Source organism: Carex rostrata, chromosome 15 (genome assembly GCF_964058835.1).
Source record: "Carex rostrata chromosome 15, lpCarRost1.2, whole genome shotgun sequence".
Classification (NCBI taxonomy): domain Eukaryota; kingdom Viridiplantae; phylum Streptophyta; class Magnoliopsida; order Poales; family Cyperaceae; genus Carex; species Carex rostrata.
In genome coordinates, this window is record NC_135932.1 from 1,356,170 (window position 1) to 1,427,788 (window position 71,619).

Sequence of the window (71,619 nt, forward strand, 5' to 3'; positions counted from 1 at the left end):
GAAATTGGTTAAGAAAGGCATGCATATTATATCTCAAGTTAGAACATAATAGTGCATGCTTCTACCAACAATCTAAAAAGAAGAAGAACATAACAGTGCATGCCAAGTCATCATACTGCATCAATAAAGGTATGTTATATCATCAAAACCATGCTTATGTAGTTATGTCGTATAGAAAAGATAGATTATGTCATAACCTTAACATTGCACCCCATTACCACATGTGGTGATCCTGTTGGCAATTGAAATCTTACTAATTAGGTCCTGTACTAAAAAAAAAAAAAATTAAAGATATACCATCGATTTCGGACAATTTTGTTTTATACCACAACCGTTGAATTATTTAGTGGTCGAAATCTGTGTTATGAGAGAGCCGTTTTCAACATGCAGATTTCAACCTTGAATTATTTAACAGTTGTGGTATAAAACAAAATGGTCCGAAATCGGGTATTACTGAAATTATGTTATTCGCTTGTCAGAAAGCAAATCTGGCATTTAATCTATACATGTACTTGTACATATGCTGAGGACTCTCTCTCTCTCTCTAAAACATTTTAGGCATTTCCGAAGGATTCACCCTTAGCCATTGACATGTCAACTGCTATACTAACCCTCTCCGAGAATGGTGATCTCCAAAAAATACACGACAAGTGGCTTACCAGAAGTGCTGCATGTAGCTCTGTGGCCCAAACAGACATTGAGGCAAATCGACTTCATTTTGATAGCTTTAAGGGATTATTCCTACTTTGTGGGATAGCATGTGTCATAGCGCTGCTTGTGTATCTGTGTATTATGCTTCGGGAATATATCCGGTATGTCCCGCCTGATGAGCAGGATCCATCGGGTCAAGCAAGTGCTCGGTCAGGGCGTAGCCTTAAGTCTTTTCTTTCTTTTGTTGATGATAGAGAACAGGAGGCTAAAAGAAAGTCCATGAAACAGCAAAACGAACTGAATAATGGTCTTGTTGGCATTGAGAGTTGAATCTGACACAATTTCTGATTATATATACTGGTTTGATTAGTTTTTGGTGCACACTGCACAGTAAGATAATTGATCAGGAAAATTCAAGTTGACACATCCAAATTTGGGCGTCAAATGTTAAAAGAATTAATTGATCTTTTGCCAACAACTTATTTTATTTTTTTGCTTGCATATTTACAGTCGACTTTATTTTTATATGTTGCACAAATCAATATGGTTTCAGTACGTGTAATGAAGAAGATCTTAGTAACAATAGAGAATAATCAATAGCAAGTTACTCTTTTGCACAGTTTAAGCAAAAAAAAAAAAATGTTAATGAAGAAACAAATGCAATGAGAATGAGGCTTAAGATTGAGCCTGTGGTTGTGATACTAAAAAAATTACAACGGGAAGACATTAACCTTAAGTCCTTAACACTTTATTCTAATAAATTGATGAAAATACAGCTGCATTTTTGCGCACTGAATATTCGCGAAGAACATGTATCTAACTTTGTTAAATTCTTACCATTTTTTATCATTTGGAGTAAATAAATTTGCTTGTCAAGCAATCTACATTTAAGAGATAACTAATGATTGTGTTCCTTTATTTTGTCTTGCGTTTAAATTTTAAAAGATGATCCTATTTGATATACAAATATGAGGAGGGTTCAAATGCCTCCATTTTTTGTGCCTCTGTCATGCCTCCATTTTTAAAAACTTTAATTTGTTATATGAATTAATTTAGTATAAAGTCATATTTTTCTTTGATTGCTTGACTTTATACTTATTTAATTTAAAATGTTATATATTTGACATATAAATTGTTAGTGTAATAATCTAGAAGTCAATAATACGATAATTTATCATAAAACTTTGTTCATGAATTGGATGATTAATATCATTTTGTTGCCTTGAGTATTATTGAATTTATGGATCATTTCGAGTTCATGACTGAAATTGTGAAACTCCATAATATAGATAATATATACTCTTAAAAAGTCACTGACCAAGGTAATTAGCAGGAACACTAATTACCGCGATAAGGTTAGTATGTGGATTAAAAGATGGTTAAGTTTTACAAACCACCCGACACAAGATGTCATTTTAATCACATAGATACATGTTCTAGGAACATGGTATTTGACAGACCCCGAATGAAACATTAAATAGAATTGTGTTCGTGTCATTTATGTTTTCATTCAGTGTCAAGTTTTACAGTATGAGGTATTCATCTTTCCTACTAAGAAATGTATATGTGTGATTGTTATCAAACGCTTTCGGTAAAATGCAGTTATAACGGTAGCTCTTCGGTATACATGGCTTAGCTGAGGTAGTGATGGTTTACCAAGAATACTATTTGTCCCTCGTATCTCTATACGAGCTATAGCATCACTGGGCCCCTTGATAGAGTAAGATTATCTGCTAGCGGTATAATTACAAGAGTAATTATATTTGATAATCTGCTCAAGATCAAGAAAATATTCAGTTAGCAAGGATGACACACATCTACCTTGAAACTAATCTGATAGCTATGAGACAGAAGAACAGACACAAGTAAATTGTTTACTGGATCGTGATATTGTACTGTACAACATCATCTGTGTAATTGGATGGTCATGATGTGTTGTTAGATGCCGCTCATGATTATAGAAGTTAAAACAGTTTTAACTCTGTTTACCAACATAACACAGATTTTATTGGGTCACACCATATAGGAGTTAATCGGATAATCTTATTGTGATTGATTATAAATTGGTTATGATCAATAGTAAGATGGTTATAATTAATTATACGTGTTATAATTAAATTATAAATGTTATGTAAAAATAACAAGCAAAAACATTGGTTAATTTATAAACGTGTGTGACACGTTGTATAAAAGTTAACCGGTTAATTTATAAATGTGCAGGACACATTGTATAAATTACCGAAACAACAACCGCAAGAAAAATATATATAATTGTTCAGAATAATTATACGAATATTATTTGTATTCGGGCCGAGGGCATTCGGGTCTTTTCAGATTTGTTCTTATCTGCATGACATGTCATCGATCCTATCCAGATGACACGTCATCGATACCGAAACGAACAACCGAAGAAAAATATATATAATTGTTCAGAATAATTATACGAATATTGTTTGTATTCGGGCCGAGGGCATTCGGGTCTTTTCAGATTCGTGCTTATCCGCATGACATGGCATCGATCCTATCCAGATGACACGTCATCGATCTTATCCACATGACATGTCATCCTTATCCATTCAATGGCATATCTTGTAAATAGGCCGAACTTGGAGGGCATTTTGGTCTTTTGGCAACCGACCCTAAACCCTATAAATAGGGGTGGAGGGGTAGAGAGAAATTCGCTAATTCACTCATACCGTTTCGTGTCGAAACAGATCGGTATTTTCTCTCTTTCTCGGTTTCTCTCCCAAATAGTATTTCGGTTGAGAAAAGAAAGTTATACGTAGTTGACGTATAATCTTGCGAGTTGTTGTGAGGTATATTTACGGGATCGATGAATAGTGTTTTACCGAATTTCGCGGTATGTCAGTTTTGCATATTGATGAAACTGAGCAACCGAAAATTCGTGTTTACGGGTTTTCGTCTTTTTCCCGTGAATAGTGTTTTTGCAGAATTTCGCGGTTTACGGTATTTCTGGCAGAAGAAATAAACCGCTCTCCGGTTAGTCCTGGTGGATAACCGATAGAGGTATCACACGTGTGATACCCCGAGTCGATTCCTTTCCTGGTGAGGCTCTACTCGCTCGGTCTGCATTCCAACTGTGATTTGGAAACAAGGTATAAATATGTTATATTAATCTATTTAATTGGTAAGTAGATTAAAGTTTTAGAAATCAATCATGGAGTAGATCTGTAAAAGGATTAAATTGGGTTTTGATGCCAAAGGAATACTGAAAGTGGACCGCCTTGGAAAGTTTTCTGACATACCCCGTTTAATCCTGAGCTTAAGTTGGCCGTAGAAATTTTTGTTCTACGGTCATTCCGCAACTTAAGCCTAAACGGGTTTTTAGTTAGCACCGCAAAACCCCAACATAAATATATCACTCTAATAGATTTATCTTAACCGTTTGAATATGATGTTTGAAAGTAATTTGATAGATTTTAGAGTTAAACTCTTCAAAGAGCCCGCTGAGCTTAAGAATACCCAATAACTATTTATAATTGATAAAGTGTTCTAAAAAGTTATTTTAGTCTTAAAATAGTATATTAAGTAAAAAGAAATAGCATAATTTCTTAAGGACTTTATTTTTATTACTTTAGTGGTTGTGTTTTTATTTTAATTTATTGAACTTTTAGATATTAAGGCAGATGGAGATGAAGTGTTCATCTTATAGAAGATGATAAAGTGTTCCGTAAAAATTGACTATATGAGAAAGTTATTCAGTCTAAAAGAATAGATTAAGCAAAATAAATAGAATTAATCTTGATTACCACCGTTTTTATTGAAACCGCAAAACAGGTACCTAACACATGCTACAAGTCTACAACTACTTCAAACAAAAATAAACTTACAGAAAAACCAAGTGCACAAATAAAATAAACTTAATTAGCAGTGCCATACTGCCATTACAGATTAAAACAAAATAGTTTCGAACAAAAAAAGTAAAATTTTAATCATATATCACATTCTTATCTCTGTTTCATAATTCTAATCTCAACTGTCCAACTTTATTTTTATACTAAAATGTGCACGGGTACCAGCAAATTTTATTTGTTTTCCAAGAAGAAGCCCATGTAATGATTTTACAACCTATAGCTCTTAAAAAAATAATAATAAAAACCCCCTAAAACAAGTATTAATGCATTCTAATCAAATTGTTCTTATAACTGTGCCTATTATCTATTCAATCAAAAACTAATCCTTAAAGAGAAATCTGTACATCAATAAATCAGAGATCAGAGATTGTATCACAGTTAAAATAAATCGATTAAAGAAAGCTATCCAATTCCAAATTGATGTGCTAAGAAGTAATTTACAAATTGATAGTGTCACTTATCATTCCTCTTTTAGAAATATTGATTTAGTATGTGCAAATATGATATTATGAGTTTTAGAGGAGGAAATATGTAATTTCAAGATTTTTGAGGGATATACATGAATGTCCTCGTTCTTTTATATCTATTTATTTTGTAGAGGAGGTGCATCATGTTTTAAAAAGGAAGGTAGACTATTACGAGTAGCTTGTGTATAACAATTAACAAACTTAGTAACTCGAACAGAACAATTGGAATTTGGAGCACGTTCCTTGAAGAATCTGATGCTTTTCTTGCCCTGCAACCTCATCGTTTTAACCCTTTAAATTTTCTTTTGATGATTCTTTGATAGCAGTCGAATTATGGTAGTTTGTTGCAGGATCACTTTTTTAAAGATAAAATATAATAATTATAAATCACATAGGTGGTGACAAACTTCCTTTTTCTATAGAAAGAGTTCGGTCAATTTTCATAAGAGATATTTTTTAAAAAGAAAAAAGATCTAGTCCTTATTTATTTATTTTTGTTTTGACAAAAGATCTAGTATTTTTTGAGAGATGAATGATCGCTATTATATGTATTGGATATTTGACCATTTTATTTACCAATACCCATAGAAACCTATCAATTGTTTTGTTTTTTCTTTGAATTTGCAAACCAAGTACAGTAAATTGAAAGAATTGTGAGTCGAGTTTTGTTGACGGAGCAAAGTTTTGATGCATTTAACATACGCAAGATTTACCCAGAGCAATAGTGAGTATAATCCTCGTTGTATAAAATCATTTTTCCAATCTAATAACAAGATCAGAACAATATCTATCTGTGCCAGACTGCCAGGAATGAATGGTACAAAAGTGGGCCCTATATATAATTGCAAGAAAGAAAGAAAATGAGGAATTACAGTTACAGGTAGGGGAAGAGTGGAAGACCTGTAATTCCATAAAGAGAAAAAAAAAAAATCAACCCAGTAAATCCGTTACTAACAAAGGCGCACGTGATTCGTCTGGGGAGCGAATGCGTTTCCTCTGCATTAACTCAAAAGGAAATCTTTTGAGTTAATGAATCTCAACCGTCCGATTGTAAACGGAATCTTCTGCCTAAAACAAAGGGGTTTTTAATATTAGTGCGGATCTAATTCACATGAATTTTGAAGCTTATCAGACGGTCCAGATGCATTAATTTCCTTTTTGAGTTAATGCAGAGGATACGAATCCAGGAGCAAGGGAAGGAAAACGAAAATAAAAAATTCAATGAACCCCGGTCCCACTCCCGAGATTTTTATTTTTACCCAAAAAAAAAAATATTTTAATAATAATATCCAGCGATTCATTGGAATTTTAAATATACCCAGCTCGTGAAAAATATCCACGGGTGGGACTTTTTAATCAGACCCGTGGAAAAAATCCACGGGTGGAATTAAAGGTTGGGCTCGTGAAAAATATCCATGGCCCGGACCTTTTTTTTTTGCGCTTTTTTCATTATAAATAGAGAGAGAGAGGGAGAGAGGGAGAGAGAGAGAGAGGGAGAGAGGAAGGAGGAAGGAGGAAGAGAAAGGAACTGTTCAGTTGCTAAATCAGGTTTTTTTAAGTATTGTTGTTTACTATTCATTTACCATGGATGTACGTATTTACTGTTTGTTTACTATTCATTTACTGTTTATATACGTATTTACTGTTCATTTACTATTCATTTTACTGTGCACATACGTATTTACTGTTTATGTACTGTTCATTTACTGTGCACATACGTATATACTGTTCATGTATTGTATTTACTGTGCACATACGTTTTTACTGTTCATATACGTATTTACTGTTCATTTACTATTCATTTACTGTGCATATACGTATTTACTGTTCATTTGAAATCAGTAAACTTACAAAATATTTCCTTCTCTGAATGTAGTTTATTGGCCATGCCTATTGGAATTTCAATACATTTTGGAGGGAAATTCATTTTTGACCAGAATGGGGCACGTTACTCCAAACCTCCAGTAAATACGTATTGGGTTGATGAAAATTTCTCATTTGAGCAGTTGCAATCGCTTATTTATGAAGTGAGCGGCTACAATAGGAATCGTTGGGAATTACATATTCAGGCCCGAATGGTCCATGCAGGAAGGTATGTCAGAATCGCATTAGGTGATGATGGGGCATTGAGAGGCCTGATCGCGCAGGTTGTGCGGTCCGGTGAATCATTATTGGAAGTTTTTGCATGCAGAATTCGCGGAGAGTCAGTGGCTGGGAGTTCAGGCCAAAATTCGGTTGCAGAAAATGATCAACCAAATTATGAACCACACACTCCTTTTATCTCAATGCTAGCAGCAGAACCGGAAGCAGAAATATACCGTAATTCACCTCAATCTCCACCTTTTGTCCCACCACGAGTACAATCTCCACCTTTTATCCCACCTATATCCATGCATGGAGGTCCTTCATCCTTACCTGTGCCTGAACCAAGTCCTGACCCCAGACCGGCACCAGTACATGAAGATCCAAACGAGTCAGAATTTGAATTTATGAACGAGGTACCGGAGGAAAATCTACAAACTGGGGATGAATGGGGGGAAGGAGACTGGGACATTAATGATGAAGGAGATGAAGAAGATGAAGAAGAATACACACAGCCCACTGTGAGACAAAATAGAGAGAATATGTCGTTAAGTGGCCGTTCTGTTTTGTAAAAAAAAAAGAAAAAAAAAAAAAGAGGTTGGAATCGTGGAAAAATTCCACGGGTTGGGTAGTTTTAATAATGTTCTTGGATCATGGTTATTATTATTAAATTATTTTTTTAATTGAGTAAAAATTAAAATGTCGGCACTATGCTGATGCTGCATTATAACACATTTTATTTGTATCTAGGTTGTATACACATTTAATTGTCGGAGGCACGACAGAAAAGCACCCGGTTACTAAAAAAATGATACTCGTCTGTGAAATCTTTCGGTTCAATTTGGATAACTTGGTATGTCTCATATTTATATAACACAACAACAATATTGAATTTTTTTACTTGTATTGTATCAAAACAAGTGATATAAATTGATATTGATCAATACAGGTCAATTGATCTTTTACTATATTTTACCATAAGAGTACCAATGCAACATCATATATTTATATTGGTACTGATCTTTATTAAACTAGTGCTAGGCTGGAACGGAAAGCAACAACATATATTTATGCTGGTACTAGGTCTGATACTGATTTAATCTCACTGGTACAAGGTTTGGGACTGAATGCAACATCATATTTATACAAAAAATCTGAGATAACTATACTAAAAAAAGAAAAAAGAAAAGTAAGCACCTTATGAAATGTTGCTGGTTCTTGGGTTGGCCTTCGCGCAATTCTTTGAGAAAGGGAGGGTACGAGCACAGCTATAATTAGTAAAAAAACTGAGAAATCAGAAAAAAAAAAAAAATCTCAGAGGTCCCTATGATAGGGTGTTATTACCAAGGGCCTTATTTTTAGCAGATCAGCCCCTCACTTAAATAAAATTGCAAAAGGGCCCCTGACATTTCTAAAAAGGGTGTACCAGTACCATGAATCCACTGGTACCGAGATCAATAGTGTATCTACGGTTCATGTAAGGAATACACACGGCCAATTTAGGTGAAAAAGCCATAAGTACAGCCCAAGTCGAGGTTGGTATTAAGAACCGAAATTGATTTGTCAAATCAATGAATTATAGTAAATTCCCAAGTGAAGATTTTCATTTCGATATCAAAGTCCCACACGAAAGATCATTAACAAGAAATTTATCACAACACACAAACAATATAAATATCAGCCCCTGACCAATTGTAAAAATCAGCGAGCAATTTAGGCAAGCAATGTACTCAACACAGGTCCAGCCGGGAAAATCAACAACCCGCGCTAGACAATTTATAAATACCCAAATCAGCCCATTAAACCCGATAATGATCAATTCATCATACGACAAGCATATGTCACTTCATCAATTAAAAAGTATTTCAAATATTTACCCGTTATAGTGCGAATCACAAAGAGGCAAGAACTCCCGGTCTGTCCCGCCGGTACCACGGCAGTGGCTTCGCCTCGCCTCTTGACCCATCAAAACTCAGCCACAATGGGATGGACGGAGGCGGTGGCGATGGTGGGCCTCCAGTGAGGCGGAAAAGAGAGAGGAGAGTTGTTTAGGGCAGCTGCTGTCAGGCTTCACGGAGAGAGACCGGGAGGAGAGAAGAAAACGGGGCGGAGAAGGGGTTCACGGAGACAGAAAGGCGGGACAGAGAAGAAAGGGTTTATCACCGATTTAAGGGTCCGGACCGTGGATATTTTCCACGGACCCAACCTTTAATCCCGCCCGTGGAAAATATTCACGGGGCGAACTAAAAAAATCCCACCCGTGGAATTTATCCACGGGCTGGGTATTTTTATAAATCCAGCGAATCGCTGGTTATTATTATTAAAGTAATATTTTTTTTGGGTAAAAATAAAAATCTCGGGTCCCACTCCCTTCTTTCCTTTTTTAAACCGGGTCGCCATTGTGCGGTTCTCAGTTCCTCCAATCCAGTTCCAGTAGCAGACTAACAGTAGGCACTAGGCAGTACTGCAGTAGCCACCAAACGAAACCAAGTTCCGAAGTTCCTTTGTTGTTGTTGCTGTTGCTGTTGCTGCTGGTGCTGGGAACAAAACGATAATGGCCAAAAAAATTATTTCTACTATTTTCTGAAAAAAAAGTCCCGATTTTTGGAGAATACAAAATATACCACGACCGCAGAACTCTGATGCGGACTCAAATACTGAGGTCCGCACGATGCCGATGCGGTGTCAGATTGGGGTCTGCACCGGTGTTCTACGGCCCCATGATTTTTATTGTCTAAAGAAATGAAAGGTTGTTTCTTGAAATTCGCATTATCTGAGGGGAATCAATTTTTTTGCGGGTTGCAGAACTATCAAAATTTTGAGAGGAATCAAAGTTTTATTTCAAAGTTGCTAAGAAAAAAAAGAAAAGAAAAGTGAAGGGGTCGTAGAATATCGGTGCATATTTTAATTTGGGGCCGCATCGGCATAGTGCGGATTTAAACATTTGAGTCCACATTGGTATTCTGCGGTCGTGGTATTATAGAAATAAACATTTCAGCGATAATGGATCATGGAAACAATATATTCTTTATTATCTCTCCGATCTGATGTTGATCTAGGTTTTCTCCAGCAGAAAAACTGCTGTGTTAACAATACTCAATCTTTTTATTAACACAATAATTTTTTGAAAATTAAAATATAAAAATAAATTTAATTCTTATATGTATCTTTTCGGTTGTCATATCTTTGCACAATACAATTAATATTGTGATCATTTATTATTATTTGATTTTCATAACACCGATTTTTTTATTTATATCCAAAATTAAAATAAAATTTCAAAACATATCCGTTTCTTCCGTTTTTTTTCCAAAAATACCCAATCCGGAAAAGAAATTTCCGGACTTAACCCCTAAAACCGGAAAAAAAAAATTTCGGACTCTCTATTCTGTTTCTGGAAAAAAAAAATTCCCGTTTTAGAATCCGAAATTTTTTTTTCCGGAAACAGCAATTAAAAGTCCGGAAATTTGTTTTTCGAAATCGCAGTGAATTCGTTTATAAAAACCACAGAGTGTCGCCTCTCGCTTTCACTCAGCGCGTTTTCAGAGCTCTCTCACATTAAGTTATTTAATTTATAATTTATAATTTAAATATATAATTATTTAATTTTAAATTATTTAAATTTTATATATTTTATTTTATTTTATTTAAATTTAGAAGTATTTAATTTTTAATTATTTAAATATATAATTATTTAAATTTTGAATATTGTCATATTTATTAAAAAAATTCAAAATGGTGTAGAATAATTTAAAATTTTCAAAAATAGTCTAAAATAATTTTATTAATTCTAAAATGATTTAGAATTGTTTTAGGAACCTTTTTCCTTTTCGGATTCCTTATGGAGCTCTGACTGTCTGATCGATTGATTCTTCGATTGAGGTAATTTTATTTTCTTTATATTATTTTTCATTTAATTTATAATTAATTAGTTCATTCCAAAATAATTTTTTTATTTTCCAGAAAATTTAGAATTTTTTACAACCTTCCAAAATGGTTTAGAATAATTAAAAAAATTCCAAAATAGTTTAGAATGTTGTCCTATTAATTTATGAAATTCCAAAATAGTGTAGAATAATTATAGAATATCCAAAATTGTCTAGAATATTTTTGAGAGGTTAATTCTGGAAAAAAATTTCCGGATTGGGTATTTTTGGAAAAAAACGGAAGAAACGGATATGTTTTGAAATTTTATTTTAATTTTGGATATAAATAAAAAAATCGGTTCATAACAAGTAATAGATAAAATTGATTTTAATTTAACGGGTTTCAATTCATTTTAAGTTATGTATTAAAATTTAATAAAATGTGCTTAAATAATTTACAAAAGGAAAAAAAATATCAATCCCATACAAGTTATGTATTAAGTTATGTATTAAAACTTATATAAATGTGCTTAAATAATTTACAAAAGAAAAAAAATATCAATCCCATACAAGTTTCAAGTAGTCAAAGTATTTACTTTATTTTTCTTTATAATTTATATATATTTAAAAGTGATATAGTTAAAAGAAAAATTTGATAATATGGGCGGACCTCGATCAGTGAGAGGAATGACGTCAACTCATCTCTATTTTTTTTATGTACGATATTTTATATGATTTCTAGTAAAATATTATGGTATGGTATTGTAAAATTAATTATATTTCTTCATTGAAATTTTTATATAATTGATTTTTATTGTGTTTGATTTATGTAGTTCGAAAGTTGAGCTCCGCCCCTGATGATACACACTCACTTTAATTTGTAATATGATCCATCTTAGGCAGTGTTCTAAATAGCGCGCTATAGCATTTTCGGACCTTAAACGCTACGCTATGAGATAAAAGTGCGTTATTTCAGTTGCGACCGCTAAAGCGGTAATAACGGTCCGACATCTGCGCTACACACTATGCACTACAGCGCGCGCTATGCTACATAGGCTTTTATATAAACACCCAAACTGAAAATTAATTTTAAAGATCAATTTTTTCATGGTCTATATTGATTTTGCTTTTAAATAGAAAAAAGAAAGTTTATTCCATGATGCCTATGTTTTTTTTAATAGAACAAATACATAGTTTATACCATGATACTTAGGTTATTTTGAATGGAACAAATAGATAGTTTATGATAATATTAGCGATATTTTGAATAGCAATTTGGACTTTGTACTGGTTCAACATGAATATTCTAATTTCTTAATCAATTTTGTGTTACTTATTGTTCTATTAGATTTTAGATAATGTTGATAATTAGTAAAATATAAAATATATTTTTTTAAATAAAAAAACGCTATGTGGAATAGCTTCCGCTACAGCTATGCTATTCGCAATAGTTTTTTTTTTAGTTTTTTCGCTTTAACGCGATAATCGCTATTTAAAACCTTGATCTCAGGTATATTGTTTAATCTTTATAAAATTTTCTCTTAAGTTTTATACTTAAAATATCCATACGTCTTGAATTTATTAGGACAAAATTTTAATTGATGTTTTGTAATTAATTTATATTTATTAATTGAAAAGATGAAAAACCAACGTGAAAATAAAGATTAAATGTGAATAGCCAAAAAAAAAAAAAATTAGATTGTCAATAAGATTTCTGAAGATGGTAAAATAAATATCTATACATACAACGTTTATTGATTTTCATAATATACTAAAAATCTTTCACTCTTGTATTATCCTTAAAACAATCTTGAAAATGTTAATAAATACAAATAACGAATCTGGCATTATATCTACTTATTTTATAAATCTAACTTTTAAAGAAAGAAAATCATATGAGAGAAATAATATATTTTATAAATATAATTTTTAAGGAAAGAAAATCCTATGATAATATATGAGAGAGAAGCATATTTTAAAGAAAATAATTAATGAAGAGTAAAATCGTCTATATATTGAAATATCGAAATAATGTTGTGTTAATAAAAAGTAATATTAATATCATCAGCCTAGGTAAAGCAATGGTCACATAGGATCCTTCATCTTTATATATAGTACTATGTAAGATAGTGGAATGTGCATTAGTTCCTTGCTTGATCCAATCATATTCCTCAAGAGTCAACAGTGGCCTTACAGAGAAAAAAAATATTAAGGTAGTACAATAGGAGAATCTAACCTTTTGCTTTCTTTTTTCTTCAACCAAAACTAATAATTTTTTATTGTATTTATCACTTGTAGTCTCTTGCCCAAGCAGCCAAGCTCAACTGGGCAAACTATTTCTCATTACACACATTTCTCAACTCTCAAGTACTCTCTCATTGTTATTTCAAGAATTTGAGGTTAATCCTGCTGGATGATATTCAAATTTGATACACACATGCAGCATTAGCTCCCCACTCAGTTTTCTTTCAAAGCATATAATTTGGTAAGTGGCAACTCTATTGTACTAGAAGCGATATACCTTCTTTTTTTTCCCCTTTCAATCTCGAAAGATTATTTGATACACACGTGCAGCATTAGCTCCCCACTCAGTTCTCTTTCAATGCATATAATTTGGTAAGTGGTAATTCTATTGTACTAGAAGCGATATACGGTATATCATATACCCTTTTCTGGGAAAATTTCTACTGTACCCATAAAAAATTTCAAAATAGCCAATTTTCCCATCAAAACATCTTAATATCCAATATACCCATAAAAATTTAACTTTATTTCATCCATCCCATTTTATTCATTAAATATATTATTTAATTATTTTAAAATTTAGAATGACAAACATACCCTTCCTTTGACCTGATGTGTGATCTAATTCATTAAACTAAAAAGATTAGAAGAAGAATTAAATCAATCACCACTTCATATGTCCGATTATATTGTATCAATCTACATTTCATATGTCCGATTAGGAAATTTTCTCAAATTGCAATTAAGTTCCTACCTCCTTTGTATCTACTTCTCAGTTCCCGTGTGAGAATATTACATAGTACATTATTTAATTCAAGAACCCTATAGTTGTGTGATATCTTACTTCTAGTAATTGAATTAGTCATTATTAATAATAGCGAGAATATCCATTTTCATGTCAAAGCCTTCGCTCCTTTTTTTTCTTTGAAAAGATTGATAGTGGCTGTCAATTTAGTACTACCTTAAGGCAGTGTTACAACTCTCTGCGAGAGCAACCCCATCAAAGTGAAACAAACAGAAACTCAACCACTTCCCTGTACCAGTCAGAACCCGGTACCAGTCAGTAACCGGTACCATACCAGTACCCTTATTTTTGCCGCGCCTAGCAGTAGGCCTCCGCTCCTCATTAAGGATTAAACCAATTCTTTTTTCCTGTCTCAAAGAATTGGAGTAATTTTTCAATGCGGTCAATTATTAAGAACAATGTTGCTCTGTGATCTCATTAAGGGTAATGGTGTTTTCAACTTCTAAGGACATTTTCATCATTTGAAAGGAAGGGTATATATGTCATTTTAAATTTTGAAAAGATTAAATAATAGATTTAATGAATAAAAGGGGATGGAAGAAAGAAAGTTAAATTTCTATGGGTATATTGGATATTAAGTTGTTTTAATGGGGAAATTGGCAATTTTAAAAGTTTTGATGGGTACACTAGAAATTTTCCCTTTTTTTTTCCCTTTCAATCTCAAAAGATTATTTGACAGTTAATTTCTCTATATATTTTAGTTTTTCTATACTGTCTCTTACAAGCTAAATTAGTTCATTTAAAGAGTTTTATTTGAATTCTGGTTTAGTAATAACGACAGTTTGGTTAAACCTGTCAATACCCCATGGTTTTTCATCCAGGTCTCTTAATTAGTTTCACCTTGAGCCTGACTTTTCTCTCTCTCAATTTTGACAGTACTCCAGTGTACTGTTCTCAGCAAATTGCTCTTCATTGCGCCACCTTTATCGAAACTGAAGTAAACTTGGCCATTATTTGAGAAAAGAGGCTCTACTAACTGCTTAGATGCTTCCTAACTCTTCCAAAATGAAATTGGCAGTTTTTTCAATTTGCACCCTCATCTTTTCTCTGTTTTCAAATGGCTCTTGCCAAAATATAACTTCAAGGCCGTCTATAATCAACATTGGTGCTATCTTCACATTCAACTCTTCAATTGGAGAAGCTGCAAATGTGGCTATTAATGCTGCAGTGGAAGATATAAATTCAGATCCAAATATTTTAAATGGATCCAAATTAGTGCTCACCACAAGAAATAGTAATTGTAGTGGATTTCTTGGCATTTTTGAAGGTACCTCCATTTAATTATATTATTTTTATTCTAAAATATTTATTTTTGTTTTACTGGTATTGTGTTGGTCCCTGTGATGTCTCGGTATCGTACCAGTATTTAACTCCATTAGTTGTTACTAATATCAATTACTCCCGAACTCTTTTATAAGAATCATATTACTCAAGATGTCAATTTGTTTTATGAAATCCTATCTTCAGCCTTTATTGAATATTGTCATATTTGCCAGAATTAGAAAACCTGTTACTTGTTGGTATTTTATCTTTCTTTTTTTCATATTGTGTCATCTATAGCCTTGCAACTTATGGAGGCTAAGACAGTGGCCATAGTGGGCCCGCAAAGCTCGACAATTGCACATATAATCTCTCACATCTCTGACGAGTTGCAGGTCCCGCTTGTCTCCTTCGGTGCAACCGATCCGACCATCTCCTCTATCCAGTTCCCCTATTTTATCCGTACCACTCAGAGTGATTTGTATCAGATGGCAGCTGTAGCCTCTATAGTCGATTTATACCAGTGGAAGCTAGTCACCGTAGTGTATACTGATGATGAATATGGCCGGAACGGTATAGCGGCACTTGATGACAAGTTGGCTGAAAAAAGGTGCAAAATCTCATACCGGGCCCGGCTTCCACCTGTAGCTGTCCGGGATGATATCTTAGGTGCTTTGGTCAAGGTCAACTTGATGGAATCCAGGGTTATAGTCGTCCATGTAAATTCTTACGGCCTTGAAATTTTCTCAGTTGCTCAGCAGTTGGAAATGATCGGTAATGGGTATGTGTGGATTGCAACTGACTGGCTAATGTCAGTGCTAGATTTGCGGGCCCCTCTTGAAAGTGACACTATGAATTCTCTTCAAGGGGTCATAGCACTACGACAACATACAGCCGATTCAAGTTACAAGCGCGGGTTAATATCTAGATGGGGTACTTTGACTAAGAAGTATAAGAATGGTGTTGCAATTAATGCTAACACCTATGGATTATACGCATATGATTCTGTATGGACCATTGCAAGGGCTTTGGAAAGATTTCTTAAAAAAGGAGGTAAGATTGCATTTTCAAGAGAGTCGAGATTCAAGGACGACAAAGATGGGAACTTGCATATTGAGGCAATGAGACAATTTGATCAAGGAAAATTATTGCTTGATGAGATAAAAAATATTAATTTTACAGGGGTAACAGGTCAAATAATGTTCAATATTGATGGGGAGTTAATACACCCCTCGTATGATATCTTAAACATTGTAGGTACGGGTTGGCGTACAATCGGGTTTTGGTCAAACTATTCTGGTTTGTCAGTGGTACCGCCTGAAAAATTGTACGATAAACCAGCAAACTTACCTTTTGAACAAAAGTTGTATGATGTAATTTGGCCTGGTGGTGTGGTAGGAAGGCCACGTGGATGGGTTTTTCCGAGCAGTGGTGAGCTGAAAATTGGCGTACCAGATCGGGTTAGTTTTTTGGAGTTTGTCTCATATGATGAAGTTACTGGTACATTCAAGGGATATTGTGTGGATGTGTTTCTCAAGGCTATTGAATTGCTTCCTTACCCAGTACCATACAAATTTGTGCCATTTGGAAATGGAAAGAAGAACCCTAATTACACAAAACTTTGCAACAATGTTGGATCCAGTGTAAGCTCGATATATTTCTTTCTTTTTTCTTTGTAGTGGATATTTTTTTATTTCATGATATTTGGTCAGTATTATTCATATCATCTATATGTATAACTTTCGGACTTTTCAACTTATCTTACTTGTGGCCAACAGTTTTGAGACATTTTTAAATAATAGCACACCGTTAGTTTAGTGTGCTAAAGGTATATTTCTTTATATATCAGTTAAGTAGCCCGGAACATTAAATTTTACCAAGTATTAACATTTTTAACTGAAATATATATGTTACAGTATTTTGATGCGGCAATAGGTGACATAGGAATAACCAAGTACCGGACCAAGATAGTGGATTTCACACAACCATACATAGATTCGGGTTTGGTGGTTTTGGCTCCGGTAAAAAGACAAAAATCAAATGCTTGGGTTTTCTTGCAACCATTCACTCTAGCAATGTGGTGTGTTATTGGCGTGTCTTTTATAGTAGTTGGTATTGTTGTATGGATTTTGGAGCATAGGTTCAATGAGGACTTTCGTGGGCCCCCGAAGAAGCAAATTGGCACAATTTTCTGGTAAGTTTTGTTTTCTTTTTGTTGATTAATTAAGTAAAAACCAATACTAAAAATAAGCAATAAAGTTATTAGTTTTTTTGTTCAATTTCTTTTATTTCAATTTTAGATTTATTTTCATTTTCTTCTTCTTTTGGATGAACTGCAGGTTCAGCTTCTCAACATTGTTTTTTGCACACAGTGAGTCACTACAATCAAATTGTATTACATTCTTATGTTAGTTTTATAATTTACATCTTAGGAATACAGATTAAATATTTCAAATTCAAAGTCAAACCATTTGTCAACACCGAAAAACAGCCAAATTACCCTTCTCCCAGACTACCGGTCTGTCAGTAGTATTACTGCATACTTATGTTACTCGAATACTTTCAAATGGGTCCCGTATCCGATACTAATACGCGCCCGATAAGATCTTGATACGTAACAGATACGCCAGCTGACGTATCGACTTAGGTGTGGCATATTCTAAATCTATTGATACGGTCTCCGATACGGTTTGACTCGCATTGATACGGCTCTGACACGTTAGGATATACGGTCAGGACTGAATCTATTGATAGAGTCTCCGATACGGTTTGACTCGTATTGATACGGCTCTGACACGTTAGGATACGGTCAGAATACGCATGGACCACACTGTGCACCGCGCATTCACCAGCGCTGTGACGCGCATGAACCACATGCCAAAATCAGCAGGAATCGAACCAAGGCTCCGTGGCAGCTTCAACATAAGTCTTAACCACTGCACCATTTTTCATTTATTTGTTAGAAACTTGTATCTATTATATTTAATATATATTTAAACTATGTCTGTGGTGATTTTAAGTGAACATCTGGTGTGTTTAAAAGTCTGCACATGGAATCACGGGGATATAATCATATAATTTAGTAGGCCATGAGTGTGTCTTTTCTAAGCTGCCACAGGAGATCAACAATTCGTTGAATCTGCCGAGGCAAGCCTGGTCCGGAAGCGTATCCTCTGCAAAGTCGTAAGCTGCGGAGCTTTGAATCTGACCCGTTCGTTTGTGATCGGATGGACCAGATCAGAGATCTCTGTAGTTCTTAGTTTAAATTTTGAGAATTGTTTCAATTCAGACAAGATCTAATCTGGTCCGTCCGATCAAAAACGAACGGACCAGATTAAAACCTCCGCACAGCTCCGCAGCTTACGACTCCGCAGAGGATACACTTCCACACCATCTTCTTATTATATTCTCTTTTGTTGAAAATAATAATATTTTTTATTTCCATTAACCGTTTTTATGTGGTGCATCACTTTTGAAAAATATGCTATGTATCATATCGAGTATTTTTAAAATTAAAGAATTTTTTATATTTAATTTATGTATTATGAGTTAATAATATAAATAAAATAATATATATAATAGACGTATCGTATCCTTGGTTTTTAAAAATTACCGTATCACCGTATCTGCAACCATGCAACATAGCTGCATACAACAAGTTCGGCTCATTTTCTTTCATTTGGAATTTAAAATAATCTTAGTTTTACTTAATTATGAGTAGTTCATATTAGCTACCAGTATCGCAAGGTACACTGATAGTAAATGGTATTTAAATTCAGATGCTTGATCCCATCAAAAGCCTGTCCTCTTTATGTCATATATTACACGGGTGGGACTAGAAAATTTAGATTGGAGAGACTGAAACCTAAAATACAGAAACATAGAATACCACAGTGTGATATTCTAACCACTAGACTACAAGCACGCGTTTAATATTTTATAAGGGGGGCTAACACTAAACTATAAAAAAGAAAAAACTTAAAACAAAAAGAAAATTAAATCAAATTACAATATACATAATTAAAAAAATTAAAATCATAGGGATGGCTAAGCACCTGGCTAAACTAATATTTCTTCTCCCTTTAATGACACAGGAGAAAACACAGTCAGCACATTGGGCCGAGCAATACTCCTCATCTGGCTATTTGTAGTATTAATAATCCAGTCAAGCTACACAGCAAGTCTTACCTCTATTTTAACAGTGCAGCAGCTCTCCTCCCCCATTCAAGGGATTGAGTCTCTTGCTGCCTCCAATGACCCCATTGGCTACCAAACCGGCTCTTTTGCCAAGAATTACATGGTCGAGGAGTTGGGGATATCCCGAGATCGGCTAGTAAAGCTGACATCACCCGAGCAGTATTTAAATGCTCTTGAGGCTGGGCCCAGTAATGGGGGCGTCGCTGCTATTGTTGACGAGATGGCATATGTGGAGCTGTTCTTACGTTCTCATTGTCAGTTTCAAGTTGTCGGGTCAGAGTTTACACGCACTGGGTGGGGATTTGTAAGTATATTTTAAGCTGTTGTTATCATTTTATTCTTATTATTGTTTTAATAAGGTATAAACCCACTTTGTGTTGCCTGAATTTGGTTTTTGGTTGAGTGATATCACGTATGTGATTATTTGCTACCAAGCTCTGGGATTTATTTACAATTGGTGTTTTATTGTGATAGTTGTTATTATATCTCACACACCAAATAACAGATGCATCAAAAATAACTGTCAGTGTATGTAAAGTGAAATTGGTTAAGAAAGGCATGCATATTATATCTCAAGTTAGAACATAATAGTGCATGCTTCTACCAACAATCTAAAAAGAAGAAGAACATAACAGTTCATGCCAAGTCATCATACTGCATCAATAAAGGTATGTTATATCATCAAAACCATGCTTATGTAGTTATGTCGTATAGAAAAGATAGATTATGTCATAACCTTAACATTGCACCCCATTACCACATGTGGTGATCCTGTTGGCAATTGAAATCTTACTAATTAGGTCCTGTACCAAAAAAAAAAAAATTAAAGATATACCATCGATTTCGGACAATTTCATTTTATACCACAACCGTTGAATTATTCAGTGGTCGAAATCTGTGTTATGAGAGCCGTTTTCAACATGCAGATTTCAACCCTGAATTATTTAACAGTTGTGGTTTAAAACAAAATGGTCCGAAATTGGGTATTACTGAAATTATGTTATTCGCTTATGCTACCGATAAAAAAAAAATCGGAATTAGGTTGCTCACTTTGGTGTCAGAAAGCAAATCTGGCATTTAATCTATACATGTATACTTGTACATATGCTGAGGACTCTCTCTCTCTCTCTCTAAAACATTTTAGGCATTTCCGAGGGATTCACCCTTAGCCATTGACATGTCAACTGCTATACTAACTCTCTCCGAGAATGGTGATCTCCAAAAAATACACGACAAGTGGCTTACCAGAAGTGCTGCATGTAGCTCTGAGGCCCAAACAGACATTGAGGCAAATCGACTTCATTTTGATAGCTTTAAGGGATTATTCCTACTTTGTGGGATAGCATGTGTCATAGCGCTGCTTGTGTATCTGTGCATTATGCTTCGGGAATATATCCGGTATGTCCCGCCTGATGAGCAGGATCCATCGGGTCAAGCAAGTGCTCGGTCAGGGCGTAGCCTTAAGTCTTTTCTTTCTTTTGTTGATGATAGAAAACAGGAGGCTAAAAGAAAGTCCATGAAACAGCAAAACGAACTGAATAATGGTATTGTTGGCATTGAGAGTTGAATCTGACACAATTTCTGATTATATATACTGGTTTGGTTAGTTTTGGATGCACACTGGACAGTAAGATAATTGATCAGGAAAATTCAAGTTGACACATCCAAATTTGGGGGCCAAATGTTAAAAGAATTAATTGATCTTTTGCCAACTTTTTATTTTATTTTTTTGCTTGCATACAGTCGACCTTTTTTTATATGTTGCATAAATCAATATGGTTTCAGTACATGTAATGAAGAAGATCTTAGTAACAATAGAGAATAATCAATAGCAAGTTACTCTTTTGCGCAGTTGAAGCAAAAAAAAAAAAAAATGTTAATGAAGAAACAAATGCAATGAGAATGAGGCGCAAGATTGAGCCTGTGGTTGTGATACTAAAAAAATTACAACGGGAAGACATTAACCTTAAGTCCTTAACACTTTATTCTAATAAATTGATGAAAATACAGCTGCATTTTTGCACTGAATATTCGCGAAGAACATGTACATGTATCTAACTTTTTTAAATTCTTACCATTTTTTTATCATTTGGAGTAAATAAATTTGCTTCTCAAGCAATCTACATTTAAGAGATAACTAATGATTGTGTTCCTTTATTTTGTCTTGCGTTTAAATTTTAAAAGATGATCTATTTATATTACTTCCAAAGTTCGGAAGGATATCGTAAGATCAAACAGTATATCCATCCAAACAATCAATGTCAAACGTAAACATTTTCATACAAGCAATTTTACTTACAGCGGGGTACCTCTCATTTTTTTTGTGTGTCAGTTATATCTCCCATTTTTATATTAATTTATAGTTTAACAGTTAATTTGATTTTCATATTAAAATGTACTTAAGAAATCAAATTTTATATATATTTTTTAAAATTACTATTTTTTAAATAGATACAAAATCACTATTTTTCACCCTTATTTCTATCATTTTATGGTTCTCTTAAATACGTAAAAAATATTAAATAAAATTTAAAACAGTAAAATTTAGTGTTTTGTAATATTTTTTACAAAATAGAATTCAATTTGAGCTATTTTAATACATTGTCTGACACTGTGTATTAAAATTCAGTATATACGTATTTTAGTTGCAAAATAGAAATTATCTGTTCGGTGAAATATTTGGTTCCGTACAATCTAATATGGATCTGAAATTGGATATAATCCGAAATTCTATTCTAAATCCTTATTCGGGCTTTCACCTAGGGTTTGTTTGGATGAGATAAAAAATAGTATTAATTCAAATTAATTAGCAATTATTCTCAACTACTATCCTATGTTTGAATGTGTTTGAGTTAGCAAAAAGAGACTATTTTTTGTTTGTCTTTTATAGATCAACATATTAATCTACTAATTCAGTCAAAAATTAAGTTAATTACTATCTCAAATTTAAATTAAGTCTTCATTCAAACGCACCCCTAGTAATTTGGTTTTTGTATTTGTCCCCAAAACCCCTAACTCTGCTTAATTTTATAGGCTCCTGGCCGATATGCTTTTGTTTTAATTTGACGACGTGGGACTAAAATACATTGATTATATATTTTTACCAGACGGTTTCTTTCCTTCTTCAATACATTCATTATTTTATTAATAAATGATAGCGGGCCTGAGAATTGTGGACCGATGGATTCTCCCTTGACCCCTTCCTTCCTACAATCCTACCACGTCGTTATGTATTAATTATTTACAATTTCATTAACACTCCTACTTGCTACTAATTGAGCAATTTCTCTTATGTTAATTCTGATTTTTGTGATTTGCGTGTGGGTGCTAGTGCTAAAACCCTTCTTATTCCTTATCAGAAAATGAGTAATTAATTCATTCATCAGTACGTATTTAATTCGTCAGCTAAGCTAATTAATTAAGAAAAAAATTTAGATATATACCACATATATAAGTCCGCAAATATAGTATATATGCAGTATGCGGTGATTTCACATACCGAAATTGCATTTAAAAAAATTAATCTGGCATGCTAATTAATACTAATATTAATACTTCCTAAATTAGAAAAGCAATATTTGATCGACCACCTCATACTGCATAAAAAGTTAAAAACATTGGTCTGACATGCTAATTAATACTAATTTTAATACTTCCTAAAATAGAAAAGCAGTATTAATTTTAATACTTCCTAAAATAGAAAAGCAATATCTGATCCAGTTCCTTCGATCTATATCGGACGGGTGTACTCAAAGGTAGCAGGCTGCAGGACTCAGGCGTTATATATATAGAAGGTAGGGACCGCCTCTTAAAACCTCTCTAATCGACTCGGCCGTATCTTCCCATCAAGACGCCTCTTGTGTTTCCCTCCTACTTTCCTCTCCCGGTCTAAGTTGCTCGGAGCCTCCGATTGAATCCATCGCTCTCTCTGGTAATTTTTTTTATTTCGCAATTCTTCGTATTGGACATCTCTTTTGTGTGTCACCTTTCCTTCGGTTAACCCTAATTGACGGATCTTTTTTCGGTTTAATGGATAGGTTTTCCAATTTTGTCGTCTGAGATCAGATGGCTGTTGCGGGTCCAGGGCAGCTGAATCTCGACGAGGTCCCGGCATGGGGATCTCGTAGCGTTGATTGCTTTGAGAAACTGGAACAGATTGGTGAAGGCACTTACGGGTTTGTCTACTGGTTAACTTTTCCTAGGATTCCTTGCTTGCTTGATTTGATTTTCTACTTGTTTGTTTGGTTTTAAGATTCCTTTTTTTATGAGAAATTAAACTTTAGGAGGTATTATCCTGATTGATTGTGCAATTGCACAGAACTTGTGGGGAAAAAGTAAGTAAAACCCTGTTATCCCCTTAAATTAAGCTAAGTTTTAGATTTAATCGGCTAACGGTACTCCTCTGATCCAGAGAACTCTGTTGGAAAAAGGCTATTTGGTTGCTTAACTGTTAACTGGAGAATTTGGTCTCGGACTTGTCTAACAAGATGTAATTTGTCTTTGTTTCGGTTACGCTAATGAACAGTATTGACATATCACATGTGGATCAGATCTAGATGAGGTGCTTTTTTTATTAAGCAATGGGTATTTGTATTTGTCTTTCCATCTTATAATGTTACTTGTTAAAAAGTTGCTCAACTAGTTTTAAAGTATATGAGATGAGGCTTTTCATTGGTGAATAAATGTTTGATTAGTCTTCCATCATAGAAGTTTTTAAAGTATTGAGTTGCTGGCTTTTGCATGCAGACAAGTCTATATGGCGAAGGAGACGAGAACTGGAGAAATAGTAGCACTAAAGAAAATTAGAATGGATAATGAAAGAGAAGGAGTATGCACATCTTTCTTTGTTTCATGCTTATCTTCTCTCAGCAAACCCTTTTTAGGAATTGAATTATCAGATTTTGAATTATTTGTAGTTTCCAATAACTGCAATTCGTGAAATCAAGATTCTGAAGAAGCTGCATCATCAAAATGTTATTCAGCTGAAAGAGATTGTCACTTCTCCAGGTTTCCATCACATCTCTTGAATTATTCCTTTTTGTCTGCTGGTTGTTGATTAATTATCCTTCAATTTATGAAAAGAAAAGTTATTTGGAACGGGAACCGAGATGAGAATTTTCTAAAAATGAAAAGTTCGTGGAAATTGTTTGCGAACCTCATAAGTGTCTGTGAATGCATGTGTGGTGGGTTCACAGACAATGGATTGAACTTCCTAGTTTTTATAATATGCAACTTTGATTCCACTTTTCTTATTTCTCGTTTTCGTTAAAAAGTGACCAATTTCGGTCTCTGAAATACCATGATGATTCAAGAGGTCTGAATTTAATGATGTGTATACTAGTATGGAGTTTTTACTGATTCTTGATCGGCCAGAATTCAAGGATTTCTACCCATGCAAACATAGAAAGGTTTACCCATGAAAGAATCGGTCATAGTTTTTTTATTATCTGAGACTAAAATGTATCGTCTTTAATCAGGTGTATCATTGATCTTTAACTTTATATTTTCAAACTTCCTTTGATTAATGTCTTATTTTTGTGTTCCCGAATTTCTTCAGGTCCAGAAAAGGATGAACAAGGCAGACCGGGTAATATATCCCATAATAAAGTTAAAAATCTATAGTCTTGTTTTGATATTGTGAACTCATCATGACTCGCTTGTATTTACTTGAACTACCAGCTGATGGCAACAAATACAAAGGGAACATCTATATGGTTTTTGAATACATGGATCATGACCTTACTGGCTTGTCAGATAGGCCTGGGATGCGATTCTCCATTCCTCAGATTAAGGTGACAAAACCGAACTCCTTTTTGCCTCTTCAAAACAATCCCTGCGAATGTTGTATCTTTTTTCTTTTGTCTTAACAACTACTTAATTTTCCAGTGTTACATGAGGCAACTTCTAACTGGTCTTCATTATTGCCATGTCAACCAAGTGCTCCATCGTGATATTAAAGGTTCGAATCATGTTGATTTCTCTTGTCAGTTTAATATTTCCTCTATCCTTGTTTCTTTGTATGCAAATTTGTTTGTTGCATGTTAACTTTCAATTTTTTTTGAGCAGGGTCTAATCTTCTTATTGACAACGAGGGGAATTTGAAACTGGCCGATTTTGGCCTGGCAAGGTCATTCTCTGGTGATCAAAATGCAAACCTCACGAATCGTGTGATCACTCTTTGGTACAGGTAATCTTCTCCCACTTCAAGATTTTGATCTTGGTACTTTAATTTGCTCTTATTATTAGCGCATCTGGCACTATATAATTATCGTCTGTTATTTTATAGACCTCCGGAGCTGCTTCTTGGAAGCACTAAGTATGGACCTCAAGTTGACATGTGGTCAGTTGGTTGTATTTTTGCTGAATTACTCCATGGAAAGCCTATTTTGCCTGGAAAGAATGAGGTAAATTTTTTTCTATATCATTCTTTTGTGCATCTTGTTAACTACTGATAATGTCACAGTTCTCGCCCTTTTTTACTGAAATTATGAAGACTACTTGGAAAAAGAAACTGGAGTTTAAGCAGTAACAATACAAGTTTTGTTCCATGCATGTAGCCGGAGCAGCTGAGCAAGATATTTGAGTTGTGTGGGACCCCCGATGAGAGCAATTGGCCAGGTGTGACTAAAATGCCCTGGTACAACAATTTCAAGCCGGCACGTCCCATGAAAAGACGAATCAAAGAGGTTTTTAAGCAGTAAGTAACCGTAAATTTGTGGGTTCATCTTGCATGGTTTTTGTTATTTTTTGCATGGAACTTTCATCTTCTTTCTTGTTTGGCAGTTTTGACCATTTTGCACTGGACCTGCTAGAGAAGATGCTGGCCCTTGATCCTGAAAATGTAAGTAAACCTTAATAATTTTTCTTTTTTTCTTTTTAAGACAGTGATACATCTCTTTACTTCTATACTAGAAATATATTACATTTTCTCTTTGGATTACCTTCTTGCTCTTGGCATTTGTCCCTACTCCCTAGTGTTTGCATGTTCAAGAGTTCCATCTTAGTAAACAAGGATTGAGATTTGTACCAAGTACAAAGTTTTATGTCATCCAAGATATTACATGAATTGTCTGAGTCCAGGAAATGCTTGTTGCAGTTTACTTTGTCATGTTGGATATATTTTTACATTGGAAGTAATGGATATATTTTGTCGATAAAAAAATAGTTTATTTTCAGGACCAAAAGTTGCAATGTTTGATATGCATTATAATTTAGGGAGGGTTCGTAATTTTATTATGTAAGTTTTGAATTATATTTGTCGGTCCTGCTACGACTGATTGACTAGAGTTTTGTTTATTCCAATTGTTTTATAACAGAGAATCTGTGCAAAAGATGCGCTTGATGCAGAGTACTTTTGGACTGATCCACTACCTTGCGACCCTAAAAGGTTAGAATTAGCATCTGTTATGCCTTGTGTATTTCTAGAAAAGAAACAAAAGAAGAGAGAATTCCTTACATATTTGCCCTCTAATACTGTAGCCTTCCGAAGTATGAATCATCACACGAATTTCAGACGAAGAAAAAGCGTCAGCAGCAGAGGCAGCAAGAGGAGGCAGCTAAACGGCAAAAGCTGAGCCACCCACCTCCTCACACCCGCTTGCCCCCTATCCAGCAGTCGGGCCAGCCACACCCTCCGATGAGGCCCGGCCTGAATCAGCCCATGCATGGGTCCCAACCTCCAATGGCTGCTGGTGGGCCAAGCCACCACTACGGTAAGCCTCGTGGTCCCTCCAGTGGTCCCAGCCGATATCCACAGGGTGCGAATGCCAGTGGTAGTTATAACCCTAATCGAGGAGGCCAAGGAGGAAGTTACGGCAATGCCCCATATCCTTCTCAAAGCCGCGGAGCTCCGCCTTATGGCAGTGGTGGTATGTCAGGCACTGGTGGACCTAGAGGTAGCAGTAGCGGTGCTGGCGGCTATGGTGGTAGCGGTCCTAACTATCCACAAGGTGGTCCGTATGGAGCTTCAGGACCTGGCCGTGGACCCAATAACATGAGAAATCAGCAGCAGCAACAATACGGCGGCTGGCAGTAGTAGAGTGTTAGCATTAATATTGTTTTTAAGGACATTTTTCTGGAACAAAAAGAACCAAGCATATATGCAGAATGCAAGAAATAATTATTATCTATTTTTCTGCTTTTTATCTATGGTCTTGGGCAGTTATCTGTTAGTTTTTGTGTGTGTTAATAGTTATTACTTAGCTTTGTCAAACTGGGTCTGGATCCCTTCAAGTAAGAATCCGTATCCTATTGCAGAGGATCACCCTCACTTTACGGTACGGTATGAGATTAAATTTCAACCAGTTTGGTAGTTGGGCCGCTATTGCGGCAGTATTATTGGGCTTTGAGATTTGTGCCAAGTTAAAAAGAACGTTTCAGATATAGTAATTGTAAAAGATTCCCTTATCAGGTATTGGAGAGGATGTGAATTCCTCAAGTAAACCAAATTATGAGTTTAGATCAGGCCGTCTAATTAGAATCTGGGCCAATTCGATCTGGGTGAAATGCAAGGGTTTTATTCGAACAGTCCGGATTCAAAGAGTTACTTTAGGGGATTTGAATTCGAACTAACAAGCACCTGACAATAGCTACAGAACGATAGACTAAGCTATGTTGCTGTCTCGGGCTCTCGGCGCAAATAGAAATTACATAATTTCTATAGTTATTTGAAGCTTAACCGAAAAATATGTCGACGTAATATGTACACTATGCTGTGCAGCTGAACAAAGTTGCTAAACACTAGTCTTTTTCTTTTGATTGGAGTCTACATCCTTGGCTTGACATAAAATTTGATCCAATCTGGACACTAGAAACTTTCTAGACTTCAGATAATTCTATACAAGACAAATGTCACTAGTGATTCGATAAAGGGTTAATTTCTTATTTACCTTTCAAAACTTTTTAATTTTTCTATTTACCCTTACACTCTTTATTATATCTAATATACCTTTCAGCTCTATTAATATTTTTCTATAGATAAGTATTGTCAGACTTTTCATTTACCCATTGTACCCTTTTAGATCGAATTTACCGAGCGAAGCCTTCTGCTTCCCACAACTCAAAAAAAGCGAATGAATTGATGTGAAAACGTTACTCACCCCGCAAGTGAATGAATGAATGAATGAGCTTAGCTGGAATTTACGATAAGCTTCTCCAGTTTAATTGCTTTGTTGGATTAAATAATTTGAAACCCAGGAACCATTACCCTTTAAATTAAGAAACAGCTTCTACAACAATAATCTCACTTTACTGACCATAATAAGCTCCTCATATCAAATAGAGGTCTGATTTAAACAACCAGATACAACATCACATTTGACATCTAAGCCAAGGAAGATACAACTATGAAGTATATCAGCAGATGTTATAATCATACAAAGAGACGAGTAACAGGGATATTAGAGCGAAATACAAAGAGACGAGTAACAGGGATATTAGAGCGAAACATTGAACAAAGGTTATCAGAGTAACAAGGATCTGATTGCAAAACAGTGAGTCAGGAAGCTGAATTGTACCTTGATATTCATTGGCTTCTATCAGGTTTTATCCATTGCCACAGCCATTTAGCCAATAATGCTTGGTTAAAAGCTGATATGTTAGTGACCCCAGACCACCCACCTATATTGGAATTAGCTATTTTATCTTGATCTCTTTTATATTTGATAAATGAAGAAAACGTACACTGAGTCAAACATAGTTGGAATTATCGGTATCGATACCGATACGGAATCAAGATATCGAATGTATCGGTATCAAGATATCGAATCAGAATCGGCTCAGGATCGGGATTTTTTTTTTCTTCTTTTTTTCTATGATTTGCTACATGAGGATCGACTCGGGATCGGATCAGGGTAGACCGATACCGATCCATATCGGCCAATATTTACTACTATGGAGTCAAATAAATGGGTCGCAACAGAGAGAGAAAAAAGGCTCAACTCCTTAACAGAGAAGGATATTTTTGTCTTATATTATTTTAACTAGAGAATTAACTATAGTTATTTTCAAAATTAGTTTAATGGGTAAAAAGGAAAGAGATTGAAGAGTTAAGGGGCAAATTAGAGATATTTAAGTGTTGAAGGGTAAGAAATTAAAGAACTCTGCGTAATGAAAAATAAACCCGATAAAGGGCAGTCAAACAGATAAATTGTTATCATATAAAATATGAAGGTAACAGAACATTACGGCTGTGATTACAATAATGTTCTGAATACAAAACAACAAATTGTCATGACATCATAAAGAACGAGTGCTTCTCTTCATGACATATAGGCTACAAACATCTTTTAGGTACTAAAAATGTAGAAAAAAAAATAACTAAAAATTAAAAGTACGAGATTCCAGCCCACCAATCAAAAAAAGGTGGTAACCTCAGTTTAACCCCGTTGCGTTTTCCCAACTAAGATAATGCCCAAATACGAACCACATCAAACAAATCCTTGGTATGTGAGCAGCTTTGCAACAAAAAAACACAAAGCTACTCAGCTCCAGACTGCCCTCTAAAGCACCTATTGAAAGAACAGCAGCCACTGACTATACAAAAACCTATTATCTACATTCACATTCACTCCATTCACTCCATTCACTCCATTCACTCCGTCAACTCTCTAGCTCACTTCTTTTTTTTCTCATTTTTTTTTTGTTTCAATTTAGCTAAATATCATCCAAAAAAAAAAAAAAAATCAGCTGCCACAGGTGAAATGATTTCCACATAACTACTAACAGCACCTCCATTTAGCAAAAGTAGGAGGATGCATACAACCTTACCCCTATGTCAACTGGGCCATCATTGCCACCTACTGCATGTAGAGCAACTTGCACTGATGAGAGATGGTGAAGAACCAGAGGAAAAGCAGCTGGACACAGCTCAGAGCTGGTGACTTCCATCACTTCTGATTCCTCTGACGGGTTCTCCATCAGCGCGACATCTTCAATCGGCCTATATCTGTAAGAAGTTCCTTTTTTCTGATTGGGATTCTTTCTGTATAAATCTAAAACTAAAGTTGCCGTACATTCTAGCCAATCAGCTGCTAGTCCTTCTACTTCATCATAATATATTCGCTTCTCACACTACAATCCATTAAACAATGTGTACTGTTAGTCCCAATATAAACTTTTGTAAAACTAATTATCTCTATGAGTTGCATCAAGTTTAACCAAAATGGAGAATAAAACAGAAGGGTTTCTTACCGCAAGCTTTTGGACATAAACAGACATAAATTTTGGCCCGAGTCCCATTACTCTAGCTTCAGAAATCAGAACCTGCATTAGGGAGTAAAATAAAGAGAAAATGTTATTATTACCAACAAATGAAATCCAAATTCATAGGTATGATCCTTTTTGATAGAGGTAAATAATCCTTTTTCAGCACAAGAATGGATTGACAACTATGACATAATATTTGAAGAATACAAAGACTAGAATCCTGTCAACAAATATAGAAGCAGGTTACCAGCAATTTTCCATAACAGGTCTCCTACTTACTAGGTGCAAGTATAAAAAGAAAAATCTCCCGACCAATAATATATTAGGAAACTTATCACACCAACCCAGAAACAAAATAAAACACGTTTTTAGAGTATGACTAAAAAAAATGCACAAGCACACTCTCTAAATAAGGACGGCAAACTTGACAGAATTAACAGAAAATCCTTATTAACGTATAAGAAATAAAAAAGAAACAAAAAGAGCACCTGTTTATGCTTTAAGAGGGCCCACAGGTAGACCTTTCGTCCTGCATCCTCTGCATGGCAGGAAGCCAACTTTCTCTCATTGAAATACTCAGCTAACTCACCAAGCACCTCTACACCTGGAACCCTAGATTTGATGGCAGCTCCTAACAAAGCATCTTTCCCCTCTTTTGACTCAGCCATCTCCCTGTCAAAATTCAGTCCAGTAAAGCACCTCACCTCAGAAGTACTATTTCCAAAAGTACCCTCCCTCCTTTTCAGACAAACCTCAGCATCCATAACTGCCAACAATGTTCTATGAACTATTATATCAGGATACCTCCTAATGGGCGATGTGAAGTGAGTATAGAAAGGTAATGAAAGCGCATAATGTCCCCACTCATCCTTTTTTCCTTTAAGGTCCCCCGTGCAGAAGTACATAGCTGACTGCATTGGTTTCGATGCATAAGAAACTATGATGTTAAACAAAAAAGGGTCGTCTTTCAACTTCTCCCTGATTTTAGAGAGAGAAAGGTGGAGTTGGCCTGACGAAGATGCATCCAGCTCGATGCCAAGTCTACCACAAAAAACCTCAAATTCTTTAAGTCTCCTCAAGTTTGGCTGTGGATGGCGACGCAATAGCGCACAGTCAGGAAAAGCACTTGCAATCACCTCGGCAACCGACCTATTTGCTAGTAACATAAACTCTTCAACTAGCAAACAAGCCTCAATTCTCTCATCCGATCTATAGCTGTCACACGGTAGACCACCTTCATCAAACAAAAAAGCAAGTTTTGAATTGCCGAGGCTAAGAGCTCCATCTCTAAACCTAATCTCGTTCAGCTTCTGTGACAAATTATAGATGCTTTTAAGGGACTTGACCACATCCTTCCATTGATATTTTCCATAGACTTGTGGAATAGTGCTACCATTCAGGTAGGGGATGAAACCCGTATCAATCACATCTTGCACAAGGTCATATGAGAGCTTACAACAAGAAAAAATGACCGACCGGCCGATCCAACGGTCCAAAATATTGCCGCTAGAATCAACATCCCAGATGACTGACATCGTTAGCCGGTCTAACCCAGGTGAAAGCGTAGCACAACCTTGTGACAACTCCTCCGGCAACATGGACAGCTTATGCTGTACCATGTACACACTTGTGGACCTTACTTGCGCCTCCTTATCCAGTGATGAGTTGGGCCGTACAAAATAAGACACATCAGCAATATGCACCCCGATACGAAACACTCCATCAGATACCATCTCAATAGACAATGCATCATCAAGTTCAATAGCAGATGCAGGATCTATAGTGAATGCGAGAACATTTCTAAGATCCCTCCTAGCAGTTACCTCCTCTTCTGGAATCGCCCATGACGGGCCAGGTACACAAGAGCGTGAATCCAGTGAGAACTTGGCAGTGTCAATCGCATGCTCGAATAAAATGGCAGCGATTTGCGTCTCTATCTCACACCCAGGACCTAACACATCCACCACTTGCGCCACAGGAAACAAGCTTTCTTCGTCCCATTCATCAATCCTCGCGGCAATTAATTCCTTCTTTATGGTTACATCTCCTTTTTCAACCCTTTCTCTAACCACATCTGGTAAGTTGTCGATGTTAACAGCCATCTTAGGTAACCTAGGATCATTTGGTACAAGATGAATAGCTGATATGGTATCATTTTTGTTCTTCCTCATGCCTAGTTTGAAGTCAGTCCCTTTTCCATTGAATTCTATTTCAGGAAGCAATGGTGTGGGGACAATAAACCCTACCACCGCCTCACGCCGAGGTGACCTCTTTATGATAGACACAACTCGACCAGTCGGTCTTTTGGCAGGGTTAGAGGTAATCACGGCCTTGATCCTCTCCAAAGCCCTTTCGTAATCTGTCTTTTCCACTGTCTCCATTTGATCTGAGGTGTAGGGAGTTCTTATATCATGCCCATTTTCAGTACTTGGGTTAGTGCTAGTAGAGCAACCCTTGTTGTTTAGTTGAAGCACTCCGGTGATGGGAGTTACTTTAGAGTTAGAGCTAGGGCTATCTTCTAGGCCTTGGTTTGAAGGTGAATTTGCTCCTTTCATTTTGGTCCAGCTGGTCACTGGATCCAGTCTTATAGCCACAGTATCGCCTTCGATCTGACAAGGTATAAAAGAATGTCAAAAACAAAAAAAGGAAACGAATTCAATACAAAAAAAAAATCAGTACACTATTTAAATGTGAAATCACTTGGTCTTTTTTCAGTACTTCACCATTTTTCGAATTACTAATCGCACTTCTATTGGTCATCTTTAAATCACAAGTTCGATGAGACTATTACAAAGAAGTGAAAATTGAACAGAAAAAACTAAAAAATCATGACCAAGAAGTATATCGCCTTTTTCTATATAAATAGGGGTGCAAACAGATCGGATAGTGGTCGAACCATATCCGTATCCGCTTTTATTTTTTGGATACAGATCGGATATTAGACGGATATGGATACGGATCGGATATCTGTAGATATATACATAATTTTTTTCATAATATATGTTAAACCATATGGTATATATGTACTATTTGGATACGGATAATTAAAATTTAAACCATATCCATATTTGTATCCGTATCCGCACGGATATTCGGATATCCGTATCTAATTTTTGGATATTTGCACCCCTAATATAAAGCTAACAAGAAATAAACACAATACTTGAGCAAAATATAGATCATATGTATAGAGAATCTCATCATACCGCTCTATTTTGGGCTACGATCCCATTAACCATAACATCAACTTGTAAACCGTCCACAGTGCAGTATGCCTGCATTTCCATATCCCAATTTAAGAAAAAAAAAATTGAAATTAAGAAAAGTAAAGAATCACAATTTGAAAATAAGGAGAGAGTTCAGATAGCTTAGTTACCTCTACACGATTATGAGCATTCACACGGAACTTTGCTCTAAAAGCACTTCCTCTCTGAAAAAAAAAAGAAATAAATTTATATAATCTTCCCAGTTGAAGTCAACAACTGAATAGATTAACACATTTCCAAAGAGATTTTAAGATTTCAATACCATGATTGCATCTTCTACGGCATGATCAAGCCAGTAGGGATCAAACCACTTCCTCCTTTCTTCCTTTGAAGCAACAGGAAACTCGTGGGATTTTACTGGTGTAAAATAAGAAGTGGACGGCACAGGGCAAGATTGGGAAATCTGCGAAACCTCTTCTTGCACCTCACTCGAACCGGCATGATCTTCAAAAATGTGTATCGGAGGAAGAGAGCTGAATGTAGCTTCAAGCAGCTTTAAAGGTGTAGGAGTAACGTACAAGGGGTGAGCACCAAGGACCCCACTGCCATTTTCTAATAACTCTGGAGGTGGGCCGCATATTGAATTCATCGGATTACTCAAAGCTCCTGTATAAATTGGAAAAGAAAAAAAAAATTAGGGAATAGTATGAGTCAGAATGCAATATATCAATTCGAAACCGAGTGAAAACATTTAGCAGTGCACCGAAAAATAAGCTATTACAAGGACCAACTTAAGAAAATAATAAGACCAGAACAGTGATTGTAATCACTAGTAGAGAAAATATTGTACGTATTTGCTAAATTGTCCTAAATTGATTTTAGAAACAATATAATTTTAAAAGTTTCTTCATGTTACCTTCAGGACTAGTATTCTTCTTGGGCCCCCGATTTCGGCGCCGCCTCTTCTTGTCCTTGTCAGCCTCCTCCCCCGCCGCTATGGCCACTGCGGTCGCGCCGTTATCACCGATCGATCTCATGTTCTAATAACAGAAGAAAAGAGGCGAAACCCTAGATCTAAACTCAGCGCCTTCTGATAAAGGAAAAAAATAATTATCAGAAGGCGTAGATACGGGACAGAGAATGAATGAAGAAGGGTTTGAAGAAGAAGAAGAATAAGAAGAGGATGCTTGGGGAAGACAGAGAGACAACGTGTTGCTTGTGGGCAAGTCTAGGGAAGAAGAGAGGGAGATCACTTTATCTGCGTTTCGGATGAAATGGAGAGATCGGCAACCTTGCTAAAACCGTCTGAACAATATCGGATGAACAGTGGATAATCAAATTGAGAGACAAGTTGGATTATAAAAGAATAGTGGAAGTAGTGGTAGGGGTTTTTAGTCGCGGGAAAAGGACTTGCGTGATTGGTCGGCGGGACATTTGGCACCGACTTCTCTTTACTTTTATCCTGACTTTCGTTTATGCATTATTTTTTCTTTTGTTATGACTTTCTCAATTTCTCTGTTTTGCGTCATGTAATTAGAAAATATGTCAACCAATCCAATGGCAAAATTAATATATTTTTTATCATTTGGATCTTAATATAATCTGACTTGACTCAATTTCCTTTTTGCACTTTTCATGGCATTCGAATAATTTGATGTTAATCATGTAACGTAGAAAATGATAATGGATGTCAAAATGTAAAATCATATCCAAAATTAATACGAAACAGGTAATTCACAAATATTAATTCGAATTTGGATACAAGATAATTGAGTTACATCAATTTTAAAATATAAATACTAATTAAAAAAATTCAAATATGCAAACGAATAAATAATTTATATTAAATTATAGTTTAAGTATTTAAATGTATAATTTAAGTTAATAATTTGTTAAAAAAAAAAACAATAACGACCATTTAAAAATATAAAATTAATTGTATTGAAATACACTTTGGATGACAGGCTCATCTATTGGAATAAAGGACCGCTAGTAGAGGAAGCAAAAGCCCACTAGGATGGAAAGTCTGAAATCCGAATATCTAAGTTAGTTTAGTCTCACAACATCAACATGTATACTAAACTAAACCAACAACGTCAACATATAAGATGCTCGGGTATCGTTTGTAGAAAGCGCAGATAGGAGAGAGTGAATAGAGTAGCGACATTGAGAAAGAGGAGGTAGCACAATTGGCTAGGAAAATGTCCTATAATTGTTATACCCAAAGGTCGAGAGTTTGATTCCCCCTCACGAACATTAGTAGCTACTACCAAGTTTTCAAAAAAAAAAAAAAAGAATAGAGTAGCGACAACAAATTCTTGGTATCCGGATATTATCGGATATCCACTTCGTTTTCGCAAATGCATAATTATCCGGACCCATATTTGGGAAGCCAATCTGTTCCTTTTCTTGAGAAAAGGAGGACCATCCTATTCTTCAATCCGAACTGTTCAAAATCGATCAAACAGTTTCAATTATATTTGATTTGTTTTAATAAATTATATTGATATAAAAGAAAAATGTAATTGAAATCATTTGATCGATTTTGAACGGTTCAAATTAGAGAATAGGAGGGTCCTTCTTTTCTCAAGAAAATGAGCATAGTTCATTCCCCATATTTGGATCTCTTTCTTAATATTTGAAAATTATTTAGATATGTATTCAAAAATTATCCGCTCCGCTTTAAACAGATACAGAGTGAATTTGAATCGGATAATCCATATCCATTTACACCTTAGATAAACCCCGTTTGCGATATTGAACAAATTGTCTGACCTCCAAACAAATGCACCAAATTTCTGCAAATATAAGATTCACGTATTTATCCTTTTTTTTTCTTTTATTAAAAGGTTCATCTACCTATTTTTGAGAATATTGAGTATGTACATCGTAGTGGATCCGCATCCTCCCAGGTAACGTAATACATTACCTTAACTTTACGGTTTGAAATTAAACCTGAGCCGATTTGGGATTTGGACTAGCACAGGAACAGTATTATTGGACTTTGAGATTCGTACCATGTTAAAAGAACAGTCAGGATCCACTAATTGTAAAAGATTCTCTTTTCAGGTCATGGAGAGGAAGTGAATTCCCTCGTGGTACTGTACCATGTATTTATCTAAAATGGATAACTGGAAGTGAGCCAGATTCAATATGTTTATATCACATGAATCATACAACCTCTGAATGGGAAAATGACACATCCCAAAAATAGTCGAGATAGCACCCAATCAGTTATAAATTTCATGAGCACAGAAGCTAAAGCAAATCCAACAGCTTCAACACAACTACACAAAATTTCTCATTCATCCAACCAAGTACATCATCTGACATTTTGGGGTTTCAGATAACACACATGCTATGAGAGAAGAGAATGAAACAGCCAAAAATAGATAAAAAGAAACGGACCAACGTGATCTCTGTGAACGTTGCCGTAATATTTCAGAAACAAAGGAATATTCAACTGCTCTGATATATCATTTTTGTTCTCATTTTTTTCAGTTTATATATTCAAAATGCAGCCCATCCAGAAGCCGAAGTCTCCTTAGGTGCTGAGCTGGTTGCTGTTGAAGGTAAACTTTTCTGCGAGTCAGAGTTAACCAAATGTAAGTCATATTCAGTAAGTGTAATTCCGTAGATAATTTGGGTAATATATGGCTTGCAAGTAGGCTTATTGCCGTATTAATTTTGTTTTGTTGTTTCTCTGTTCATTTGTGGTTTAATTAAGAAATTTTTGGGAACCGATTGATCCTCAAATTTCAAGATATAGCTAAAACAAGGAATGCCTAAAACAGGTACGTTAGCAATCAATAGTGAATTAGTGATTATAAAGTTATAATCCCCACCACATCTATGCAGAGAATAGGGATAAATTGGAAAAAGAAAAAACAAGAAATCAGACCTCAATTGATGAAAGATCAGAGAAAGGGTCGGGATTTTTGTCTCTCGAAGAGTCTTTCTGCTTTGTGGACCCGACATTCTCATGCGGCGGCGCCAGACGACTTGCCTTTTGAGATATTTTCGCAACAGCAGGATCGTTAGGTGGAGGCGGCAAAGGTGACCTCAGCTTCCCAGCCCCTCCCAATGGTGGTGCCAGGAGGCTGCCTGCCCCACCCACTGTCGCCTTTGACTTAGCATGCCCCACTCCAGAAAGCATGCCTGCGCTGGCCCCAGTGCCTGATGTTGTTGTCTTCACATTTATCCGAATGGTTTCCCCTTCCTAAATCATATGGGAATCCCAATCATTACTTGAAAAACCAAATTTATAAACATGTTGGGTAAATGTTGTGCAATGTTGGTAAGCTATAAATTACAAATTGGTCATATAACTTTTGCTTGTCCCTTCAATTCAATTAACATCTCATTTTTTGTATTCTGGTAAACAGGTAGTGGTGTACTTTAACAGGAAGTAAGTATGTGCTTTCTTATAGGAAGTATGCCAAGTATTTTTATGCTTATTATGTCTCAGCTAAAAACGAGGAAAAGGAACCAAATTCAACCGCATATTTCTTTCAGTAAGACCAAAATCAAGCATTTTTTTTTCTAATTCTATTTCAAATTTACCTTCAATCGACGGTTAACCATAGGATTTATGTCAATACGGTTCTCTTCCCCCTCCTCTCCTCCCACCTCCTCATTCTCTCTCCCCCTCCTAAGATACTTCTCATAATCTGACAACGCTACATTAAAATCAAATGCCTCATTTCTCTCATTAAACCCCAGACCGAGAAAAGCATGCTTTCCCGTGCCATCCTCGATTCTAACCACAAAATATCTAGACGAATCTAGAACAGTCTCCACAGACTGTTCTCTCTGGCCTGGATGAACGAAACAGGCAGCGAACAGTTCGCCGGAGGAAGGTTCCTCAAGGCGAATCTCGCAGCGGGTCCCACAGGAAACCACACGGAGACGGCCTGACCAGATCTTGTCAGACTGGAGCCACTCGCCGCACTTGTAGCCACCGCTATAGGCACGTGGCGGTATCTTGTAGACAGAGACCTCGCGCACCACTAGAAGCGTGTGCTCAAAGGTCTCTTCTTCTTCCTCCAGGGAAGAGCCTGACATGGTTAGTACGTAGATCTGCAGAGTGAACGAGGAGTCGAGGACTGAATCAGATCAGCAATGGGCAATGGGTTCACTATTTTACTAGTTCCGCCCTGCAGCTTTTGCTTATCTGCTAACGAGACTTACTTTTATTTTTCAAAATATTTTTTTGATTTCGATCTGATTATTCGTTTATTACACATTAATTATGAGTTAGGTGAGTAGAACTACGGATGTTCGTATGCTTATCAGGCTCTTTCTTATGTGAGCTTAATAACTTATTTTGTATTATTAATTGACAAAAAGTTTGTATATTTGCTCTTTTTATTTAACTTCTTCTTTGACAGATTAATTGTGGAGTAAAAAATTTACTTCATCTCTTACTTTATAACTAAATATGACTTAAATAATTAACTTCTTGAGAGTACTTTTGGATGGAAGCTAGAATGGCTAGAATAATTAGAATAGCGAATTTAAAAATTAATAGATGAGAATAGAGAAAAAATAGTGATTTTTAAATTAGTGCAAAAATGATGCTGTTCGGATTAGTAAAAATGTTGTTTTGATTGTTCATTTGGAATAGTGATAGTTGTAACAAAAAAAAATAGTGTTAACAAGATGCTAATTAAAATAAAATATAGGCAACTGCAGTCTCAAACGAATTATCACGACGCAGAAATGACAAGAGTGGTGTCAACTTTGTCATTCCGGGATTGTGTTGATGGAAATTCGAGAAGGAAATATTTGTTTCCTCCCTCTTCAGACTTCTAAATATTAGTTATTCCAACATGAGGAGGGTTCTAATGCCTCATGTATTTCATGTCTCATTATATCTCATATTTTATATCTTAATTTTCAAAGTCCAAATTGTCCATCTAAACCGTTCAACATGATATATACACTAAAATATGATTAGGGATGAAATTTTTTACTATTTTTTAAGATAGGTAGAAAATCATTTTTTAATGGTTCAAAAACAGTGATTTTGTACCTATCTTAAAAAATAGTAAAAAAATTCAAAAAAATATAAAATTTCATCTCCATACATATTTTAGTATAAATATTATGTTGAACTATTCAGATTAATAATTTGGACTTTGAAAACAAATATATAAAATATGAGATATGATGAGATATGAAAAAGATGAGGCATTGGAACCATCCTCTTCCAACATTTACAAAGAATAGAAAATAACAAATATTCTAACTGTTCCGAATAACAAAAATATTATTCAGATACACATTGTTATTCCGATAGCTTATATTCTCGAATAGCCTCTATCCTCGACGCATCCATGTATACCCTTTAGGGTTTACTTTTGAAGTCGTGAATATTTGAGGGATTTTTTTTTTGTATACCCTTGAAATTAAGTACTTTCCTTTCTAAAGTTTACAATATCATATTTACTATTATAAGTTAAAAAAAAATCACAAATTTACTCGATTTGTTGACTTTCCTATTAAAAGTCAATTAAAATTTATAAAGTATTTATTTTATCCTTTTTAAAAGATAAAAAATATTTAGCAAGTTTAAAATAAATATTTAGTATTTTGAATGGTCCTTTATGACACACAAGCATATAAGCCGATTTTTTTATTTATATCCAAAAAAATATATAAATTTAAAAAACTAACCAAACCTCTTGTTTATTTCGAAAACTACCCAAACCGGAAAATTTTTTTCCGGTTTCAATACCAATTTCCGGAAAAAAATACCCCTTTGAGTAAAAAGAACTACCACTTTGAGTTGGAATTCGAAATCTGTCAAAACCAGTATTTTTTTCCGATTTTTATCTAACTTTCTAGAAATAAAGTTGTTGATTTGAAGCCGGTCAAAACCGGTGAAAAAATAATTGGATTTTAGCAATGGTGATAAAATTGTCGGTTTTTAATTTTTTTACAAAACATAAAATGTTATAATATATTTATTTTTTGTGTTGAAATATTATAAATATTTATTTAATATATTTCTTTGAAAATAGATGAAATATTGTATAATTTGATTTATTAGAAATACTATAATAAATAACCCGGATCAACATTTTTCATGCAGGATTTTTCGTAGCTGTAAGAAAAATTAATATATTTTTTTGTGTGTTATTGAAAAAAAAATGCTTTGAATTTGAGTTATTGATCACGGTTTAAAAGTCACTTCTAGGTAATACAAAATATATTGTGATCCTTCTAGTACTTTTAATTTCTAAAAAGTTTTATCTATTTTAAGAATTCTTTTTGAATAACAATCGTTAAATAACTTTTGAAAAAATAGAAGGATCACAATATTTTATGTATTTACCTATAAGTCACTTTTGAACTGGAATCAATAACTCATAATCCAAGCATTTTGTTTTTCCAATAACACACAAAGAAATATATTAATTTTTCTTACAATCGTGAACAATCTGACCTGAAAAATATTGATCCGGGTTATTTATCGTAGTCTTTCCAATAAATCAAATTATATAGTATTCCATCTATTTTAAAAAAAATATTAAATATTTCTAATATTTCAAATTTTCAACACAAAAAATATAAAATTTTATGTTTTGTAAAAAAAAAAAAACATTAGAAACCGGTGATAAATCATCGTTGACAAAATCTGGTAATTTTTTTGTCGGAAAGTTAGTTGGAAACTGGGGAAAAAAATATCGATTTGAGCAGATTTCAAATTCCAGCATAGAGGGAGGTAGTTTTTGAAATTGATTATTAATTTTGGATATTAATAAAAATTCTGGGAATGTTACTGTGTATGTGTCACAAATAGATAAAATAATTATTTATCTTCATAAACCAATAAGTTAGAAAACAAAACATTTTGCTTACACAGACTATATTTTTTTTTTACATTTCAATAAAAGATACAATTGATACCTTAATAACTTAAAATTAGTTTAATCAAAAAGTCAATAATTGAGTAAATTTGTGATTTTTTGAATTTTAGAATGATAAATAGATGTTAGCAATTATAGGAAAAATGTACGCAATTTTGAATATAAATAAAATTCATCCAATATTCAAAAGGTCACCGTATTTTGTACAGTGTAAAGATATAGATGTAAAAGGTCACACATTTTTATTTGAGTGAATCTATGGTACTATGCATATCACGGCTTGGCTCGTGCTACGGCTCAATATTTGAGTTTTTCAAATCCTAACTATCGATCCGAACCGCTCATCTTGTTCTCCATATTAATATGTGTTTGGAGACCAAATTTTATATTTTTTGAAATTTTTTTACTATTTTTTTAGATATTTAGAAAATTACTTGATCTGAAAATTCTGGACCATCCAAAAACAGTGATTTTCAATAAATCTAAAAAAATAGTACAAAAATTTCAAAAAATGTAAAATTTGGTCTCCAAATACATATTAATATGGAGAACAAGATGAACGGTTCGGATCAACCGTTAGAATTTTGAAAAGTCAAATATTGAGCCGTATTACGGACCAAATCGTAATATGCACAGTACCATAGACTCACTCTTTTTATTTTCTCATTTGAGGATCATTTTTCGTTGCAGCTTTTAAAAAACAAACTGTGGAGGTTTTAATCGTGTACAAGAATAGGAGCATGTAAATTAGCCTTCCATGATTCCATCTCTCAATTGTATTCTTTTGCCTCCAGGCTCCAACATCAGCTGGAAATTCACTTTCGTTGATTTCCTGATTGTTAGCGGTAGATCCAAGTACTTAATCGTATTCTTTTGCCTCCAGGCTCCAACATCAGCTGGAAATTCACTTTCGTTGATTTCCTGATTGTTAGCGGTAGATCCAAGTACTTAATCGGTAGCTGGGATGGTAATGAGGTTTAAACGATTTTTAAACGTCATTTAGGAGGACCTGGTTTTAAAAAAAAAAAAAAAAAAACTTTAGAAAGTAAAAAGAAACACATTTAAATAATTTAACAGAAAGTTTAATTACTCTACATTTTTTTATAAAAGCTTCATGAAAGGCCTCTTAATTCCACCCGGATTGGCCCGGACTGATCAATGATTTAGCACGATATTAAAAGGCCTCTTAAATTCCACCCGGATTGACCCGGACTGATCAGTGATCAGACGGTTCGAATCTAAACTCAAAATTTGAGTTACTTCAGAGGATCCAGACTCGGAAAGAGAGAATCAGAGAGCCATAGCGGAGCCGAGCGTTATCCTTTCTATTCTATATTTCTATCCAGTGTGGTTTCTCCAACAAAGGAACCAAACCGTACTTCGAAAGCAGCTGTGAAGAAAGAGATAAATCTCCGGCCATGCAAGCCCTCGGCCTCACCTCGCCCTTGTCCACCACGCCCCGCCTCCACTCTTCCCTGGCCATCTCCTTCGGTGGCATTCGGCTTGGAACGAACAGCGTGCGAGTGGCCACTGCAGCCCCGTCGGAGTCGAGGGGGAGACTGGTGGCGGTTCGAATGGGTAAGAGACAGACTGAGTTGACAGAGATTCGAGGGAAGAACACAGAGGAGCTCCTGGACGAGGTCGTCGACTTGAAAGGCGAGCTTCTCATGCAGAAGCTACTCTGGTCGGCTCGCAAGGATTACGACCAGGGCTCTATCCGCCGCAATCGCAAGCGGGTACTGTTAGTTTGTTATCCTTTGTTTTCATTTTTGGTTATTCCTTTTTGAAATTTTTAATGTGCAGCTGTCTTGAGATTCCAAAGTTGAGATGAAAAATGGTCTTCTGAACACTAATTGGCAGGTTCAAGTTAGCCAATTTTGTTCTCCTACTCCAGTTTGTTCATGCCGTGATGTCTGCCTAATCATTGATTGGATTACATATATAAATATTACAAAACTGATTGGGTTTGTAGCTTTTCATAGATGGCATTTAGGGCCTAAGCAAATTGGGACCAGTAAAACACCCACGAAAGAGTTGTCTTTCAAAAATGAGAAATTTTAAGTTCACATTGTTAGCTGGAGGAATCATTGATGCTAATTTACTCTCAAAAATTGTGTGTTAAAAGATCTTTGCTGTTTGAAAAAATAGTGAGAACTTTAATTCAAGTGCAGATTCTAAATTGGTACTAGGTGGGAGGAACTTCTAGTTAGAGTTTTAGTTATGAAGATGGTAACTTGACAGTTTTCTCTCGATGTTGTTGTGCCTTTCTCTATGTTTATTGTTTAGTGAATTTTTTTTTTTTTTTTGATTAAAAAGGCTTAGGTCCAGTTCCATTTAACCAAACAGAGTTAAGTTACAACCATAACCCACCAAAAACAACATGTGCATCTCAGACCAGCAAACAAACAAGATAAATCTGACACTATCCAATGATACCAAAAGCTCATCTAAACTGATTTAGAAACTAAGACTAAAAGATAATAACAACACAAGTGGATCTTCTTGCCATGCAAGGAAACTATCCCTAAACTGTATATATCACAAAGGCATCTAACTTGTGTGCATCAAAAATGGGAGATACTCCTTTTTTGATTTGGTATAGTTTGCACCCTCTGGGGAAGGTCCGCCATTTGTTTAGTGTTTTAACAAGTGTAATGTTTCTGAGTTTAAGAATTAATTGAGGGCCTTAGGCTTTTGCCAAAAAGTTCAATTGAAAAGGCAGGAATAAGCTGAATGTGCCTCCTCATACCAATTAGATTGGTACAACAGATCTGCTAATCCATGAGTACTGATAACTTGGGCTTTAATATATTGGGGTGGTATTGGGTATAACTCAGTTTTGGGCTATTAGAATGTTTCATGAAAATTTACTCAATAAATGATTTCTTAGGAAAACGTTAATTATGGGCTTTTCAATGGGCAATGACAAGAGGTGATAAACGGGCCCGGCCTGTTTAGGATGATTCAGGTTCCAATACTTGTATTTGAATTCGTATTCTCTGCATTAACTCAAAAATGAATCTTTTGAGTTGATGCATTTGGATCGTCCGATCGGCTTTGAGATTCGTGTGAATTAAATCTGCACTAATATTAAAGACCCCTCTATGTTATAGGCGGGGCCGGATGGGCTCCGTTTACAATCGGACGGCTGATATGTATTAACTCAAAAGATGCTCTTTGAGTTAATGCAGACGATGCGGACTCCTTGTATTTGGGGACTCTAGGTTGACGTGGGCAGGATTCAGGTCCTTTGACTTGTAAAATTTTTTGGCTTAACATTATTTTTTCAAGTTCCAATATTTGGTGAGGTTTGGTTTTGGGTCTGTGTAGTTTCTTCGGGTCAGTTCAAATCAGCATTAAGTTTTGTATATGATAGAATTACTTGCTGCCTCAGTTGATTGGAAATCTTGCTATTCTTGAAAGCATATTTCCTTCTTTGGATCTAATTATTTTCGTACTATAATATGACAGCAGTTTAGGTCGTTGATAGTGCTGTAGTGTATTTTTTTCTTAAAAAAAAGTGATTATAACATTTCTTTTTGAGATTATGCAAAAGCAGAATCAGTAATGTCAGCGCCAATTTTTTTTTAAACTTTTTGTTGTTTAATAACAGATTGCTCGAATGATGACCGTGAAGAGAGAGAGGGAAATTGCAGAAGGTATTGGCAAAAGAATGTCTAGAAAGCTTGATAAGAAATGGAAGCGCAGCATTGTGCCACGGCCACCGCCTTCTCTGAGAAAGATGCTTGAAGAGAGCAAGGAATCTGAAGAAAATAACTCAACATAAGTTGTAGAAAGTTATGTGCAAGGTTCCTATTCTTTGTAGTTTTTTCTTTTTTCTTCTTCTGAAAGGTTTATTTGTAAGTCGAAACTATTTTTTTTGTGTGCCTTGCAAAAGATTAGAATCTTGTTGAGTTCGAATGTATTTTTTTTTCACTGTTATTTTTATGGGGATCTTTCTGCACGAGTTTAGTACTGGTAAATACATAATATGCATAATATTGATACCATTATTGTATTGAACTGAGCTGATAGTGCTGATTATTTTTAATTTCTCGGGAGCATGCACAATGCAGTTAATTGAGTTTCATCAATGAATAATTTTAGGATATGGGGTTAACTGAAGTTTTTAATAATAAAGGTCTGATGGTGTAATCCTTGTAGAATAAGTCAGGTCGGGAATTTTCTCTGATCTGAGATAAACTTTTTAACAAGATACTGCTTTCAATGTCACTTTGACATAATTTCACATAAGGTTACTCGGGGTGCACTTCTTTGACTTTGCAATGATATTGACAGCAACTTTCTTCTTTGGTAGAATTTTAGTTGCCTTGACATGCAGCACATAAAACTGAAACTTAGTGTCTGTTAGGAACTGTTCACGAATAGCAGACAAAGCTAGCACTTCATATACATTTCCTTTATTAAGTTTGAAAATGGTTACTTATTAATTAAGTGGGGGGATTTTTCATTCAATTTTTGGGGGGTCTTTGGTAGCAGTTGAAAACCGGATCATAACAAAAGCCCGTTAGTTTCTGGGTATCAATAGTTGCGACTTGAGAAATTCCGGCTATTGTGATATTTGTTATTATTATTTTTTTCGGCTTCAAACTAAATTTTCATGTTCATTTTTAATGTACATATATAATTTTGGTTCCAATTGGTAAAATACAGGAACCGAAACTGTCCCTTACGTTGTCAAGTTTATAGACTTAGTTCTTGCATGTTGAAAATGAAGTTTTGTCAAATAAAATTAAGGTTCTAAATAGCGATTATCGCGTCATTGCTTTTAAGATCCAAAAAAGCTATAGCTAGATATTTAGAAACTTGATAAAAAAAAGTGGCTAATATATAACGCTATAGTTTTTATGGTCCGAAAAAGCTATAACACAGTTATAGTTAACTATTTAGAACTCTGATTAAAATCATTACTCCATCATCCCACATATGACTAGGGGTGAGTAATGAGCGAGCATGAGCGAGTTAGGGCATGCTCGTGCTCGCTTATTTAATAAATGAGCGAGTTCAAGCGAGCGAATAAATGAGCGAGTCGGAAATGAGCGAGTTTTAAATGAGCGAGTTATGAGCGGCTCACGAGTTATGAGTACTAAAATTTAATAAATTGTCATAATTCAATTAAATAGAATAATAACAAAAAAATCAACGGTATTACAAAAATAGAATAATAACAACATAAACTAACAATAGCATCAACAAACAACAATCAACAAAAACTAAAGCAGCACTAATAAAAATCCAACATAAATCCAAAAACATAAATTAACAACAGCACACTGTTTTGAGGCGTCTGTTTAAAAAAATAAATAAATGTATAAACTATGAATATTTGGGATTGAATGTGGTGGCGGGATTAGATCTGGCAAATTTTAAATGAGCGAGTTGGGGCATGCTCATGCTCGCTCATTTAATAAATGAGCGAGTTTAAGTGAGCGAATTCAAGTGAGCATTTAGTGAGCGAGTTATGAGCAATTTACTCACCCCTACATATGACTATGGTTTTTTATTTATTATTTATTTTGAGTTAGCATAAGTTGGGGTCCAAAGGGAATATACCTTTTTATAAATAAAACTGACTCTATTGCTCTTTTCTCCATCTCAAACAAGCAATCAAAACCTATTTTTATTTCCATCAAGATTATTAATTGCGCTTGGATCTTATTTTAATATACATCATGTTCATGAGACCATCCACATGTAATGTAACTAGTGATGGATTTTCATTTTCATTAGGTAGAGAAAAAAAATTGAAGACATCATTAACCTAGTGACATAAGAAACTTGATGTACCATCCAACAAATATGGGGGCAAGGAGTAGGTACTCTTTGCATCCCTTCTTTTCATACTAGCTAGCCGCCTTCTCAAGTTTCTTGGCAAGGTTTATAACCAAACCCACTTGGAATCAAATTAATAAACCTTTTGATAAAAGCGTATATCCTGTACCGGTCTATGTTTCAACTCACCGACTTGGTATATATGAGAAAAATTCGTTGATCTTTTTCTCTTTGTTTTGCTTTTCTTTAAATAAACAAAATTCAGTTGGGACATGAAAATATTTTATAAAGTTAAAATTATTTTGATTATTATGTATATTTTTACAAGTTTTTCTGAAAATAAATATAGAGAAAAGTTTTATAATATTTTGAATCTTAAGTATATTTTTATAACATAAAATCCTATAAATAAAAGTATATTTTGAAAATTTATCTAGGAGAGACAAGTCTCCTCGCTGGTGTTCTGACTTCTACGTGGGCCCGTGCCCCTGATAATGGTGTATTTTTTTTGGCAAAAGAGTATGTATAATGTATATTAAGCTTCTGTTACCAACTTACCATGGAGAGAATGTCTTTCGGCTGGTGTAGGTACGTACTTTTTGTATGGTATACGTGTATAACTGTTGCATTAGGAGTAGTCAATTCCTTGTAAGAAAAGGAATCAAACTTTACCTGCTCTTTTGAGAAACCTTGTATTTGTAAATAATAATAATAATTGAGCAGTCCATTTTGTAAGAAGTTTGCTCCCAACAAGGGAATAAGGACAAATGCTTAATAAAGAAAATGGACCACAATTCTTCAAATGAATCGTTTATGATATCATCACTTGATAATTGGTGATGTGACATGCTTGTGTTAAATTTTTATATCTTGATTTTCTCCATTGGTGACAAAATTGAGGGTTCCTTTTATTACATATACAAGTATTAATTAGACAAGTACATAGACTTTTCAGTGTTTGTCATGTTGACTACTGTTGAATTATTCAATTTTGGCTAGATGATAAATTGTTGATTATTAGATGAAAGATTTACTGGTATCTCCATTTGTGAAGAAAATGGAGAAGGGTGATATTTCTTCCTCTTCTTTTTGGGGTGCAGGTTGTTTTTAGTATAATCATATCATTGCTATTAGCTTTATGTCCTTTTTTTGACATGACAGTCACAGGTCAACCCTCTAACAACCTGACATTACAAGTTCTTTCCTACTCCTTTATATTTAATTAATTTGTGGTTATGTCTAGAAGACATGCTTTAAGTATGGTTCACTTAATTTGCTGTATACTTGAGGATAAACATAGCTTTCCTCAAAAGAGTATTCTTCCCAAAAATAATTCAATTTTATTTTTAGTATATATTTAACTTAAGTTAATTGATAAGGGACACAAATATGGCCTATATTTATATTGAAACAACTAATGGAGCATAATATAGCACCAAAGACATAGGAAAGTAGTTATTTCATTTCGGCAAAATTTTACGAAAATATGGTGAGAAGATCTGGAAATGACGTGTACAGATCATTGACAATATTCTAATCCAGGCGTCTCTTATTAATGAAATTATCCTTACAAAATATATATTAAAGAAGTACAAATAATTTTAGAGTACTACTGATATGAGGTACAGGGATCGATTTCCAAATAATTATTTTAATCTATAAATTAAGAAATATTTATGTTTGATTTTGGTCAGCATTGATTCAGGTGACCAAACAAAATATTAACGACAGCGAAGGTAGGAACTTGCTACCAAGTTTCACAAAAAAAGAAAAAAGAAGAAGGTATAATTAACCGGTACTAATATAATTTAATTACTTGTTTGATAATTTTACTTTCTAATAAGAACCGGAAACATATGCAGTGATAATTATCTACAACCAGTTTTTACAAAGAACAAGTGTACAAACATATATATATATTTCATTATGAATTGAAGCGATTGTATTTTTATACATACAAGTGTACGTACGTGTAGATTTCTGTATATATATAGTTGCATGCAGCATTGCATTACATAACAGTAGTGCATGCATGCAATCTATGCTAGCTAAATCACACTAGATGGATTGAACTCCCAATATAGCAAACCAAAAAGATAAAACAAAAACAAATAAAGTGGAAAACATAAAACCAAATAAAAAAAGAAATACCAACCCTAGCTAGCTATTATGAAGATGACAATATATTCACAAAACGAAGAGAAAAGAAAAGGAGAGAAAAGGGAATGTTTAAGAGAACTCAGGCATGAAGCATTGATCATCAATCAGGAGATCAGAACCCCAAAAAGGAATAGAAGGGCTGCTACTAATGTCACAGCTTGAGGTACTGCAAGCATCCCCTAAATTTGAAATGGAGATATCAGTGAGAGGTGGCAAAGAGGATTGGGAACCCAAAACTGTTCTAGGTGTACTGCTCTCCTCTCCATTTCTACACCCGGTACCGAAATCCCCTAACTGGTTCGGATCATCGCATAACAGTTGCTCGAAAAAATACGAAGGCAATATTTCGGCATCCGTGATCTGGTCCAATTGATTTTGAATTGGGTTTGTCGGCGAAGTAAGAGGTGTCATTTCAGAGGAATTAAGAAGAAACATAGGGTTTAGGTCTTGAGTATTACTTGGAGACAAATTAGCACTTGCCGAGGCATTTATTGTGCCGGCAGCTGAACCGATTAGAGAACTCAGGTATTGGATTCTGGCAGCTTGTATCGCCTCAGACTGGAACCTTGCTGCATGATCTTCCCAGGGAGATTGCTGGATGATCTGGCGGAGGTTTGCGAGAGCGATCAGCTGTGGCAATGCTGCGAAGAAGTCGGTGCGGGGTTGGTGAGTCATGGGGTCAAAACCCATTTGGATCAGTTTTTTCTTGAGGTGGGTGTTCCAGAAGTTCTTGATCTCGTTGTCTGTCCTGCCAGGTAGGTGCTTTGATATCGCCGACCACCTGAAATTCAAAATAATAGCAACATATATATCAGCCAAACATTGATGAATTTAATCATTTATGTCATGATGATGTTGAATTTTTCTAAAGAGGAGGGGATGGATTTATACTTGTTGCCTAAAACAGAGTGGAGATTGAGGATCGTCTTTTCTTCTTCCGGGGTGAATTTTCCTCGCTTTATATCTGGGCGAAGGTAGTTTGTCCATCTCAGCCTACAGCTCTTTCCACATCTGTTCAATCCTGCAGATAATTTAAAACAGTAATGTAATAAATCAACTATGAACAGACATTTATAACAATAGTTAGTTTGATTAGATCATAATTAGATGATATATATACCGGCGAGTTTAGGAAGAGCTCTCCAGCTTCCATGGCCATGCTTTTCGATGTACCGAGTGAGTTTGGTGTCTTCTTCAGGAGTCCATGGTCCCTTCTTGAGTCCATTTTCATCGCAGCAAGGAGATCTCCCCATGTCCAAATTGGAATCTGGAATTGGAAGAGAGAGAGAGAGAGAGAGAGTAGGAGGAAAGAGAAGTGGGGATTCAACTCAACTCAACTGCCTCTGTTGTGTTATGCGAGTTCAAAATCTCACATGGCTACCAGAACATATGGGGTTTGCCTTTTATATACATCTTGGACAACTGTGGAGTGCCTCTGTGGAACTATTTCTTTCTTTTCTTTTTTTAATCATTTCAAATTGACTGCTTTAAGTCTTGCCTTGTGGTATATGGGGGTATGAGTTGCGCGTGAGATGTAGCACAGGCCTTACTTCAACAGTAATTTAAAATCTCTTTCTCTTAATCAACTAAAATTAAGACACTGAAGTTTTAAATGGTTGTAGTACTTGTTAGAACAACTCACCAGGCAGTATTCCTCAATTAGGATAAATATTTAAAATATAATTTTTTTAGCCTATTCTTTAATTAATAATTATAATTAAAATAACTAAACCTTTGCACTACAATGTACCTAAGTCGTCTTATATGCTTGTCTAGAGTGTCCATCCCTGATCCAATTTTTATTTTTTTTTTCAAAATATATACTTCTTAATTTTGTCATTTTTTTCCAATAAAATTTACAGAAATACGCTTGTATTTGAAAAATTATACAATTATATTCTATTATGATAATTTTGTTACCAACAAGTGTGCTAAAGACTAATTGGTCTAATAATTCATCAATATGTACAAGTTAGACAGACACTAATTAAATAAAATTTTAAAATAATACACACATGCATATCAAATTTTATGCACCCATAAAATTGTAAAAGGAATACCGATGGCTATAAAAAAAAAATAATAGTAATAATAATTGAGAGAAAACGCCTAATGTAGATGAAAATTAATCTGCTGTAATTCTTGGGGAATTTCAGAACCTGTAATTCCGATCTCAGCCATTGGTTTTTCTCGAGATGTGTGTATAAAAACTTACTTTTTTATAATGTTTTCGAGATCTGTGCAATGAAAAAATAGATGGTGATATTAGAATTTCAGGCCCTTGTAATTCCTCCCGGAATTACAGCAAATTTGGACTCTAATGTAGATAGCGGTCGTCATCAGCTCTGAAAATTTTGAAGGGTAAGAGTAAAATAGAAGCCAGAAAAAAAAGCCACGTGCCATGCAATTAAACTTGCCCATGCACGCAACTACATAATGCAATTAAAGAGATCCTCTCGTCACCTCTTCACCTTCCCCACACCATAGTCCTCTTCACTCTCCTTTTAATCTTTGACCTTTTTTTTTTCTTCTTACTTTGGACCAATTTCTTTTGGTGATCATGTTTGAAATTAACCTTCTTTGGGACGACATCGATCCTATACAAAAGCACAAATTAATTAACAATTATTTATTTTAGCAATATTAATAATTTTTAAAAATAAAGTTCTAATTGTTAATAATTAATTAATAATAATTGTTGGCATAGTGCCCATATTATATACATATATAGGGCGCACTATCCCCAATTTGAGACATGTGAGAAAACATGCACGCAACATATATAAATATATACTAATGAAGGTGATAAGATAAGGTCCAAAATAATTATAATGAAACGACCAAGGAAAGTAGGAAATTACTAAAACAGAAGCTGCATTGACGCGCTCCTTGTTTCAAGTTTACGGTGAATTAATTGTCTCCTGTTTACGTAAACATATATATATATGATGATGCCACATATTTCTTGGGAACCGAGAAAAAACAAAACTTAGTCTAATTGCAAATACGACCTGATATATATGAGAATTTATCTTGTGTATATTACTTTTAGTATATGAGAATTTATATAAATTAATAAGCATTAAATAGATTATATATTGACTATCATGAGTATCTAATTTGTCCTTTATAAAGTTAATCTTTCAAATTTTACATAGGAAAAACAACGACTATATATATGATAGAATATACACAATATCATAAGAAAATTTAGAAGAAAAGCACCATAGAAACACTTAGATATTTTTATAAGAAAGAAACGTACACTTATATATTGAATGCATTAATTCCATATTAAACATTTACCGTAGATAGGGGACGTGAGAAAACATGCAACATAGATATACTATTTAAGGTCCAAATTAATAATAAAATCTTGCATCCAAAGAAACTAGAGCTGAAGCTGCATTGACGCGCTCCTTGTCTCCTGTTCAGACTGAATATATAGAAAAATCAATCCAATCATGATTTGTCTATGTATGATGATGGCATGATGCCACATATACCTTTAGAACCAAGCAAAAAAAAAAAAAAAAAAGTTAGTATAATTGCAAATTAATAGGAGATGCATGTTAGAGTGCAGCAAAGGAGAATGCACGTCAGCCGAGACGAATGTCTTGAAACGAAGGTAATGCGAAGGCACATCACTGAGATTTTTTCAGGTGATGACTGCACCAACTCTGTTCACATCGTCAAAAATATTATGTCATGGTTTTCTTTAATTTTCCCTCTCTTTTTTACATTAATATTAATTGATTGTGTTGGAACGAGATCTATATATTAATTAATTATTCTCCGTACATTAATTATATAAAATGGTCATCTCTACGTTATATATACGGTCAAGGAATAAATTAATTACTATTGATTTTGGTAATTAAGTTCTGTTACTGATCACCCAGTCAAAAGAAAACATATAATTGCGCTGCATGTGGAACAAACAAATTTATAACTAACTGCAAATGGTAAAAGAACAATTAATTGAACTGTGTTTTATGCACTTCAAGAATTAATTAATGGCGCAATCATATCAAAACTCATAACGTTTTGGAGTTTATTTTGTACAAAATATTAACAAAGAAAATTCAAACATCAAGTTAGTTACATGCATATATAAAAATTAAATGTTGATTTTCACTTTTTAATCTCGTGCAAATTAAATTAGAATTCTAATTAATTAAGCTTTATAATAACTATTACATTAATTAATTATGACACTATTCCGAACAGAGATTTTATTCCGTTAATTACTAAGCGCGACAATACTATTCGGGAAGAGCAAATTAAGAAGAGAGTAATGAAATTACTTGATGAAATATATATCCACTATGATGAACCTTGAAACTTATAGATGCATTATTAGTTACTAAAAAAATATAACTATCGATGTTTGTGTTATATTGACAATCATATATTTTTCTTTTGACAGTTATGACAATGTAACATGAGTGAGTCTATGGTACTATGCATATCACGGGTTGTTACCGTGCTACGGCTCTATATTCGAGTTTTCAAATCCTAACGGTCGATCCGAACTGTTCATCTTGTTCTCCATATTAATATGTGTTTGGAGACCAAATTTTACATTTTTTTAAACTTGTTTACTATTTTTTTAGATTTATTAAAAATCATTGTTTTTGGATGGTCCAGAATTTTCAGATCAAGTGATTTTCTAAATATCTAAAAAAATAGTAAAAAAAATTCAAAAAATGTAAAATTTGGTCTCCAAACACATATTAATATGGAGAACAAGATGAACGGTTCGGATTGACCGTTAGGATTTGAAAACTCGAATATAGAGCCGTAGCACGGTAACAACCCGTGATATGCATAGTACCATAGACTCACTCATGTTACATTGTCAAAATAATTACTAAAATAAAATATTGTAGAAATATTTTCTACATTATGAAGATATTAATATCAATTTTTTTTTGACAAGATATTAATATCAAATTTTGATGCCGTTAAGTTTTTTTCATTATTGCCACTTAATTAGTTAATTTGATGAATTATGATCAATTAAATTTTGATTGCATTAAATTTGATACACAAATTGCACAATTAATAACACAACTATAACTTTCTTAAAATTCGACAGCTGTTTAATTGTTCAATTGGAAATTATTTATTTAAAAATATGTTTTTTTTTTAAGAGATTGTGAAGTGATGAGAAGAGCTCGAATTCTCGATCTTTGAATATTCAATAGTTTTAGGATTTTTTTCATAGTCAATTATGCCACCCATTCTAAAAAATATGTTTATTGTTAATTGTGCAATTAAATTCTATTTTAAAAGTATACCGAAAGGTGATTTGACGATTGAATATCAATTCGCTAGTTCAAGAAAAATATGCATATGATTCGCTAGTCCAACCAATTGAACAAGAGGTGTTGAATACATAGCTCCTAGCTACTACTAACACCACCTAATTTGCTTAATTACCAGAGATCAAGTCCAGCACGGTTTTACCACTCCTCGTCTCCTTTTTATATATTTTTAATTATTATTTTTTTGCCCTTCTTTTGAGGGACGGTTTTACCATTCTATGCTTCACACTATTACAAAAAAACACATTTATAATTCCTGTTTACCATCGTGTGGCCTTTAACACTGATGGTGTATGTAACCGTGAGAAGCATTGATGGGCCCCTCCTTGCCATCGTTTAATTTTATTCAACAATTTGTTTAGAATGACTTTTCAACATCGTTTGGGCTATCTGTAGATGAAATATAACTAGTAGTAGATGAAAGACAACCTGTAAAACATGGAAGCATGCAGTCCCTAACGGCACTTAGAGGGAGATTTAAGAGAGTTTCAGAAACTCATTTTATGTTTTCCTGTTAAACCCTCTAAACTAACAAGTCAAACAGTTATGTACAAGTAAAGCAAATAGATAAGATTTTAGAGAAGTTTGACACGCATGGTGACAACGGAGTTGGGCGTAAAATGCCTACGTCTCCAGAGTAGAGCCACCTCGTCGGCACCTCTTTCTTATTACCCAAAAAAAAAGATACATCTAGTGACACATGATTCCAAAACGTGTGGGCTGTCACGGCCAACTTCGTGTACAGGTTGGGCCTAAAAGCCGTAGAACTTGAAAGACAACAATAAGATATGAAATACAACTAGTACATGACGAAAGACAACTAAAAGAAGATAAAATACAATTAGAAGAAGATAAAATACATTCAATGTAACATAAAAGACAACTAGTACAAGATGAAAGATAATTTAAAGAAGATAAAAAAAAAACTAGTAGAAGATGAAAGATAACTAGGAGAAGATGAAATACAACTACGAGTAAATAAAAGACAACTAGTAGAACATGAAAGACAACTAGTAGAAGATGAAAGATAATCAATACAATATGAAAGACAACCAGTACAAGATGAAAGACAACTAGAATATGATACAAACATCTAGTCTAGGTGAAAGACAACTAGAAAAAGATGAAATACTTCCAGTAGTGAATCAAAGACAACCAATAGAGCATGAAATACAACTAGTAGAACAAGAAAGACAAATAGTAGAACATGAAAGACAACAAATACGAAATGAAAGACAACTAGTACATGATAAATGACAACTAGAAGATGATGAAAAATAACAAGTAGAAGATGAAAGACAACTATAAGAAGATGAAATACAACGAGTAATGGATGAAAGACAACCAGTGGAACATAAAATACAACTATTGAAACAAAAAAAACAACAATAAGAGAGTACAAAATACAACAACTAGTAGATGAAAGACAACAAGTAGAACACGAAATACAACCAGTACGATATGAAAGACAATCAGAAGAAGATGAAAAACAACCAGTATACGACAACTAGAAACATATAAAATACACGAAAAAAAGATGAAATACAACCAGTAGTAAATGAAAGACATTGGATAGTCAACACCATCAGTCGGGTTGTTCAAATCGATGCAATAAGCGCTTAATGATGTCGGTTATGAGCCGATAATATATGTGTACATCTTTACTATCCATCGATTCATCAGCAACCACTGCAAAATTATAATTTGAACCGACAAAGTGTTTTTCATGCAGTAGTGTCAACACCTGTAAATAATTATACCCATTACTTTTAACCAGTGTTCTCAATAGCGCGCTATAGCGTTTTTGGACCCTAAACGCTAAGCTATGGCATAATAACGCGCTATTTGAGCTACGGAAGCTATAGCAGTAATAGCGGTCCACTATAGCGTGTAGCGCAAATAGCGCCTGCTATGCAACATTTGCTGTTTTTTTTCAATTTATATGAGCTTTAAATAAAGGCTCAGATTGGATTTTAACCGTAATTTTTTTTACAATTAATGTACTAAGCTTTATATTAAACTATTAAATATTTAATGAGAGATCCATCAAACGAAATCAAAATAAGGAAGCTACAACGCTCTATGCAACATGAGCTATTTTTTTTTTTTCAATTTATATGGGTTTTAAATAAAGGCTTAGATTGAATATATTAAGATATTTCTTGAAGTAACAAAATGATACTTACTATACAATAGTTTGAATATTTTGAATGTATTAAGATAGTTAATTATGCCATGATGTCTAGGTTATTTTGAAATTTAAATATAAAAAAGATAGATTATGTCATGATGCTGAATATATTTTAAATAGAAAAAGATTGATAATTTATGATATTAGTATTACTATGGATATTTTGAGTCGCAATTTGGACTTTGTATTGGTTCAATATGAATATTATAATTTTTTAATCAATTTGATATTATTTATTGTTCTATGAGACTTAGATAATATTGATATTTAGTACAACTACTATATGATAAAATAAGAAAACACAATGTAGCATAGCTTTCGCTATAGCATTTTTTGTAGGCTTTCCGCTATGACGTGATAAACGCTATTTAATTAGAACCTTGCTTTTAATTGTATTTTAAAATAAACAATTGTAAGACCGTTTTCATGTGGAAGAAGCCAATGACATAATCACATTTAAATTTGTATATATATAAATGTTATATATGGTTATGGATTTCCACGTCCACTAAATGGCCTTGAGAGAAGGACATGAATTCTAGATGTACTGATAAATATTAATTAACAAGATGAACAAATTATTGGTGCAATTAATTAAGTAAGAATGGTCCATGATCATAAGCTACTGAGCAATTAGTTTAATATTAATTAAAATGATAACCTATGAGAGAAGGGTTTGGTTTGGAGTCGGAAAACTGTCACTTGCAACAGGAACCGCGACTTATCATATGAGGTGTAAAATCTTTAATTTGTGTGTGAAGCGTGCAATTAATATATAACTATTTATTTATTGAGTGAGGCTACGGCACATTGTAAAAGTTAAAACACAGACCAGTCTGTATTACAAATTTATATTTTTATTTTAAAATTCAAAATAGTCGATCCGAATTTTACTATGAATTTATATATTTTTAAAATTCAAACAATCAACTTAAATCTTTTAGTATGTTTTTCACGACTTTGTAGCTCTTTGAATTTTTTTACTAATTTTTATATAGATAGAAAATTATTATTTTTTAATGATCCAAATTTGATCTCTGCTGGTAAATTAGTAAGTCTGGACTGATACATGGATGAAACTGCAAAAGTGATTACACCAACATGTAGAGCATTCAAAAATACACATAATTGACACAAATTTTAATTTATTTGGATTTTTCTACAGTTAGTTATGAATTTCCAAAGTTCAGCTTTCGAAAAAACTTTAATCAGCAATAACTTTGGCTAGGAAAGTCAGATTTGGGCGTATGACCACTTTTCGGAAAGGGAGAGACGAGACGGATCCGAATTTTGTTAATGGGGAAGCCTCGGGCATCCAAAGCATCAGAATTTCAAAAAAACATTGTTTAGTGCCTCAAAAATTTAATTTAAGTTTTCGTTCAACGGTAGATATACATCGATCGGTATTTTGTTTATAAACGTCGTTTTAATTCTTTTATTTATTTTTATTTTTTATAAACTCATTTTTTTATAATATATGTATATGTATATATAATATAATATATGTATATGTATACTAGTATCATACCCGTGCGTTGCAACGGGGACATATTATAAGAAACAAATATATCAATGAAAATAATAATTATCTAAAAATTAAAACACATGTTAATAGAAAATTTATATGATTCTGTATTTTTAATTAACTTTAATCGTGATCTCTGATAACAATTTGATGATGTGATGATTTTTTATTTTTAAGTACCAATGATATCAAATAATAGCTCGATTCAAATCTAATATCAAATATCATACAACAATTCAATATCAACATATAATGTGATATCAAAAAACATAAATAAAAAGTGTTATCGTGTGTATGTATAGGATACACACACACACACACACACATATTATAAGAAAAATATATATTTACAGACACGTTCCAATTTATATTCTTCTTTGTTTTCAATTTAGAACACACACACATACACATTGATATATTCTATATCGGAAATATATTATATATCGGAAATATATTCTAAATTGCCCACACCAATTTGTATAGAAACAAAGAAAGAGAAATAAGGAAATAAAAAAAAATGATTTCCATTGTGATCCGTATAGAAACGAAGAAATATGGAAACAATAAATAAGAAAATGGAAGGTGGAGTCTTCTCAATTGAAGAGGAGAAATATGAAAAAAAAACGGATAAATATATCGCTAAATTTCAGAATTTATTCAATTTTAATTGTAACGTATCGTGTGGCAACATATGTGATGGGTATGTTTTTAACTAAATTTAGACTTCTATACATAAAACAGATGCATTTAATCAAAAGAAGACAAAATATGTAATTGGAGAGATGTGATCAAATCCGAAGTTTCATCTCTCAATTGTAGCCATTGACGGATCAGACACCCAACGTTCTTAATAACAGAATAGAGATATAATATAATACGTATATATAATATATGTATATATTATACAAATATTATAAAAAAATGAGTTTATAAAAAAAAAATTCAAAACGTGGAAAATTTTCACGGTTCCGACTTTGAATTTCGGACCGTGAAAAAAATTCACGGTTTGGATATTTTTATAATTTCGGCTAAATTATGGTTATTTTTAATAAAATATTTATGAAAATGGATATTCGTTAAAAAAACTCGGTCGGATCAGCATCGGCATATTAAAAAACCCAAGAAAACATTTTCAGTAAATGTCAGAATAAGAATGTAAAACTGGCTCTTATTTTCCGGCTAATTTCGAAAAAGAAAAGAATAAGAATGCTAGAGGAAGCTTAGATGTAATGTGATATATACAAGAATTTGTGTTAAAACTGTGGATATAATTTTAAAATAGTGTGGGTGTTGAAAATACCCACGATAATAAAAACAATCTTGGAAATCATATTTTTCGAAGATATTTATCTTTGTAAACTTAATTAGTTATTTTTATCCTCAGTTTTAAAATAAAATTTTGTAGTAAATTAATTGGACGTGAACTATAGTTTATATATATCGAGTGCTAGAAAAGAAAATACGTGAGGTGACGTGACAAATACGCCGTGATTTGGCCACGTTACGTGTGGCCGTGACGGTGTGACTACATTGACATGAAATAACATAAATAGTCACGTCAATTTTTTATATATTTTTTAATTTAATTTTTTGAAAATTCAGAAAAATATATACAAGAATATGAAAAATGTATACATTATAAAATAAGTGAATAACATTGTAAAACTTAAAAGCTAAGATAGAGTACATAGAATAATTCTTAAAAAATGCCAAATTAATAATCTCAACTCTGATTGTACATATTGGATCTATATTCTTCGTAATTGTATCAATTATCATATAAAATCAGATGAAAGAAAAAGATGTCAGAAATCGTTCCGCTTATGATTTTCAAATTTCAAAATTACATGAGTGCAAGTGAGCTCGACAATTTGTGAGTAAACTAAACATAACTATATATGACATGACGTGACTGATTCGCTTAACGTGACATGATATATTATTTTCACTTGAATGCAGTCATATATATTACCTGATCGACACATATGACATAATTGATTAGGGCATAATTAATTTTCTTCTCTATCAAGTGCCCTTGAATCATTTAATTTATAGTCGAAAAATACTATAAATGTGTAGAATTGGATCGCCTATTCTCTGCATTAACTCAAAAGAGAATTTTTTGAGTTTAATGCATCTTGACCATCTGATTTAGATTGGAGTCAATCTAACTCCTGCCAATGACGCATGTGGTCCTTTAATATTAGTGCAGATCTCAATCAGATGGTCCAAATCTATTAACGCACTGTGCGTTAATGCAGAAGATACGAATTCGTAGAATTGAGGCATCTTAGAAATTAGTTCATTTTTATATTGAACTTATTAATCTTTGAGTCGAATATACCACAGTATATAATAAAAATTAACAATTAATATTGATCATTTGATCAAGCAAACGTAAATAATAAATATTTGTTTTGTTTCTAAGACAAATTCTTAATTTTTTAGTAAGAAAAATATTCACTAAAATATGGAGAAAAAATTATCTCTTCCCCCAAACACCCTCTCTAAGATTTGTTCACCTACGTACGAGTTTGGTGCTTTCTTTTTTAGTCTTTGCTGAACCTTATCCTTTTTTTTTTTTCTCGTTAAAATTCTGAAATCTAATCCTTTAATTCTTACTTTTTTAATTTAGAAGATTTTGTATATTGTTATTAATGTGCAAAAGATTCCGACATTACATGGATTTGTGCATAAAGATGTTCAATTAGGTTAAAGTGTTCAATACTTGACTTTACAAGCCTTAACACCTTAAAATTTAATTATAAACACCATAATATTATTATGGAGATGTTTATATTTAGACTCACACTATTAAGTGCTTGCATGAATAAGATTGTAGATATAAACACATGACAATACATATATAAACACCAAAAAGTTTGAATACTTGACTTTGCAAATATGAACAACTAGCAATGGATTTATTACTATATATCAAGTTGGGATCGCTTGGGTTTGAGCTATTTTGGATAGCGGATCATTTGTGTGTTATCTCGGATCTTAACCCGTTTCAGCTTTAGACAACTTTCAAGTCTCACTTTATTCAGTTTATGGGACAAATGGATTAGGATATCTGGTCATTGAGATCCGAAACCCGGATTGTTTCAATTATTATTAATTTCTTCCATAATGCTTGTGTCTCCTACAAAAAAGAAAGTGGAGGGCCTATATAAATTTGAATATGTAATTTTGTCTATTAAACTTTATAATTTTTACATATATCAATATTTTTCTTCTTTATAAAATAAAATTACACTACATTAAATTATTCAGTTCTAATCTCAATGTTCTGACTCTTAACACTTATTGTGGTTAAGATGGACCAGTAACACAGTTAACTAGAAGAATAAGTCCTAAGACTATGGCTATCGATCTCAAATTAAGATCGAGAGTTCGAACCTCTCTCACGACTTCGCAAGTTGCAACTTCTGCGAAGGTTTTAAAAAACACTTATTGTGGTCTTATTTATTTATTTATTTTTATTTTTTGAAGTTAATTTATAATGTGCATCCATACCCCACCCACTGGCATCTCAAAACAAGCCACAAACATATCTCCACAAAGATATTAGACTTTAAAAATGATATTTTCCTAACCCTTCTTTTTCTCTTTAACCTAACTTTTACTTTAATTTGTTTTCAAATATAGTTGCATCATTTGGTGTCGGCAACAAGCAAAGCAGCAAGGTGAACACATAAATTAAACAAAACAATGATCTAAGCAAACAAACACCCTTTGAGCATTGTTAGATCCTGATGTTAATTAATAACAATATTACTGTTAGTAGGCTTATTAAGTTAATTTGCTACTTAAAACAAGGTTTCTTGTTGAAAGGGCTACTAATGCAATCAACTATTCACAACATGGGCATTTTATCTGACCACTTGAGTGTGTGTATTATGTCATGAATTTTAGTGACAAGTAAAATTAATTAATGTCATTAACCTCAACTAACAACAGATTCCTTGTAGATTTGGATATCTAACGTACTAGCTTTATATAAATCCTTGTTGCCAATTTCCTATTTAAGTACATAATTTGATATGATTTTGTATACAGAGCGAAGAAAGAAACTAACTGTTTAACAATTTAATTATTGCCATTTTAATAAATAGTGTATAATTCTGGAGTGAGATCACCACTCCAATTACTTAAGAATATATATATTAAATTACTGCATCCAATTAAAGAGTATTAATTAATCTCTCTCTTTTATATATAGGGTTCACCCTTTTCGACGCATCAAAATTTGTACGCGTTAATCTACAATGCACATTAATTAGTATTTCTTATTTCCCAAAAGAATATATACTTGCTCTTGATTGGATAGGTAATTAATTTAGAAGGATATCAAGCTCTATTAAAAACACCGTTACCATATATAAGCAAAATATTTTGACTTAGCTGCTATGAAAAAAAGGAGAAGTTGGTAATTTTGCATATATTGAAACAACTAGCTAATAAATCTGCTTTTCTTTTAAAGAAGTTTTGAGAGAAACAATTAATTAAACTAATTAAACAATATTATGCACGTGGAATACACTAGAGCCATTCATTAATTAATACAGAATTAGGTGGTGGGTCCCAAATTAAATATCTATTGCAAATTTCATCGTATCACCATGCATGCATGCATAGTAGAGGTAATATGTAATATGTACCCCTCTCAATCAATCATTTGATCTTCACCACTATTAGGCATAGTGGTTATGACTCATGTAACCTGTCTCTCACTGTCTCTGTCATAAATGGTTAATTAAGTCATGAACATATATCAAACTTGATTGTGACTTGGTTATACTCACCACCTGTATCAGAATTAGAACTTTCCATATCTATTAACACAAATATTTTTCAATTATTGAACTCAATTTGAGTCTGGCTAGTATAACATCAGTGTCATTTCAGTCTATATAACATCGATCAACTCCAAAACCTATCAAATCGACTTCAAACGGTGAATCCAAACTATTCAAACCGATCTACTTCATTAGTTATGCATTTACATGTAAAATTTATAACTTTTTGAATTTATTTGGTATCAAGTAAAGCGGTCAAATGTGTGAGTTTTTAAGTTAATTTTAATATATTCATTTTTCAACATTTTTACCGCTTGATTTGATACTAAAATAACTCGAAAATATAAAGAATTTGCATGTAAACGCATCACTCATAAAGTAAATTGGTTTGAACAGTTTGGATTAGTTGTTTAAAGCCTATTCAATCAATTTTGAAGTTAGTGTCATGTGACACCGATGCTATACTAGCCGGACTCACTCAATTTAATTGTGTTAAATATTAGTGGACAAGCTAATAAGACTATAAGAGTGAAGAAGCTATGGTATTACTATCCATATCGCATATCGGTCCGTAATATGGATCAATATCTTCATTTTTAAAGTCCAAACAATCGATCTCAACAATTCACAATAATCTCCATATTAAAATGTACTTGTAAATCAAAATGTACATTTTTTTTTATTTTTTTTTACTATCTTTTTAGATAGATAAAAAATCACTTGATCTAAATATTTTAGATTAGAACATTCAAAAGTAGTGATTATCAACCTATCTATACAATAGTAAAAAAGATTCTAAAACAAGTAAAATTTAGACTACATGTACGTTTTTCATATGAAAATCATGTTAAATAGTTTAGTTTGACTACTTGGACTTTGTAAACATAAATATTAATTTGTAGTACGGACCAACCTGCGCTATACATGATACCATAGCCACACTATGCTAATAATAAGTTACTTTAAATTATAAATAAAGTCAATTTCTTTATCGCAAATTATGTTGGCAAAATAATTTAGTTTCAATTTAAGATGAATAATTAGCTGGATCAAGGTTTGCAAAATCCTTTGCCATTTATAATAACAGCTATGATGTTACTAGATAAATAAATTATAGATTTTCAGTACAAAAGATGGTAGGTTTACAGGAGAAAAGGTACATGACTTGTACCTATAGACAAGTTTTGTCTGAGCAGGGGATTAATTTTTCCCAACCGTTATGCCCAACTTCACAGGAAAAGTAGTTTTGTCATCACTTACACAGTTGTGCTGGTTGCAGTAAACCTTACTCTTCTTTCTTTTATTTCATTTTGTTGTTGTTGTTTTTGGGCTTTTATCAAGTGGTACTTAATTAATTTTTATATGACAACATTCACAATAACTGTACACCATTAACAGAGACAATTTTCAGATGAACCCTTATACTGTTACAATTACTAAACCAAAACCACATAAATCCAAGAGTCTGAACTCTACCGCAGCTAGAGAAGATGTGATCATGAGATTCAATATTATCACACAAAAATGGCAATAAAAGTTAGATGGTAACAGACTAAGCGCGTGTCATGATGTGATTCCTTGTATAAAAATATGCAGATTATTTCTAGATTAATTCCTGCTTCTAAAATTGGAGTTGAAATCTAGTAGCTAATTAAGTAAACACACTGGTCAGTATCAGAAAAGATAAAATGAGAGAATTAACTACAATTAGTATCATCTTTCTTTATACATCATTAATCTGGAATCTCCAATTAAAGCATCTCCCCTTTCGATTTTTCTTGGATTTTTAGTGAATTTTCATTCTGATTATATAATTAGACAGTCGCATTATGCAACGAGCACTTGAATTTTCCGTACAAACGAAGAGGATAAACACTCACAATTAATGTGTCTATAATTTGTAGATTTTGTTTTTGTCCTTTTGACAGCTTGAATTGCATGTAGTAAAAGGCCCAGTTGCAACAGACAGTGAGATCTTTCATAGATAGGATAGCTGCTATTAATTATCAGTGGCTGGGCTGAGTTAGGTGCAAGGAGCAATTAATCTCAAATTAATTAAGGAAGTGTTTAGTTTACTTAATTAAAAACTATGACTAACTTGATAGTTTGTTCAATAGATTATCACTCTGGATAATATAAGAATTGTTTATGCCAAATACCGCTGGATGAAACCAATGAACGTAATTCAGGTTCTGACAACCAAAAGAAGAATATGATCCATTTCAATGAAATTAAGAATATCAAGAGGGATTATGTAATATGTCTCAATTAATTAGCCCAGTGAATGTACAGTTATGCAATTAGAATTTAAATTTAATAAAATCATAAACAAAACAAACTGGTAAATCTAGTTGAACCAATAGGAGTTCATACCTGATCTCATAATTACAATACAACACTTGTTGCATTATTCAAATTTCAAACCAAGCCGTCGCATTAAAATTGCACTGTTTGGATCAAATTAGATTAGATTCTAACAATGCTGAAATTCCACTTCACAGCTTCTACGAAACTTCAAAAAAAAAAATGTTTAAATTGGTCAGAATATTAGTTTTTAAGAAAGAAAATTGACAGATTTTAAACAGCTAGTTGTTTTTTTTTGTCCTTTTATTAATTTTTGTTAATATTTATTAAGTTCTTGTTATATTAACCAAAAGAAAATATAATACTAAAGTCAAATGTTTTTTCCAAACTATCAGCAGAGAGCCTGAAAACCCATTCTTTCTTAAATTCATTGAAATCCAGTAGGAGAAATATTAATTGGTACCCTTAAAAGAAGGAACATGTCCATATATGGGAACAGTTGCAAGGTGGTTCCTTTATTTTTCCCTAGAACAGGGTTTTAAGTAATTTACTAACTACCACATGCAACAGTCCAAGGTGATGCAAATTTGCAATCATTAGGTAACAAATTGAACATACTCAGGAATATCTCACTGATTAGGCAAGAAAATATGAAATTGATAATGTGCACATGTGGCTTATTTTAAGTATGATTGGATATTTGGAAGAGATACTTTGTATTAGGAAAAGGGTAAGGACCTAAGAATCTAATTAAGATGCATGGTGAGTAATTTATATGAAGATCCCTATCCTTATTTTGGGGAAATGTTTATCCATATATGATGAAACAATGGGCTTGATTTTGGGCAAACAGCATTTTTACTTCATATTTTGGCAAAATTTTAAATTGGTCCATAAAATCCCCAACACTCTTGTTTTGTGGATAAGGGCATGACTAATATTCATGCATATGCTTGGGCTAATTGAATATAATTTAATTTTTAATTAGATTTAACATTATTTCCGTTTAGTAGCTGTGTTAATTTGAGAATATTACTCACTCAAATATGCTATTACAGGGATTTTGTAGGTTCTTATTAAATATGTATGTCTGTGATATCCATGGTATTTGAGTCTAAGTATCAAAAATTCCAAAATCTATCGAATAAGCTTCAAACGATAATTTAAACTGTTTAAACCGATTTACTTTATGAATGGTACGTGTGTTTACATGCAAAACTAAAAATGCCAGTATTCGTCTTCTCAAGTGGTCAAATATAAGAGTTTTTTTAAGTTCATTTTAATGCATTTATTTTTTATATGCTTAATTAATTTGGTACTAAAATAATTAAAAAAATTATAAATTTTGTATGTAAACATATCACTCATAAAATATAGATTAGTTTGAACAGTTTGAATTCTTTTTTTGAATTCTTTTGAATAATTTCAAATAGCAAATACCAAGCCGCACTATGTTTGTCTTGTAAGTATATGTTTGTCAATGAAGTTGACCAAGTATAAAAATGTAATTTCTGAAAAATGTAAGGACCGTTCACATAATCAATTAATAAATGAGGGAACAGCACAACATTAGTCAAAGCTAAAAAATAAAGATTTTAAAGATTTCGTGTGATGCTATTGAGATTTGGCAGGTTTGGCAGCAATTATAAGCAAGGCAAAGATAATAATTTGACTTGGTTGAGAAGACCAATACATCTTGGCATTATCCACTTGACAAGTTGAGGTATAGAACATATTTTTCTCTTAAACTATATATGTTAGGATATGAAATTAATGAAAGGTTCTTATTTAATAGCTCCATGTTGACCTCTTTAATTAAGAACTCTTCTGAGTATCTTTCTTTTGCTTCTAAATCCATGCCTTCTCTTCTCTCATAAAAAAATGAAAATCAACCGAAATATACAATTATTAGAGAGATTATGGAACTTAATTTCAACCATCCAAAATCCTCTTTGTTTGTCCGTGTATTGTACAGTATTTTCTTTTCCAACAATTTGATTAAATTTTATAATATATCATTCGTTACATAATGTGCGAGAGAACTTACAATGAAAATATGCAATATATGTTCATTTCAAACACAGATCCAAGTGATAAACTATTGAAAAATTTATTGGATCAATGCCCAGTTCAGTTTGATAATATTTCCCTATACTTCACTTTCAATGTACCATAGAAAAAAATGAATTTTACTTTTATGTGTATTCAAGAAAAGTGATGAATGTTTATAGTTGAACAAAATGATATTTGACCATCATTTATTAGATCCAAAATAGTGGATCTTTAGCACGCGCTTTTAACTCGTTTCTTTTCTTACAAGTTATAATATTGTTGTAATTATTAATATAGTATGCATTTGGTAAATGCTTTAGTAATTATGTGCCTTAAAATGTTTTAAGACGGACAAATTTTTTAAGGTATTTTTTTAGAAATATTAATGATATGTTACCTCAAATGTCTCATTCCTAAACAATTTTCAATTGTTTTTTATGAATATTTAAAAAAAAAAACTGAATAAATAGTTTGCATATAACCAGCGTGTATTCGTTTAATAATTTAGTATGAATATATTGAGCGATAATCAAGTGTGCAGTTTAAGGAGTTCGAAAAACGGTCATAGTGTGACCACTGTCAACGGTTATGTTTTAACTGAAATAGACAAATGTGCATAGGTATAATAGGTGAGATCTGCTTGGGTCCGATGCCCATTGGATCCAAAGTGATTTCAATGGGTTCGGTAACCGTCGGATCGGCTTTAGGATTCTTGTATACGGATTTTAAAGCAAACGCGAAATTGCGGGTGCAAATCCTAAAACAGATCCGACGGTTAGCGAACCCATTAGAACCACTTTGGATCCAATGAGCATTAGACCCAAGCTGCTTCCATAATAGGTAGGTGTCTATTTTAGATAAGTGTTTAGAAGGTAAATTCATGAGAGACTTGTTATTTTAATTTAGGACAGTGATAACAATCCCCGCAGGTTTATCCCCGCAGATACTGCCAAAAAAAACATGGGGGGACTGCTCAATCATTAATGAGCGTTTAAAAAACTGCGGGTATTTAACTTGAAGCATTAAAGTATTTACCTTGAATTTGTCAGGTATTAAACCCTATGCAATGATATCTATTTATGAAAGAATAAATCAATCCATTAATTGTCCCCGCACAAAATTTCTTTTTTTTTTGAATCGTCCCCGCACAACTGGGGACCATTAAATATGGGGGGACCGCTCAATCATTAATGAGCGTTTAAAAAACTGTTAGTATTTAACTTGAAGCATCAAAGTATTTAACTTGAATTTATCAGGTATTAAACCCTATGCAATGATCTCTATTTATGAAAGAATAAATCAATCCATTAATTGTTCCCGCACAATTTTTTTTTTTTTTTGAATCGTCCCCGCACAACTGGAGACCATTAAATAAACAATCCTCTCACCCAATGATAAATACTCTGAGACATAATGATAAATACTTTATGTTACATGAGTAAATACTTACATTATATGGATAAATACTTTATGTTACATGGATAAATACTTCTCAGGCATACTTTCAACTTTTAGTAAAACATCAATGATAAATACTCTCATGCATAATGATAAATAATTTATGTTACATGGATAAATACTTTGTATTGCATAGATAAATACTTCTCAGACATAATTGCAACTTACAGTAAAACATCAATGATAAATACTTTCAGACATAATAATAAATACTCTATGTTACATGGATAAAAACTATATGTTACAAGGGTAAATACTTCTCAGAAATAATGATAAATATTTTTTTGAACATCAATTAACAGATAAGCATTTATTAACAGTGATTGTTATTAGATAACAGTATAATTAATGCGCAGATTGTTTTTAAAGTAATAATTAACGCGAGAATTGTTATTAGAGGAATGCATAATTAATGCGGGGATGGGAGTGGGGGTTTCTTATAAGAGGAGGGATCCACTTACAACAACTTGAAAGTTACAACATCTTACAACATCGTTTTTTTTTCATTTTCAAAGTCCAAATCGTCGATCCAAACCGTTAGATATTCAATCTATATTAAAACATGGTTGCAGACCAAATTTTATATTTTTTGGAATTTTTTTGCTATTTATTAAGATGGGTACAAAATCGCTGTTTTTTAATGGTGCAGAATTTTAATAAATACAGCGATTTTGTACCCATCTTAATAAATAGCAAAAAAATTCCAAAAAATGTAAAATTTGGTCTGCAACCACGTTTTAATATAGATTGAATATCTAACGGTTTGGATCGACGATTTGGACTTTGAAAATGAAAAAAAACGATGTTGTAAGATGTTGTAACTTTCAAGTTGTTGTAAGTGGATCCCTCCTCTTCTTATAATTAGTGGAGGATAAAATGAAACTTTTAAGAAAATTAGTGGGGGGATATATGGCAGTTAAGGAAGAGAGAGAGTGCGGGGAAAATGGGGGAATGAGAGTGGGGAGTTTGTTATAATTATTCTTTAATTTAATATAATTCCACAGGTCTTTTAAATTTAAGGCGTCACCTTTTTTTTTACTTCATCGCTTATATTTACTAATTCATTTGATCACACAATATATTATTTAGGACAATTCAATCCTTTTACCCGATTTACTTCACCTGTTTACTTCTAACAAACACAATAATATTTTAAAAGTAATTTAGTACCTCGCTTATTTTAACTTTTTTCACTTAAGCTAAATATTAAGTAAAAAAATATTGGTTTTCTATGCATCTCCAGTACAGAACTCAATTACGCTCATTTTCCTTTTTTTAATATATCCGAAATATTTTGTAAATAATTTAAGATGAGGTTAGAAGACTTTTTGAAAAAGAAAAATAGTAAGGCAATGCATTTGTGGTTTGTTCCAGAAATACATTTGGCTGTTCTCCTTAAAAACCCCAAGAGATCATAAATTTATTACAGTAATTTAAATTTAATCTAATTTATTCTGATAAAAGACTAGTGTTTGTATTATAAGATTATAAAGCTTATGGGCTTTTATGGGTCAAAATTGCAATGTTCCAAGCATTTTCTATCACATACAACCCAATAACAAATTAACTAATATGGGCCGAGCCCATAATAATTGTAAAGATTAGACACTTTGCATGTTCCCGTAGTAAAGGGAAGAATATCATCTGGTATCAGACAGTATCAATTTAAGTAAAATTATGAAAAGAAAAAAAAAAGGGCTATTTATTATTTTTTTTGTTTAATATACAATTGTGGTTTGGTCCAGAAATACATTTTGTTGTTCTTCTTAATAAGTCGAAGATATCATAAAGTTATTTCATTGATTTAATTTAATTATTCTGATGAAAGACTTTATTAGTGGTTTGTATTAGAAGATAATAAAGATTATGTGCTTTTATGGGTCAAATCTGCAATCTTTTATTTAAGAAGCATTTTCTATCAGAATTGAATTAGTTCAGTTAAAATCTATGTTATACGGAATTCAATTAAGATTGATATTATTAGTTTATAACGAGCGGGCCGAATTCAAACTCAAAAATTGAGGTACTTGGGTAATATGATTTCGACAACAGCCTTTTTTAGTTAAAAGAGGCCCACGGCCCAGTTTCATTAATAAAAACGAAACAGAGTTTTGGGTCTCGACAACAACCTTTAAAAATAAAAAATAAAATGGTTTTTCAAAATTCCACCCTGTTTTGCAAAAGAGAAATGAGTCTTACTCTTACACCACGTCACTTCCACACCAGCGACGAGCGACCCATGAATTCTAGAAATTAATATATGGACACGGTC

At 33.4% G+C, this 71,619-nt stretch overlaps 7 protein-coding genes across 11 annotated transcripts in view; 4 read left to right on the plus strand and 3 right to left on the minus strand.

Annotated features, from left to right (window-relative positions):
• LOC144566572 (glutamate receptor 3.1-like) overlaps window positions 1-1,254 on the plus strand; it is a 5,799-nt gene extending 4,545 nt beyond the window's left edge. For all 3 annotated transcript variants that reach the window (XM_078316623.1, XM_078316624.1, XM_078316626.1), the window contains one exon: window positions 559-1,254. In XM_078316623.1, coding sequence (XP_078172749.1) covers window positions 559-981 — 423 coding nt within the window. In that variant the 3' untranslated portion in view covers window positions 982-1,254. The remainder of the gene's footprint in view (window positions 1-558) is intronic.
• Window positions 1,255-14,688: 13,434 nt separating this feature from the next.
• LOC144566453 (glutamate receptor 3.1-like) lies at window positions 14,689-21,271 on the plus strand. The gene is made up of 6 exons (XM_078316472.1): window positions 14,689-15,257; window positions 15,551-16,893; window positions 17,167-17,444; window positions 17,590-17,621; window positions 19,345-19,751; window positions 20,592-21,271. Exons 1-6 carry the CDS (start codon window positions 14,975-14,977, stop codon window positions 21,012-21,014), a joined length of 2,766 nt encoding a protein of 921 aa, XP_078172598.1. The 5' UTR covers window positions 14,689-14,974; the 3' UTR covers window positions 21,015-21,271.
• A 1,965-nt stretch (window positions 21,272-23,236) lies between these two features.
• Window positions 23,237-27,589, plus strand: LOC144566456 (cyclin-dependent kinase C-2-like). Of its 3 annotated transcripts, XM_078316481.1 has the most exons (14): window positions 23,311-23,378; window positions 23,485-23,781; window positions 23,859-24,008; window positions 24,194-24,275; window positions 24,364-24,454; window positions 25,005-25,034; window positions 25,127-25,239; window positions 25,334-25,406; window positions 25,514-25,634; window positions 25,734-25,851; window positions 26,005-26,144; window positions 26,231-26,288; window positions 26,764-26,834; window positions 26,927-27,589. In XM_078316481.1, the coding sequence occupies exons 3-14, from the start codon at window positions 24,004-24,006 to the stop codon at window positions 27,480-27,482; spliced, it is 1,458 nt and encodes a 485-aa protein (XP_078172607.1). In that variant the 5' UTR covers window positions 23,311-23,378; window positions 23,485-23,781; window positions 23,859-24,003; the 3' UTR covers window positions 27,483-27,589. The 3 variants fall into 3 exon arrangements, with proteins under 3 accessions (XP_078172605.1, XP_078172607.1, XP_078172606.1); XM_078316479.1 differs by lacking the exon at window positions 23,859-24,008 and having other exon boundaries at window positions 23,237-23,378; window positions 23,485-23,622; XM_078316480.1 differs by lacking the exon at window positions 23,311-23,378 and having other exon boundaries at window positions 23,485-23,622.
• A 2,024-nt stretch (window positions 27,590-29,613) lies between these two features.
• Window positions 29,614-35,109, minus strand: LOC144566452 (Ribonuclease II/R family protein). Its single transcript, XM_078316471.1, has 7 exons — window positions 34,775-35,109; window positions 34,181-34,524; window positions 34,029-34,082; window positions 33,859-33,927; window positions 31,141-33,261; window positions 30,638-30,709; window positions 29,614-30,517 (listed from the first exon to the last, which is right to left on the minus strand). Exons 1-7 carry the CDS (start codon window positions 34,893-34,895, stop codon window positions 30,182-30,184), a joined length of 3,117 nt encoding a protein of 1,038 aa, XP_078172597.1. The 5' UTR covers window positions 34,896-35,109; the 3' UTR covers window positions 29,614-30,181.
• Window positions 35,110-37,135: 2,026 nt separating this feature from the next.
• On the minus strand, window positions 37,136-38,991 carry LOC144566458 (uncharacterized protein At1g03900-like). Its single transcript, XM_078316483.1, has 3 exons — window positions 38,422-38,991; window positions 37,760-38,077; window positions 37,136-37,440 (listed from the first exon to the last, which is right to left on the minus strand). The coding sequence occupies exons 1-3, from the start codon at window positions 38,920-38,922 to the stop codon at window positions 37,369-37,371; spliced, it is 891 nt and encodes a 296-aa protein (XP_078172609.1). The 5' UTR covers window positions 38,923-38,991; the 3' UTR covers window positions 37,136-37,368.
• A 4,041-nt stretch (window positions 38,992-43,032) lies between these two features.
• On the plus strand, window positions 43,033-45,781 carry LOC144566460 (Ribosomal L29 family protein). Its single transcript, XM_078316484.1, has 2 exons — window positions 43,033-43,468; window positions 45,346-45,781. The coding sequence occupies exons 1-2, from the start codon at window positions 43,151-43,153 to the stop codon at window positions 45,517-45,519; spliced, it is 492 nt and encodes a 163-aa protein (XP_078172610.1). The 5' UTR covers window positions 43,033-43,150; the 3' UTR covers window positions 45,520-45,781.
• A 3,642-nt stretch (window positions 45,782-49,423) lies between these two features.
• On the minus strand, window positions 49,424-51,083 carry LOC144566302 (transcription factor MYB93-like). The gene is made up of 3 exons (XM_078316299.1): window positions 50,806-51,083; window positions 50,577-50,706; window positions 49,424-50,466 (listed from the first exon to the last, which is right to left on the minus strand). Exons 1-3 carry the CDS (start codon window positions 50,936-50,938, stop codon window positions 49,755-49,757), a joined length of 975 nt encoding a protein of 324 aa, XP_078172425.1. The 5' UTR covers window positions 50,939-51,083; the 3' UTR covers window positions 49,424-49,754.
• Between the last annotated feature and the right edge of the window lie 20,536 nt (window positions 51,084-71,619).

Bases quoted from the DNA above. Each gene is read 5' to 3' on its own strand.
- LOC144566453 (XM_078316472.1), top strand. From the start codon at position 14,975: ATGCTTCCTAACTCTTCCAAAATGAAATTGGCAGTTTTTTCAATTTGC. The intron at 15,258-15,550 runs GTACCTCCATTT...TGTCATCTATAG, and splicing joins ATTTCTTGGCATTTTTGAAG to CCTTGCAACTTATGGAGGCT. The intron at 17,445-17,589 runs GTAAGTTTTGTT...GATGAACTGCAG, and splicing joins CAAATTGGCACAATTTTCTG to GTTCAGCTTCTCAACATTGT.
- LOC144566456 (XM_078316479.1), top strand. From the start codon at position 23,513: ATGGCTGTTGCGGGTCCAGGGCAGCTGAATCTCGACGAGGTCCCGGCA. The intron at 24,455-25,004 runs GTTTCCATCACA...GAATTTCTTCAG, and splicing joins AGAGATTGTCACTTCTCCAG to GTCCAGAAAAGGATGAACAA. The intron at 26,145-26,230 runs GTAAGTAACCGT...CTTGTTTGGCAG, and splicing joins ATCAAAGAGGTTTTTAAGCA to TTTTGACCATTTTGCACTGG.
- LOC144566452 (XM_078316471.1), bottom strand. From the start codon at position 34,895: ATGAGATCGATCGGTGATAACGGCGCGACCGCAGTGGCCATAGCGGCG. The intron at 33,928-34,028 runs GTAACTAAGCTA...ATGGAAATGCAG, and splicing joins ATGCTCATAATCGTGTAGAG to GCATACTGCACTGTGGACGG. The intron at 33,262-33,858 runs GTATGATGAGAT...ATACCTTGTCAG, and splicing joins TCGTAGCCCAAAATAGAGCG to ATCGAAGGCGATACTGTGGC.
- LOC144566458 (XM_078316483.1), bottom strand. From the start codon at position 38,922: ATGTCAGGCTCTTCCCTGGAGGAAGAAGAAGAGACCTTTGAGCACACG. The intron at 38,078-38,421 runs GTAAATTTGAAA...CATATGATTTAG, and splicing joins TGGTTAACCGTCGATTGAAG to GAAGGGGAAACCATTCGGAT. The intron at 37,441-37,759 runs GTCTGATTTCTT...TCTGACTCGCAG, and splicing joins CTGATCTTTCATCAATTGAG to AAAAGTTTACCTTCAACAGC.
- LOC144566460 (XM_078316484.1), top strand. From the start codon at position 43,151: ATGCAAGCCCTCGGCCTCACCTCGCCCTTGTCCACCACGCCCCGCCTC. The intron at 43,469-45,345 runs GTACTGTTAGTT...GTTTAATAACAG, and splicing joins TCCGCCGCAATCGCAAGCGG to ATTGCTCGAATGATGACCGT.
- LOC144566302 (XM_078316299.1), bottom strand. From the start codon at position 50,938: ATGGGGAGATCTCCTTGCTGCGATGAAAATGGACTCAAGAAGGGACCA. The intron at 50,707-50,805 runs GTATATATATCA...AATTATCTGCAG, and splicing joins AGCTCTTCCTAAACTCGCCG to GATTGAACAGATGTGGAAAG. The intron at 50,467-50,576 runs GTATAAATCCAT...TTTGAATTTCAG, and splicing joins CACTCTGTTTTAGGCAACAA to GTGGTCGGCGATATCAAAGC.